Source organism: Peromyscus eremicus, chromosome 1 (assembly GCF_949786415.1).
Source record: "Peromyscus eremicus chromosome 1, PerEre_H2_v1, whole genome shotgun sequence".
Lineage (NCBI taxonomy): Eukaryota > Metazoa > Chordata > Mammalia > Rodentia > Cricetidae > Peromyscus > Peromyscus eremicus.
In genome coordinates, this window is record NC_081416.1 from 186342286 (window position 1) to 186414374 (window position 72089).

General features: G+C 38.9%; 1 protein-coding gene across 1 annotated transcript; it reads left to right on the top strand.

Annotated features, from left to right (window-relative positions):
• The first annotated feature begins 33763 nt into the window (after positions 1-33763).
• LOC131894138 (zinc finger protein 883-like) lies at positions 33764-40499 on the top strand. The gene is made up of 3 exons (XM_059244326.1): positions 33764-34171; positions 37090-37216; positions 38111-40499. The coding sequence occupies exons 1-3, from the start codon at positions 34142-34144 to the stop codon at positions 39790-39792; spliced, it is 1839 nt and encodes a 612-aa protein (XP_059100309.1). The 5' UTR covers positions 33764-34141; the 3' UTR covers positions 39793-40499.
• The last annotated feature ends 31590 nt before the right edge of the window (positions 40500-72089 follow it).

The window sequence follows — 72089 nt, forward strand, 5'->3', positions numbered from 1 at the left end:
ATGACAACTGAATAATTAGGGTATTAATCCTGTCACCAACAAAATTAAAACAATAAAATGAAAATCAGATAATAGTTTTGACATCTACAATATGAAGCAATAGGTAAGAAATTTTCAACTTTTAGAAAGGAAATAGGCATAATTCAACTCCACTGATCCGACCCAGGAGCAACCAGAGCACACAAACGGAGAATTCACTAATTTTAAACTGACAAAAGAGGAAGAACCTGATGAATTGCAATAGAAACAGGATGTGTTCTCTTTGCAGATGGTTCCATGAGGAGGTCAGTTGAATTCACAGAAGTAGCATGGAATTTGACATCAGAGTACTGATGTAAGTAAAATGCAGAAAGAACAAAAGCTCCCAGTGAAGAGCACCACATGAAGCCAACTCTCCTCGGAGAAATATGCAAAACCTTCAAGAACATTAGAAGTTCACCTGCAAACCACTGTACTCTACATGCTGAGATGGTAGCACTCAAAGTTTCCTCTGACAGTGTCTGAGGACTGGACAAATTCAACTAAGAATTTTCCAGTTTCTTAAAAAAAAAACATTACATTAATGCCATGTGGTGAATATTAAAGAAAACAGCAAAGTAATGCTAGAAAGTCATCACACAAAACACCAGTTGCCAAGATGGACATCAACCAAGAGATTGTCTCTAATTAACGTAGAAATAGAAGTCAGATTCATTTAATGCCAGGGATGAAAGATTGTTTCAACACCTATAGACCATCAACCAAAGGCACATAATATGGAGACTCAGTGAGAGAATAAACACAATCACGTCAATAGATCTATGAAAGACCTGAGAAAAATATCACATTTACTAAGTAAAAGCTCTGAAGAATGTGAGAACAGAAGGAACAAACCTCAGCATAATGAAGAACATGAGTTACAACCTTAACCTAACAATACATGAAATGCAGACAGCTACCACCATTCTGCTCTAATCAGATCAGAGACAATATTGTTGTTCACTGCCACCACACTAACTCAACACAGTGTATCAGTGCTTCTCCAGAGCAAGAAGGACAGATAAAAATTTCAGTGTGTCAAAGGAAATTCAGAAGGTCAGCCTTCCCAAACTGCAAGAAGCACAATTCTACAATTCCAAAACACACAAATGTTCCATAAGCAAGCTCAGATCAGATGGCCTTTTAATAAGTCATATAAAATCCACACACAACATCACTTGGTTTTATTAATTCCAACAGAATATGCTGAAAAGTCAGCAGATCAATCACAGTACCTACAAATATCTATGACTTCCTGATGTTGTATCAAAACTACTAAAAGTGTTATGCAGACTTCTAAGGGGAAATGAACCAACAATGGTTATCCCAGATGCAAAGATAACTCTCTTGAAATAGAAGTGGTAGGACAGGGATATTAGAAAGCATCGTTGAATCTAAATTGCAGAAGTTTTGTCATAGCCACAATAGCAAAGAAAACAGATAATGCAAATATTCTACCAGAATATTCATCCATAAATATTCTAACAAATGTAATATCAATGAAAAAATCATATGTGCTTTAGTTTATGTGACCTAAAATTTACAGACAACAGTACAATGTGATAACAAAATTTTGAAGCCAGGATAATGTCTAATAATGTTTTGAATTTACAGAATTTGAAATTCCATGCACATGTGAATCATGGTAAGTGTCTGGATGATAAAGAAAAATGGGCATAACAATGGATGAATTTTCAAGAGAAAAATCACAATAATTAAGCTTAGTGCATCACTTCATGGCCCTTGCCTGGGAATTTCTCACTAAGTACTACTGTCACCTCTATCAGCAAAACCATTAAAAACTTTCTGCTGCTATAACAGATGCTATGTTTCAATTTCACCAATATTAAATATGAAACAATATTTTCTATGATTTAATTCTTTCCTTTCCTTCAACTCAAAATGTACATTTTCCACTTCATGGAGACTGGAAAAGAGGTTATACTTGGGTGGGACGAATAACTAACTTTCATCATGAAGTCAACCTCTCTAGAGTTTCTACTTTAAAACCTGGAAGTGATATTTCTGCAAACACAACACACGCTTCTGAACAGCTATATGGCTTTACTTCTGCAACTCCAACTCCATTTAAACAGCCCTAGGAATAGAATCCTAGAAATCAACTGGTTGGGCAGGAACATCAGAATTCCTAGATATACAGAGATTACTATCACTTGTTTGAACATGAAATATATATGTATTGTAAATATTACACACACATACATATATGTATATAGATATACATATATAATACATATATTAGATAAATCTGAACCTAGCTATGCTTAGTGTTCTGGTTGATTTTGAGTTTGTATGTCTTTCCAAGACAGTCTCTCAGAGGATTCCTCATGTCCCATATCAATCCTGCTATCTTCACATCTAAGTGCTGTGACAATGGGCATTAATTTTCCAATAATCTTCTTCTACACTTAAACACCAAAACAAGTTTTTAAAATGAAATCTTCAGGACCATTTACCCATATTTAAAAGTTAGGTGAGCATGGAATAATATATTTAAAGCCCTGAAAAAAAATAACAGCCAACTGTAGTGTTACACTCAGAAAAATTGACTTCAAACATAACAGAGAAACAAGATCATTAGAAGGTGGTCACAAGTCAGTGCAGGATATTTACTCAATAACCTATACAGATAATAATCAGAAACAGTATACAGAGAAGAATCATAAATGAATTATCCATGAGAACACAAGAAAGAATGTGTTTTCTGTGACAAATAAATGAATAGAATAGAGCTGAGAAAAAACCCATCACATAAAACATACCAAAGCACCTGTCCTGATGCAATGGGGGAGCAAAGAAGCATATGACCATTAGTACATCATCCAAAACACCAGGTAAATATCTGAATAAAAACCCTAAAACATAAAAACTCAGTAGGAGCAGAATTTCATCAGCCAAAGTTCAACAATTCTTCAGAATAAAATTGCTGGAAGTCAGAATAGAAGAAACACAGCCCAGCATAATAGAGTATATGAATCAATCTAGGTTTACACTTCAGAGTGAAAAAAAAGTGTACAGTATTGTCCCTGACACTGTAATCAGACAAAGGTTTAAACTCTTTCTAATCTCATTTAATATAGCATTTTAACCTAACTAGAGAGGCTGGGGTGAAGCTGGGTAGTTAGGAGTACTTGCTGCACTTACAGAGTACTGGGGTTCTAGCTGAAAACCCACTTGACTGTCTGTAACTCTAACATGAGGGGATCTGGTGCCCTCTTCTGGCCGATCCGGTTACCGCACATGTGTGGTACACAAATGTAAATGCAGCCAAACACTGATACTATCGTGATAATCATAATTATACAAAAGCAATCTACAAAAATTTGAAAAAGACAAAGAAACAAACACATACAGGTAGAAAAAGAAAACATTTAACTACCCCTCTTCAACAATATATACAATGAGAATCATTGATAATTAATAAACGCCTCAGTTAATGATGAATAACTATTATACATAAATCACCAGTTTAGAATATATCAGCAATGAAAAGGTTGAGAAATAAATCGAGATAATATCCCACTCATGGTAGCTTAAAAGGTTTCCAGGGCACACCAAAATATCATTTATTGTTCACATAGTCCTCAGCCATGAGAGAATTACAAACTAGAACACAACTGATCTTACATCTCAAACCTAGTCAGAATCACTAACATAAAGAAAAGAAATTGTGAGGGGGGCAGCAGTTTAGATCAGTTACTGCTCTTCCAAAATACTTGGGTTAAAATCCCAGTAAAGACATGTGGGCTCATAGCCATCTGCAACTTTCCTGACAGGGGATATGATCACCTCTTGTGATCTCCACAGTCACCAAGTACACATGTTTTAGAGACATACATGCTGCCAAAAGACTCATACACATGGAATCAAATAAAAGCAATAAAATCAAGAAAACAAATGGAGCCCAGTGTGGTAGGCAAACTTTACTCTCCCTACTCTACATGCAGGAGCTTTTGTATCTTTGTAATTTGCTGCTAGCCTTACCTTCTTAGTGAGTTTCAGACAAGCAACAGCTATATAATTAGCTCCCCATTCAAAAAAATCAAATGGCCACAAATGCAGTTGAGAAATTGGCAAAGCAAGTCTTTATTCTAACTCGTAGTGGGAATGCAAACTAGTACGAACAGGAGAAATTCCTTTGGAGGTTGCAGAAACCACAAACATGAATTACCATATTACCCCCTAAAGCTGAGGGATACAAGACTATTTCATTATGTACAGATATATCAAGTTAATGCAGCCAATATATAGATTAAGAGAATGAACATGATCATATCAACACATACATAAAAGGCCTGTGGAAAATTTTCATATTTGGTCATTTTGAAAGATCTGACGATTCTGAGAATAGGAGGAACATACCTCAGCCTAGCAAACACTAGAAGTCACAAACCTAAATCTAGTATTTTATTAAATGAGAAAAACTGGTAGGACACTAATATCCTCAGGACAAGGATACTCTCTCCACACTAACTCATCGCAATGCATCATCTGTTACACAGAGCAAGAAGAAAAGAGAACTATCTCAATTTAAAAGGGTGAATAGAGATCAGACAGCAATTTATTCCAAATTGTAAGAAACACAAATCTCAACTTCAAAATTTATATTCTATGAGAAAGCTCAGATATCATAGTCTCTGAAATAATCCACAAAAACCCATGCTCCACATCAGTTGGTATTTTACATATCAACAATACGAGGGTGAGAAGATAGCAGACCACCATGGCCATCATAATGTCTAAGAAATATCCCAGATGTCCTGATGATAGCATTTAATGTGACAAAATGTGCTATGTTTACTTTTGGGTAGAAGAGCCATCAGTGACCTTACATAGATGTGTACCCATTTCATTGTGCCACACTACCAAAATGTCAGGCATAGCATATACACCCACTGATGTAGAACTGGCCCATGAGATCTACCAAGAAACATCAGAAAAAGGCTGGTCAGCACCCTTGTGTTGTTCCACTCTGTTATCTATAATCAATATCTGCCCCTTGAGCCTCAGGACTATAAATGATTTGTTTTGTTTTGCTCCTCAAGGAAATTTTTCTGCACATGAGATAATACAGCAAACACTATTAAACAAACTGATGAGAGCCAGTCATAATCTATGTCACTTTGGATTACTTGGATATACAGAAGTTTTGGTGGCACACAGAGAGGGATATATAACACACAGAGAAGGACATATAACACTCTATAACTGAACTTGGGTGCTCAGAGTTCAGACATACATCAGCTGACCCTCCTTATGTCAGTCTTACACAATAAAACTGTTACCTGAATCAAAGCTTGGTGGTTGCTTCCCTTGGTTTTTTAAAAGCATGCCATAACACAAAGACAGTTTTCTATGTAATGGAATAATTTCTGATTGAATTTTTTGCTAATTCTAGAGAAGAAAATATAAAGAATGCATGGGAAACCTGGCCAAGAGCCTGTGTTCGGGAAATTGATAACCCATTGAAGTGTAGACCCTCATGACATTTTACTACATGTATAAATATTCAAACTGCCTTTAAATGGCTCTGTTCACACTACTGACTGGTGCTGCTTTCAGCCTGAGCCAGAGAACATTTATATGCAGTAGGCAACAGATATTTCAGAGACTTGTAGCTAGTCTCATACAGGGAATGAGGGATTGTTGACTGTACAACCATGAAGAGAAAATCCATTATGACCTTGATCAAATCCCAGGTAACATGACAGAAGGGGCTACAAAAATGGTGTTAGCAGAATGATAGTGAGGATATCTATGAAGCACAGGACATTGAATAACAGTCCCAGAAATAGGAGAAAACTGAATTTACATGGAATCACAAAGAATCCGAGACTAGAGGATCCCTAGAAATATAGAGCATTGCTTGAGTTATCCCAGTTGAGATTACAGAAAACACTGCAGAGCCACAAGACCAACAGAACATGGGAGTAGCAGAAGAGCAGACACAAAGTCCAAGAAAAGCAGCAGATCCAAAAGCAGAAGAGTATCAATGACCAGGAGAATGTCACCAAAATAACATAGGCATGCTGCACAATAGGCAACTTCATCAACCAATAATTTTGGAAAAGAATCTATCCAGTTAGAAAATATGCACCTGGGTCTAATTCTCTTTCGCTGTACAATAAGTCAGTGACCTTCATGTATGCTGGAACAGTGAAACTGACGAAAGAGGATGCATGCAACAAATACATGCATGGAAATCATAAAAATCAAAAGTATAATGAAACAGCTGTAGAGCAGATAAATTTATTAGCTAACTATTCAGAGTATGTTAGGATACTACTAAGAATAAATCATAAAAGAGAGGGAAAAATCACAAAGTAAATAAATATCAGTTTAATGATGAAGCAAATTAGTTAAACAGATCATGATAAAAAGTATTTACAAACATTAAAAATGCTCTTCTCCATTAGTCATGAACAAAGTGCCCACCTATTGTATATCATATCCCCTCTCCGCCTCATCAGTGTCCACACACAAGGTTTTAACAACAACAATAAAATCCTGCCAGAAAGAAATCAGAAACATGGTGTCAGCAGGAATCCAACTGACTGCAGCCTCCACGCAAGTCCTTGTACAGCTTCTTCAACAACCCAACAAGCAAAACACTCACTAAGATTGAACTATTTCACATAAATGGTTCTGTATAAAATGACTAATTATAGTACATTCTTACAAAAATGAGTTACTCACTGACCAACATACACGTGAACCCGAAACAACAGATGCAAAACAGAAAAGTAATTATATGGTATGTGAACAATAGTACATGCCTAGCATGCTCTCAATCAAACCTGGGAACATAACTGGCAAGGAGATTTCTCTTATGTAAAAGATATAAGAAACTCATTTCAACAGGAATCAGCAAATTCTTCAAAACAGAAAAAGTAATAGTAAAATTATATAAAAATTTGAGAGAACATTGCTCAAAACCCTTAAGAAGATCGATACATAATTATAAAATCCACTAAACTTTTATTAGTGAAAAACATTGTTTATTGGCATAAAGAAGACAACAAAATGATATCCATAGAAATACAATACAGACAGATTTAAAACTCTGCAGAGACACCAAGCAATTCTTACTGAAGTACTGCTGCCTCATTTCAGGAAACATGTAATTTGAACATAAAGAAAGAGAATCAAAAGGTGTTACCAAAGCCTTCAAAATGAGGAGATCAGGAAACAAACCTAGGTGCATGAATTTTGTTAGTTCTACAATCTAATAAAATTATTTTAATGAAAATCATTCAATTGTTTTATGAAGATACAAAAGTGCTATGAACAGAATGGTACACATTAACAACATGTGCACTCAAACAAATTATAATTTCTCTTAGTATTCATTCTTACAGAGAAAGTCAGTAACATGTACATTAGGAAAGTATCTATATTACTATAAATAGGTTACTCCATAATCATTTCTCAAGAAACAGAATGTGGTAAATCTAATCACATATCTTACTGGCAACATCGCCGTTTTTAAATATTTTCTTTAGGGTTTGTATTTTCACTGATGGGTATCAGTGTTTTGCACTGTGTATGTATCTGCTCTGTATTTGTTCTTGTTGTAAACTGAGGTCAAAAGAAGGCCTCAGATGTCAGGAACTGAAGATATAGGTTGTTGTCAGCTACAATGTCTGCAAGTGGAAGCCAAGTCCTCTTTCAGACAAGTAGGTGATATTAATTGCTACGTCATCTCAAAAGCCCCCACCCACCCCATTCCCTTACTTTCCACTGTCACTTGAACACCCTATTTAAAAACACTTGGTATGTTTGCTACTGTGTACTTTCTGTACACCTTCCAGGGCTCTTTGTTCTGTTCCACAGGTGAACTTGTCTGGTCTATCAGTGAGCCCTGCCCATGTGGAAGAGATTCTTCAGAAAGCACTTGCATTTCTAACACAATACTGCCCTCAGTAGGTAAAAAGAAAACAAAGTAAAGGTTTCTAAAAATGATTCCCTGGCTCTCACAAAGTACCAGAATATGGAAAAAACACTTAGGGAGTATTTTCAGTTAGCATAACTTGAGTCCCACCAATTCTGCTCAGGGCTCAGTCAAAACTCATGTGCTGGCATTGAATGATTAGGTTAAGAATAGTCTACACCATCAAGTTTCTGATTTTATCATGGAGCAGAAAGGAAACAAACCTTACACTAGGAAAAAGATAAAGGGCAGATAAATATCAGGCAATGCTCTTTCTTTTTTTTGTTGTTTGTTTGTTTTTGTTTTGGTTTGGTTTTCGAGACAGGGTTTCTCTGTGTAGCTTTGGAGCCTGTCCTGGAACTCACTCTGTAGACCAGGCTGGCCTCGAACTCACAGAGATCCGCCTGGCTCTGTCTCCCGAGTGCTGGGATTAAATGCGTGTGCCACCACTGCACGGCTACAATGCTCTTTCACTGTGAGGATTTCACTTTACTCAGAGATGTGACACTCATGAACACAATGCCCAAACACTTGCAAAAGAGATTCTAAGAAAACTATTCTTACCTACAGAAAGGAGTCTAATGCAATTATGGCCCATCCAATCTCTGCACAAAGCCCGAGAGCAAGGCCCAGAGAGTGGCCCTCCTCCTGAGAGAAGTCAACAGCCACAGAACTAACTGCCAATAAAACCTGAAGTTAAAAACAAACCAAAACAAAGGAAGTGTGTGTTTGAACCAGCTGTGTTCCTGCACAGCTTTAGTCACAGCACTCAGAAGGCAGAGGCAGGCAGATCCCTCATGAGACCAGACATGTCACACATGATGACTTCTGAGCCAGACAGGGCAACAGAGTGAGATACTAATTCAACAAAGCAAGGTCAAAACCAAACCAAACTCCCAAGCCAATTTGTCCATGTGTCCAAGGGAAGAGGGCTTGTTTTGGACCTAGGAAATAAAAGAAAATTAGAGATAATTTTTCTCATATAGCTGAGTGATTGGAATTATTTAAACGTTGCTTTGTCATTTTGTCCTGGTCTATAGTTCACCTTCTAACTGTGGCCTGATACCCTCTCACAGCATGCAAAAAGATTAAACTTTTTCACACTGGAAAGTATAATATTAGAAGTCAGTATATGACATTCAGACACATTTCTGAATGCTGTGTTTACATACTAGAATGCATACATCTAATTTGGATAGGGAGTGATCACTTTAAACATGGCTAGCATATACTTTCTGATTTAATCAAATATGAAGTAGCTACTTACTTGACTAATATTTGAAAAGCTCTCTGGCAATGGCCTAATCCCAAGGAACCAAATCCACTCTCTAGAACAGGTAAGGGGCAAAGCGGGGGAGTTAGTTCACACAGGTGATTTAAAATTTGGGCCCTAGTGCCTAGGAGTAGCAGATTGACATTTGTCCTAGGGGCAGAATAAGTGTCTTTATTATCATGTGAGTATCATTATGAAATTCTCCTTAAGAATGTTAAGAGTTCAGGCTGGGGTGTGGTAAGATAATCCATGTCATACATCCTATAGAAGTCACATGGTTAGGACTTCCAGTTTAAAATCTGAAAGAGCCGGGCGGTGGTGGCGCACGCCTTTAATCCCAGCACTCGGGAGGCAGAGCCAGGCGGATCTCTGTGAGTTCAAGGCCAGCCTGGGCTACCAAATGAGTTCCAGGAAAGGCGCAAAGCTACATGGAGAAACCCTGTCTTGAAAAACCAAAAAAAAAAAAAAAAAAAAAAATCTGAAAGAATGTTGACTCAAAAACAACATTGCTGCCTGGCTGTGTTGTTCTGAATCTCCTCTGTTTTCATTCACAATGCTGGAATGACAAGGTCCAAGCACTCATTGAGATGGGCAGAAGGACAGCACCCTGGGAATTGTGGATCACAGCTGCTAGATTGACATGGATCTTAACTAGATATGCTCTTAATTATGTCACCATAGCACTCATTTTTTAATGTTTCAAATGATTTTCTTATAATAAATTGGTTTATTCTGAGCCGCTCACAAATGTAACCATGTATCTGTCTAAGGTTCTAGTGCTGGGGTATGGGATGAAATTTCCTATTAACGTCATAGTTCCTTATATGTTCTGTGGAGATGAGTAAATAACCTAGTGTTCTTTATGTAACTCCACATCATAACTCTTCTGGGTGAATTATGGAATATTCTAGGCCTTCTACAGTCTAGGCAAACACTGGGTTCAGTGAAGTCTCAGGGAAGAGGAGAAAGGCTGGCAGCTGGGAAGCCTATGTAGATAATGCAGAGAACACTTGCATCAAGAGAAGCTGATTTCCAGGGCCATAGAGATGGTCGCAAGTTCCAGGAGCTGTGAGGACTTCTTACTTTCTGTGGCACCAGCTCAGATTGCCATGCATATACAACATACAGGGAAAACACTGATATAGATAAATGAAGTAATACCACCTTTTATTAAACACATATAATTTTTTCTTTGTTAGTATTTGTCTTATTTTTTTTAGGTTGTTTTTCTTTTTGACGCTTGAAAACTTCGGTTGTGAATCCCCTCATCACTATGATTTCTAGTTGTTAAGAATATATAAATATTTTTGTTGTTATAATTGTATAGTAATTAGGAGCTTAGAATGATACCTAAAGGACCAGCCCTCCCTAAATGAAGTCCACTGTTGTTTTCCAGAATGTCTGGACTTAGCACAGTATCCTAGCCTTATGAATATCGTATTTTAAAGGTTTCCATGACATATTTTAAAGGGGCATTAAATGGAAGGGTAGGAAATTAGATTGGTTTTATTCCTTTGACTCAGGCTACTGCAATCTTCCTCTAAGAAATACCTAACATGACTCTTGTCAAATGGCTGGCTCATGTAAGAAGGAACCCGCTTACTCGACCTCAGTTCAAAGCTGAGCTCAAGTTCAGTTAAACGGCTATTCACACTCATGTTGCTTTCCTGTCCTCTACATGAAATGGCAGAGTGGCATACATTTTGATTGTCTGTATTAGACTTGATGAACAGAGTAGGCTAAATTGTTGAGATGATATTTTTCCCAGTCAGCAGAATTTCCCACAAGCCATTGCTAGTGCAGCAGAAAGGTGCAGGACTGGGTTTTACAGCAGAAGCAGGAATGTCGCCAACTTCAGGGTCGCTGGTGAGTGGGCAACGGTCGTTTGCTGTTTTCTGAACCAGACACAGTGTGGTAAACAGAATGGTGAGGTGGCGGTGGGTGGGATGGGATTAGAGGGCACGTGACAGGAACAGCTCTGTGGTGGGCGTGGCCAGGGCCACTAAGGACAGGAAGGAAGAAGGAACGTGAACACCCGCCATTACGTTTGGGAATCTAAGGAGCTGCGTGGTTCTGAACAGAAGAGGAGGAAGTATGCCGGTATCTCCTGGGTACGTGAAACCTCCCCACAGCCACATTGTCACATGGGGCATCCCTGGGAAGAAACCAGTCACCAGAGCAGTGGTGTAAACCGCAGTCCCCTGGCCCTGAAACTTACCAGGTCTAAGGATCTGCTGGGCTGGGAAACAGGAGCAAACACAACTAGGAGTGTGATTTCGTTTTATGCTGTTCATTGGGAAGCTGGATCTGAAATTCTGCTGTGGGTATATTAACTCTGTCCATAAATTTTAGATCATGTGAACTGGATCTTATCCTGTTTTTTGTTTTTTTTTAAATTCATTTTATGATTGCCAGGATATTTACAGAAGAATTATCTGATGAAGGACTTCTTTTATCTGTTGTTTGCAAACATGATTGTTTTGCTTGGTGGCAATTACAAAGCCCCTGGACTTTAAATGCATTTATGCTTGCTTTCTTGCTTGATTGCTTTTTTAAAAGCAATTAAAAAAATAATGTCCCTGCAGGCCAGAAGAGGGCACCAGATCTCGTTGTGAGCCACCATGTGGGTACCGGGAATTGAACTCAGGACCTCTGCACGAGCAGTCAGTGCTCTTAACCGCTTTCTAACGCCCTTTGTTTTTCGACTTCCCTATTTGGGGACTAGTCATCCCAGAGAGCTTTTTGGACACTAGTCACATAAGAAGCCACTGCAGATTTGATTGAATCAGAAAGTATGTTGTGGCAAGCTTTAAAACTATGGTTGTAAATATTAACATTTACTAAGCAAACTTTTTTCTCCAAGTAATTTTCTCTCTGGCACTTAGGATGTGAATACAGCATCCTGAGATGTGTTTTCATCTGCTTTGTACTTAATATTACACCTTAGAGTCTGGAAAACTGCAATGCATGCTATGAGAGGCTATCAGGTCTTGTTGTCTTTACAGTTATAAGAAGTAAGAGATTAGAACAAAATGAGAAAGCATCTGTTAAATAATTCTTATCACTCAACCATATACAAAATTGACTGTGTCTTTTGTCTCCTTTTTCCAAGAAAAACCATTTTCCCATAATACATGCACAGATTGGTTTGGTGTTATTTGGCTTTATTTTGTTGAATAAGTACATCACTCTGTTGCTGTGTTGGGCTCAGATCTGCCTGCCTCTGCCTTCTTAGTGCTGGGATTACAGCAGGGCAGGAACACAGATGGCTCAAATCCTCACCCCTGGTTTTTAATTCTGTGGTTTGTTGGCACTCAGTGCTATGACTTTGTACTGCTCTCAGGAAGAGCGGCAATGCCTGAATCCTTGATCAGGCTTTGTACACAGTTTGCAGCTTGTAGAATTGCAGAAGTCTGAGTTTTTGTTTTTGTTTTTGTTTTTGTATGTGAGACTAGTGTTCTTCCAGTCTCCATTGGTCCAGGGAAATATACTCTGCAAGAATGTGAGCTTTGTGTGAATGAGTCTCCTGTCTCACAGAGGAAAATGAAAGAAAATTGCATTGCATGATACTATGTTCTTCTTATTTGTCCTTTTAGGAGATATTAGTCTTTCGTTTTTGTTCTATGATGAATTCAGAAAGACAGTGGTATCTATTATTCCAATTGTTCAGGTCTATTTCACCCTCAAGCTGTGATTAGAAATAATGGGACTCAAGTTATGGTAACTGAAAATGATCCCCAAATAATTGGTATTCTGAGACTGCATGCTATCTGGGGAATAATTTGGAGAACCCATTACTTTGTTTTCATTTTATCTGGTGAGCACAGTACTGTGTTGGAAATCCAGGTGCTTCCTGAAGAATCTTTCTCTTCTGCAGGTTTCATTGATCAAGCCAGACCTTCAGTTTTGATGCAGAACCTTGCACCCTGGTAGGTGGAGAGAAACAGTACAGTATGAAATATATCAAGTACTTTGGAGGTATTGATGTAGGGGTGTTGAGCAGTTCAAGTGACAGTTGAAAAAATGAGGGATGGCTGTTGATATGACTCAACATTTAATAGCCCTTGCTTTTCTAGAAAAGGACATGGGTCCTTTCCCTGTACCTACATAGAAGCTGATACCAATCCATAAATTCAGTTCCAGAGATCTGATGCCTTTTTCTTACTTCTGTTCCCACCAGGCATAAACACAGAGCTCTTACATACATGTTGCAAAACACTGATACCCATTAGCTAAAATACATTATCTAAAGAAAAATTTTTTAAAAAGAACATGCAAATGATACTTGAGATTGCTTTTGTGAAATTTTATTTCTCTGGAAATAATTCTAGCACATTCTACTGTAAATAATTATCTTATTGTATATGTTATTGGATTTTGATATGAGTCACTGCTAGGAGAAAATATAATTTATTTGACTGTGAATGACAGTATTGATTTTCTCATCCTATTCTAGTATCTTTTGTGTTTTCATACAGATACTAAATGACTTTCACTACTGGAATTTCAGCATCTTGTAAAATTAGGAAAATTGGTGCCTCTGGGTTTGTTTCCTGACCTTTGACATTTTTGGTAGTTTCTTTAGATTCTACTCCATTTCTTATTTCCTACAATAATGCCTTTGGGACTTCCCTAAGAATTGCTTAGTACCTCTGCAGAGTTTGAAATGTGTCTATATTGTCTTCCTGTGATACCTCCTGTTGTCTTTCTTCAAGTCAATTCTCAATGGCTTCCATTGCTATAACTTTTAAAATATTTTGAAATCTTGTTTTGTTCTTCTGATAGTTTTTGAACTCTGTGCTTTCTTAAAATTTCATATGAACTTAGCATAACTTTTTCTGTTTTGCAGAAATTACCCATTCCTGTAGAAATAAATTGCTTAGAATTCTTACCCAAGAGAAAGTATCTTTCAGTTGTGTTCTACTGTTTGAATGAGAATGTGATAGCTGAATGTCAGTGTTCATATGTCATATATATATTCTTCTGTTTTCCATCTGATTTTTGTATTCATATGCATGTTGGTCAGTGAGTAGTTCATTTTTGCAAGAATGCACTTGAATTAGTCATTTCCTACATGACCGCATGTGTAATATAGTTGAATCTTGTGTGAATTTTTACTTGTGTGGTACTTGAAGAAGCTGTACCCTGACATGCACGGTGGATGCAGTCAGTTGGACTTGCGCTAACACCATGCCTCTTAGTTCTTTATTTTGCATTGCCTGCAGGATTTGTTGTAGAGGAATTTGAGTGTGGACACTGACTTGGCAGAGAGGGGATTTCGTGCGTATTAGGTGAGTATTTTTTTCATGCCTAATAGTGTGTAGTATTTTTTAATTTGTAGTTATTGGCCATTATAACTGTTTTTAGCACACATTTATTCAAATCATTTGCTTCTTCCTTGAATTGATTATTATTTCTTTACTTTGGGATGTTTTTGTTTTTGTTCTTTTGAAGACAGGGTTTCTTTTTGTAGCCCTGCTGTCCTGGAACTCACCAGGCTGGCCTCAGACTTGGAGATCCATCTGCCTCTGTCTCCCAAGAGATGTCCCAAGAGATTTGATTAAAGGCATGCAGCACCATCACCCAGCTTGCTTGTGATATGTTTTTCTTTATGTATGACATATTCTGGGAATTAATTATGAAAAACTACCTAATAAACTTATGTGCTCTACAGGCTGTTTCTTCTCATTTTTATTTTTATATTTTCTATGTATGTTTTTAATTGCATATATCCATTTTATCAGTTTACTCTTCCAACATTTATGAAGGTCTGTGATTCATTATTTTGTGGGAGAGAATCAACACAGGTTCATATTTTATTGTCTGGATAGGTACTTTTCCTATCACCTTTTGTTGAGGCTGCCTATTATGCTATTATTCTTTTGGTGACATTTGCATGGTTATTGCTCTAGTTCTCTTTCTGGATCTGCTGCTCTGTTGCATAGGGCTGTATATCTACTCTTCTGACACTCCCATCCATGTTCTGTTGGTCATGTGGCTCTGCAGTGTCATCTGGAATAACAGCTAGGATAACCTCAGGTCTGTTCTATGTACCTGGAGCTGCTCTGTATATTCTTTGTGCTTCCATGTGGAGTTGGTTTTCGCCTGACTACTTTTTGTGAAGTGTATTCAATGTAGTGAGCGTTTCATAGATAACCTCCCCATTCTACTAATCCAATCTTTGTCCTCTCTTCCGTTGTGTTCCCTGGGATTTGAACCAGGTCATATGGGTTTCCTCTATGGCTGTGCAGTCAGCACTCATTATCTTAGTTAGGGCTTCTATTGCTGCGATGAAACACCATAACGAAAAAGCAAGTTGGGGAGGAAAGGGGTTATTTGGCTTACACTTCAGCATTGCTGTTCATCACTGAAGGAAGTCAGGACAGGAGCTCAAATGAGGAAGGATCCTGGAAGCAGGAGCTGATGCAGAGGCCATGGAGGAGAGCTGCTTATGGGCTTGCTTCCCCTTGCTTGCTCAGCCTGCTTACAGAAACCCTATACCACCAGCCCAGGGATGGCACCAACCACAATGGGCTGAGCCCTCCCCCATTGATCACTAAATGAGAAATGCCTTACAGTTGGATCTCATGGAGGCATTTCCTCAGCTGAGGCTCCTTCCTCTCTGATGCCTCTATCTTGTGTCAAGTTGACACACAAAACCAGCCAGTACACTCATTAATTCTCTGTATGTAACCAGTTAGAAGTCCCAGAAATAAGTTGTCCATTATATACGAAGGTTCTTGGACACAGCCTGAAAGCCGTACCAGGCTGTGTTTTGAACAGAACCAGGGAAAGTCAGTCTGAATACTTGTTCATAAATGTCCTGAGTAGATTCCCTCCCCTGGCCTGTCACACTCACGGTCATGTTTCCTGTGTAATTCACATGCTTCCTGTTCTAGAACTAGCCGATAATTTAATTGACTAGTATTTCATTACCTAGAAAAATGTCTTCACACTTACGGCGCTGTTTTGGGAAACCAAGGGAAAGAACCTCCAAGTGTACAGTTTTAGAAACAACCTCTGTGTGCAAGGCTGAAAGGAACAGGATGAGCCAGAGTGTGTTTACACTCTGAGTCCCAAGGTCAGATAAACAGTATTTTACATCCTCTGTCTACCTGCATGTCTCACATCTCCTCCACGTTCCGCAGTTCTGAGTGATGCTGCAAGCCACAGAAATATATGAAGTTGGAATTCAGCTGATTATGACAAAGCTGTACCTGGAGGAGTTAAGGACTCTTCCAGAGGATGAGGCCAAGGCTCAATGAGTCTTGCTGATATTGACTTTGGTTATTAGCCGTTTCCTGCTATGAATTTCTCGTGTGCTATGTGGCTTTTCCATCATTCATTGGGCACAATTTCCCCTCTACAATTAATGTATTTATATAACTTTCTCCAACTGTGCAACAACAGACACAGTCAAAATCCCGAATTTCAGGCCTTTCTGTAATTATCGTCATTAGCAGCATCTGGCCAGGACCATCCCAGGACAGACAAAAGTATCTTATCTGTGATTCTCTAAGAATAGACTTAAGCATCCAGACTATCTGTTTGAGAAGGCCTGGTGGATATCTGATATACCTCACAGGTTCTCTAAGAATAGACTTAAGCATCCAGATTATCTGTTTGAGAAGGCCTGGCGGATGTGCTAATTAAGCTTAACTTTCTAAATCTTATCTCTCATTTTAGATCTCCTTTTAATAATTACCAGGTGCGAGGCGGGCAGTGGTGCCACACACCTTTAAACCCAGCTCTTGGGAGGCAGAGCCAGGCGGATCTTTGTGAGTTCGAGGCCAGCCTGGTCTACAAAGCGAGATCCAGGAAAGGTGCAAAGCTACACAGAGTAACCCTGTCTTGGAAAAAAAAATTACCAGGTGCATCTAGCTGTGATGGAAATTGCCTAGCCAAGTTGCCTAGCAACTGAGCACACTTTCCTCGCCCTGCCAGAAAATGGCAGATAGCTTGGACAGATAAGGAGCCACAGGAACAAAGAAGACAGTTTTATTTTCACACATGACCTAGTGACTTATAGGTTCTATAGGCTCTTAACATTTCAACTAAACACTTCCAAGATTATAGTTTGAGCACATAAACCCCCTTTGCTTAGATATTAACTGAATTTAGCCCTTCGTTGATTCATTTCCCCATTAGTCACTTCTCTTTTGGGTTGCAGACGATAGCTAACTATTACTGCTCTTTTGTGTGGATCTTATTGCCCTTCTCTTTGACCCTGGGGAATTCAAGCCTGGTGACCTTGCCATAGCCAGAGCCATTACTATTGCATGGGTATATAACTGTAAACCTCGGAGACTTGAGGACATTTTACTGGAAAACTAGATGGAGAACTAGAAGGATGAGATGGAAGATGAGAAAGAGGCAGATGGGGAAGAACTAGGTGGGTAAGAACGAGATGAGAGAGACCAAGATGGGGCAGAACTAGATGAAGGAATTAAGATAGCATTTAGAGGGTGCAGCAGATAAATGTAGAGAGAAATCTGGCAAGAAGGGAGCTAGGCCTGAGAGCAGAATAGAAGCTGTGTAGAGAGAGAACTGATTCAGAAGAGTAAAGTGAATGGACTAAAGAATGTGTACGTAGATTGCTGTGGGATGGTCTGTATGTCAAGTGTGTTGCTGATTGGTCAGTAAATAAATCACTGATTGGCCATTGGTTAGGCAGGAAGTATAGGCGGGACAAGGAGAAGAATTCTGGGAAGTGGAAGGCTGAGATAGAGACACTGCCAGCCGCCACCATGACAAGCTGCATGGGAAGATCCCGGTAAGCCACGAGCCATGTGGCAAGGTATAGATTAATGGAAATGGATTAATTTAATCTATAAGAACAGTTAGCAAGAAGCCTGCCACGGCCATACAGTTTGTAAGCAATGTAAGTCTCTGTGTTTACTTGGTTGGGTCTAAGCAGCTGTGGGACTGGCGGGTGACAAAGATTTGCCCTGACCATGGGCCAGGCAGGAAAACTCTAGCTACAGTAGATTCATTCGATATCATCTAAGATTATATTATCAGCTGGTTCTAGATTCTTCTACAGGCCCCAGGAGAGGGCTATCAAGGGGCTAGACCCCAATAGTCTCAATAGAGTGACATGGATTCTGACTGTCTATCTTAAATTTGTTTACTACAATTTGCTGAATTATCTCATATGCTGAAAATTTTCCCCCAACAAACAAAATATACCAGATTGCATTTATAGTCTGGAGGTGAGAAGGGAGGATATTAGTTACAAATAAGACATCGTGGGACACCCCATGAGTGATGTCCAGCTTGCTACTGATTTTCCCTGGTAGCACTCATGGGTCTGTGATACATCAGTGGATGGATATATCATGCCAGGCAGTTTGAGAGTGTGCCACTTTGTGTCCACATCTGGTAAGGTCATTGATGGTGATTCTTACTCCTCTACCTTGCACAGCACCTTTTGTCTCTAGGAATGCTACAATGAGAGCGTCTCTGATATTTCTTAGACACTGTGGTCATCTTAGTGGTCAGCTGTCTTCTCACCCTCATCTTGTTCATGTGTAAAACACCAGCTGATTTAAAGCAGATTATCAGAACTGAGCTTTCTCATGGAATATTTATAATTTTTGAAGTTGAGAATTATATTTCTTATAATTTGCAATAAGTTGCCATCTGAAATCTTTTTACCCCTTTAAATTGAGATTTTTTTTCCCCCTATTTCCATCTTGCTGTGGGTAAGAATTGATTCACCATGCTGAGTTAATATGGACAGAGTGGACCCCCATGTCCCTGTCCTGAGGAGATTGGAATGCTTGCAGTTTTCTTCATTTAGTAAAATTTTAGATTTATTTTCATGGCTTCTATTGTTTTTTATGTTGAGATGTGTTCCTGCTATTCCAAGATTTTGACAATGACCAAATGTGAAATTTTTCCATAGGCCTTTTATGGGTGTTTGGATATGATCATGTTCCTTTTGCCAGAGTCTGGATTTTTGCTGTCTGACATTGATATATCTGTTCATGTTGAAAGAACCTTGTATTTCTCAGTGTTAGAGGGTGATACGGGGTTAGGGTTTGTGTTCTTTGAAAACTCCAAAGGGATTTCTTCTGTTTGTAATAGTTTGCATTAGGAGTGAGCTCTGCTTTGCCATTTTCTCAGCTATGTTTTTGGCCATTCAGAAATTTTTGTTTTGCATTATTTTTTGACGAGTTTCTCATTATACAGTTGTTGCTGTGTGACAAGTCTGACAGCAAATGACAGAGTTACAGCTGCCCCTGCATCCAGAGTGGTGAGTTTCAAGTGGTGCCCGCTGGACTTGGTTCCATTTGTGTTATTGATTTTTCTTATTTTTATTTTTTTTATGTGTTTGGGTGTTTGGCATAATGTGTGTCTATACAGCACATGTGTCTAGTGCCTATGGAGGTCACATGAAGGCAGTAGATCTGCTGGGAGGGAAGTTACAGATGGTTGTGAACCATTATCTTAGTTCTGGGATTTAAACCCCAATATTCTGGAAGAGCTATAACTGCACTGACCCACTGCACCATCTCTCCAGCCACCAATTATTCTTTGTGTCAGCCATTCTGGCTGGTGTGAAATGGAATATAAGTTGTGTTCACGCTTGTACTTCCTTCAAGGGTAAGGAGCATGAACATATTAATGAATATTTTGGGACCTCTGGATGTCTTGAGATTCATTCTTTGGGATATTGTCCTAATTTATTTTCAGTGTGCTCATTATTGGTATGTAAAAACTGGTGATTTGTATTTATCAATTCATTTATGTATTCTCTATTGTTACTAAGACATTTATCAATTCTAAAGGTTTCCGATGGTGTTTTCTGGTTATATATGCAATCACACCATCATTGAAAAGATTGAGTTAAATGTCTTCCTTTCCTACTGTATCTCTTTGCTTCTTTGTCTCTTTCAAATTTCTTTAGCTATTTTTTATTGTTATTATTTTTAGTTGTGTATAGTTGTTTCCTCTGCACGGATGTCTGTACACCACATGTGTGCAGTGCCCATAGAGGCCAGAAGAGGGCGTGTGATCCCCTGGAACTAGAGTTACAGTTTTATGAGCTGCCATTTGTTTGCTGCTCTAGAACCCCAGTCCTCTGCCAGTGCTCCTGACCACCAGTCCTCACCTTATCCCCTCTATCTACGTTAAAACTATACTAAATACAAGAGGAAGAAAGGTCAGTACTGTACATTTTTTTCTTTCTGAACTGTAAACCTAGCTTGACAAATACACTCCTTATTATGTTGAGATGTGTTTCATCTACTCCCAATTTCTACTAGGAATTTTATGGTGAAGTGCTTTTGAAGATTTGTAGTAAGTAAGAAATTCTGTTCTTACTGAGATTTTATTTCTTAAGATTTTAATGCAAAAGGTTTTGCAGGCATTGTTGCTGGTAGATTATTGGTCATACTTTCTCTATTCCCAGTGAGTATCAGTGCTTTCCTTAGTTGAACATGATTATTTCTTCCAAGTTCTCTTGTAGTAATTTATTCCTCATGTAAAATGTATTCTTTCTTGTCCTTATTGATAATTCATGTCTAATCCTTTTGTGCATATTTTTATCTGATTATTACCTAACCAGGTTCTTAAATGCAAAACCTGTTTTGGTTTTGACCACCTTCAAATACACTTCCTTCACTATCTATTCTAGCAGTCATTTTTTTTTTCTGGATTTAAACCTGCAGTTGATAGTTATTTTCTTTCAGGCTTTAGAAATATCATTTCATGCTCTCCTGGCTTTAAAATATGGGTAAATATTCATGAATATTATATTTTCCTAGTCTTTGTTGGTGTTAAAGGATAAGAGAAGACAATTGGAAAATAGATGCAAATTGTTACAGAATTTAGATGTGATAATAGCAGGATAGATCTGGGAGATTAGGAAGCCTCTATTTCAGAGAGTATCCTAGAGAAGGCCAGACAAGCCTGCTGCGTGTGTGTGTGTGTGTGTGTGTGTGTGTGTGTGTGTGTGTGTGTGTGTTTTAACAAATCAAGAGTCCCACATTCTGAACACTAAGCATAGCTATTTGAGCTCTGTCTACCTTAAGCAGTTCATGTAGAAATAAGTGACGGTGACATTTGAATGGTAGGCTCAGAAGTACAGAGATAATTTTGTTTCAGAGGCAGGTACGTATTTGAGGAGATGTCACTTCCAAGTTTTCAAGTAGAAGCCCTGGACAGGGGACTTCATGATGGAATCAAGTAAAATCATGGTTTATTCATCCCATCCTAGAATGATCCCTTACTCCGTGTCCATGAAATAGAAAATGTCCTTTCTCAAGTAAAGACATGGGCCGGGTGGTAGTGGCGCACGCCTTTAATCCCAGCACTCGGGAGGCAGAGGCAGGCAGATCTCTGTGAGTTTGAGGCCAGCCTGGTCTCCAAAGCCAGTTCTAGGAAAGGCGCAAAGCTACACAGAGAAACCCTGTCTCGAAAAACCAAAAAAAAAAAAAAACCTCTCTGCTTCAATGAAGACATGGATAGAATTATATGGTGGGACACATTCTGTTTCCATATTTAATATTCCTGAAACTGAAATACAGAATTTGTTACTGGGGCAAGAATTCTATCTATCTATCTATCTATCTATCTATCTATCTATCTATCTATTTATTTATTTATTTTTAGAGGGTTTCTCTGTAGCTTTGGAGCCTGTCCTGGAACACGCTCTGTAGAGCAGGCTGGCCTGAAACTCACAGAGATCTGCCTGTCTCTGCCTCTTGAGTGCTGGGATTAATGGCTTGGACCACTACCACCTGGCTGGAATTTTTTATTTTGTTGCTGATGGAGGTGATAATAGTCCTCAATCTAAACATCACAGGCTAGAGTCATGAATTGATGTACCAGGTGAAAATGTCCTGTTTTTTTCTTGCTAGAAAATTCAGGCATTGCTATGCCCATTTTTCCATACCATCCTGAAGCTGAACATGAATCCCTGGTACTTGGAATTTGAAATAGGGTAAATTCATGACAGCATACTATTTTATCCTGGTTCCCAAAATTCTCTTGTGAATATCTGTGTTAGATTTTTATTGCTGTGAAGAGACACCATGATTGCAGCAACTATTATAAATGAAAACATTTAATTGGGGGGCTCACACTTTCAGCCACTCAGTCCATTATCCTCATGGTGGGGAGTATGGGGACTTGCAGACAGATACGGTGCTGAAGCTAAGGGTCCTACATCCTGACTCAGAGGGAACAGGAAGTCGACTGACTCACTGGGTAGTATCCTGAGCATAAGAAACCTCAAACCCCACCCACAGAGACAAATTTCTTCCAACAAGGCTATACATAGCCTTCCAACAAAGCCACATATCCTAATAGTCCCACTCCCTATGAGTTTATTGGGGCCAAATACATTCAGACTATCAAATTCCACTCCCTGGTTCCCCAAAACCTTTAACAGTATCATAATACAAAATGCATTTAGTCCAACTTCAAAAGTCACCGTGGTTTATCACAGTCTCAACAATGTTTAAAAATCCAAAATTCAAAGTCTCTTCTTAGATTAATATAATGTCTTAACTATAATCCCCTATAAAATCAAAATCAAAAATCAGATCATATACTTCCAACATATAATGTCGCAGGATTTACATTACTATTCCAACATAGGAAAGGGAACATAGTGAGGAAATACTGGGCCAAAGCAAGACTGAAAACCAACTGGGCAAACTCCTAGCTCTGCTTCAACACATTTTTCAGCTCTCTAACTCTGTTCAGCTTTGTTGACTGCAACACACTTTTTTTCTTGGGCTGGTTCCACTCCCAGTTTTCACCTCTCCTCAAAAGGTATCCCATGACTCAGGCATCTCTAACATCTCGAGTTCTCAAGGCAATGCAAGCTTCAACATCACAGCCTCATGGAATTGCCTCTCTACTAGGCCTCCATTCATGAACACCCCTGATACATACCTGGCCCCAGGAGTATTCCTTTGGCATGGAGGTAAATCCCTTAGTCCTTGTCTTCTATCCTTAAATGTAAAGCCAGAACCACATGGTCAAAGCTGCCAAGTTCTGCTGCTTGCTGAGGCTGGAACATGGCCTCCTTGTTTAATTACATTTCCACTGGCTTTCTGTTGTCCATCACTGCCTAAACTTGGCTGTTCTTGATCTTGCTCTGTAGACCAGGCTGGCCTCAAACTCACAGATCCACCAGCCTCTGCTTTCCAGGTACTGGGATTAAAGGCATGCATCACCACACCCAGCTCTAAGATTCTCTTAAATTCCTTTTCACAAATTGGAAATTTAGGTGGATGAGATCTGCCTGTCTCTGCCTCCAGAGTGCTGGGATAATAGACGTGCCCCATCACACCCAGATTGAAGCTTTTCTTTAGTTCCTTTTCGTTATAAATCTTCATTAGAGTTACCACCAAAAACCACAAGACAGAGTCTATATTAGGCTGTTTTGAGATTTCCTCTGTCATTGGAATTAGTCCAACATTCTTTACTTTACCCTTGAGCAAACTTTTCAGACAGGGGCAAAAAACAGCCACTTCCTTCACCAAAACATCACAAGAACAATCTCTAGGCAACATACTAAAATTCTTTGCTTCTGAAAACTCTTGATGTAGCCTCCCACAATTCATCAAACCACATGCAGCACCACTGTCTTCCATGCTCCTACTAGTATAGCCTATTAAGCAGTGCTTAAAGTATTGCACTGCTTTCCTAACCCAAAGTCCATATTACTCCAAGCAAAAGCATGGACAGACCTATCATAGCAATACCCCAGTCCCTCTTATCAACTTCTGCCTTAGTTAGGTTTTTATTGCTGTGAAGGGATACCATGATCATGGCAACTCTATAAATGAAAACAATTTGAGGGGGGCTCACAGTTTCAAAGGCTCAGTCTATTATCGTCATGGCAGGGAGCATGGCGGCATGCAGGCAGACATGGTGCTGGAACTGAGAGTCCTACACCTTCACTCAGAGGCAACAGGAAGTGGACTGACTCACTATGAGGTATCTTGGACATAGGAAACCTCAGAGCCTGCTCAACAGTAACACATTTTCTCCAACAAGGCCAAGTTGTCGGTAAATTTTCAATCACATGAGCTGGGGATTATCCTGATATTTTTTCATTCATTATGTTTGTTAGAATATTTACAAAGAAATATTCTGGTAGAGTATTTGCATTATCTGTTTTCTTTTCTATTGCATCTATTACAAAACTCCTGGGATTTAAATTTATCCATGCTTTCTAACTCTCCTGTTCTACCGCTTGTATTTTCAAGAGAGTGGCATTTACACCTGGAGCTCTCTAGAGAACTTGAACAGCTACCCTCTCAACATTTTCTGTCCCATCCCTCATTGTCTACATTTTCATCTCTTTAGTCCTCCTTGTATTTCATGTATGTTTTGAGGCAGATTTGGGGCAGTTAGCCAGACTGTCCTGTATCCATAATTCCAACTGCCTTGCCACATGACAGTATGGTTTCCTGTAATTCACTCCCCTTCCTCCAGCTCGTACACCTTCCCCCTTCTGTAATGTTCACTGAGATTTGGATGTGGTAATAAGAATTTTTAACTCTCAGACTTTTAACAGCAGTCTCTGAAATGAGTTTCCTATTGCAAGCAGTTTCTCAAGGGCAGAGGGAATGCCCTGTTGCCCTACTGGTTTTAGTGTATGAATGAGTGAAGGTGGCAACCATATGTCAGAGTTCATTTGTTTTTCCATGATTGCTTTGTTTTACTATCTTTTTCCATCATTCTCTGTTGTCTGTTGGATTTGTGTTTTCAAGCTTGGTTGCAGAAATGGGAATTAAACTGAGTACAACCTAATTGCCCATGAGCTTCATGCCCCTGGCTCGCTACAAACTAGCTCCACAATGAAGATTGCTCCCTCTAGGTTGATTTTTTTAGGTCTCCCCAATTGGTTCACTGACCCCTGCTGTTTAAACAGCCTTGCAGGCACATCAGGTACTTCTCTATGCCTACTTAAAATAATCAAAGCAGACTGGTTACAAGTTAATATTCCTTCTAAAGAAGTAGATAAGCAAAGTCATTGGACCTTCATCTAAGCATCCAGTCACTCCTCCCAGCTGATATTATGCAGTTAGAGATTGATTGCATAAGACCTCAAGGTTTTCTGGAGAAATTTGGGTGTGCAAGGTAAAAACTAAAAAAGTTGGGGTTCTCTTATACAACAATGGAAAAGTTGCTATATGTACTGGGTTAAGGCTCCAAATATTATCTAACACCCCCTTAGGAAAAAATTCTTACAACAAATAGTATATTTATTTGTTACTGTTATGTCTCAAGTAATTTCAGTTTATTTAAACAACAAAGGGTATATATATAATATATATATATATATATTAAGATGCCTAGCTCCTTGACTTCTCCCAATTTCTTGGTTCTTGTTTACAAAAATAAATTCCCTCCTTTAAGGTCATAGATATTCAAAACTCTTGCTAAAACATAAACTTTCTTTGTCTCAGAGTCTGTAAAACCATTCCTAGGAACCTATAAAATCCCAAACAAAAAAAGTAGCCTAATACTTGTAACAAAGGTTAATCACTTATACATATGTAATCTTAATTTGAGATTGCATACTTATATTTAACATAAAATCAGCATCTGTTATCTCCTTTTTAAACTAAGGAGAAAAGAGGTCTCCAAGACGTTTTGGATTATGGTAGATTTTTATATAATTTTTGTCCAAAAAATTTTAGATAAAAAACACAATATTTGTTTAATACATAAAGTATTTTTAATAAATAAGATGTATAAATTCCTAAGGCCTGCTCAGACTAACCATAACTGACTTAAAGATACATGTCTGCCTCCATTGTCTCTGCTAATTTGGTTAAGCTTTTTGGATAAAATGAGATGAGAAATTGTAAAGAATGAAAACAATAAGATTTCCAACTGCTCTGCAGAGTATATTCTTTTATTAAATTTCTGGTCTCTCTTTGGGCTATTTTTTATCTTGGGGAGATTGATTCCCAATTTTCTTTTTTTTTTATTTCTTTTTTTTTTTTTTTTTTTTTTTTGGTTTTTCGAGACAGGGTTTCTCTATGTAGCTTTGCGCCTTTTCCTGGAACTCACTTGGTAGCCCAGGCTGGCCTTGAACTCACAGAGATCCGCCTGGCTCTGCCTCCCGAGTGCTGGGATTAAAGGCGTGCGCCACCACCGCCCAGCGATTCCCAATTTTCTAAGAAAGGGCCATATTGATTTCCAAAGTGGCTGTACAAGCTTGTATTCCCACCAACAGTGTAGGAGAGTTCCCCTTGCTCCACGTCCTCTCCAGCGTAAGCTGTCTTCAGTGTTTTTGATCTTAGCCATTCTGACGGGTGTAAGGTGGTATCTCAGAGTTGTTTTGATTTGCATTTCCCTGATGACTGGGGATGTTGAGCAATTCCTTAAATGTCTTTCAGCCATTTGACCTTCCTATGTTGAGAATTCTCTGTTTAGCTCTATAGCTCATTTCTTAATTGGACTGTTGGGCATTTTGATGACCAGTGATTGTTCATTCCTGTTATTTTTTGGTGGTTGTGTGTGTGTGTGTGTGTGTGTGTGTGTGTGTGTGTGTGTATACTTCTCTTTTTTGGGGTTTACTGCTGTGGTGTTATCTATTGCCTGTGTTTTCGAGGGTGTATCTGACTTCCTTAGGTTGGAATTTTCCTTCTAGTGCTTTCTGTGGGGCTGGGTTTGTAGATAAGTATTGTTTAAATCTGGCTTTGTCTTGGAATGTCTTGTTCACTCTGTCTATGATGATTGAAAGTTTTGCTGAGTATACTAGTCTAGGCTGGCATCCATGGTCTCTTAGTATCTGCATTACATCTGTCCAGGTCCTTCTGGCTTTCAAAGTCTCCATTGAGAAATCAGGTGTTATTCTTATGTGTTTCCTTTATAAGTCACTTGGCCTTTTTCCTTTGCTGCTCTTAATATTCTTTCTTTATTCTGTACATTTAGTTTAATTATTATGTGACGAGGGGACTTTTTTTGGGGGGGTGTAGTCTGTTTGGTGTTCTCTAGGCTTCTTGTGTATTCATAGGCATTTCCTTCTTTAAGTTGGGTTTTCTTCTATGATCTTGTTGAATATATTTTCTGTGCCTTAGAGTTGGTATTCTTTTCCTTCCTCTATCCCTATTATTCGTCTTTTCATTGTGTCCCAGATTTCTTGGACATTTTGTGTTATAATTTTTTTTGGCAGTGGTATTTTCTTTGACTGATGAATCCATTTCCTCTATTGTATCCTCTACACCAGAGATCCTCTCTTCCATCTCTTTTTTTTAAAGAAGATTTATTTATTTTTATGTATATAGTATTCTGCCTGCATGTATGCCTGCAGGCCAGAAGAGGGCACCAGATCTCATTACAGATGGTTGTGAGTCACCATGTGGTTTCTGGGAATTGAACTCAGGACCTCTGTAAGAGCAGCCAGTGCTCTTAACCTCTGAGCCATCTCTCCAGCCCCTCTTCCATCTCTTGTATTCTGTTGGTTATGCTTGCATCTGTGTTTCCTGTTCATTTACTCAGATTTTCTATTTCCAGCATTCTCTCTGTTTGTGTCTTCTTCATTTTTTCTGTTTCCCTCATCTGTTTCATTGCTTTTTCATGTTTTTTTTTTCAGGGATTTATTGTTTTCTTCTGCTTTATTTGTCTTTTCCTCTAGTTTTTTTTTATAGCGTTCTTCCCATATTTTGTTTGACTTTTTGTGTTCTTTATTGATTTCCTCCACTTTTTTGTCTTTTCCTCAATTTCATTTTTGATTTCTTCTTTAAAAGCCTCTAGCATCTTCATGATGTTATTCTTAAGGTTGCTTTCTTCTGCTTCTTCCATTTTGTGATGTTCAAGTCTTGCTGTTGGAGGAGGGCTAGGTTCTGGTGATGCTGTATTGCTCTTTATTTTGTTGTATGTACTTCTGCCTTGACGTCTGCCCATCTCCTCGTGGATTCGTTCTTGGTCTTATCAGTCCTCTTGATCCAGACAGAGCTGACAGATTCGGCGTTTCAGAAAGCCTCTCTTGGTCCAATGAGAGGTGGCGGATTCTGCTTCCCAGAAAGCCATTCTTGGTCTAATCAGGGCTGGCAGATTCCCTGTCTCCTGAGTTTACTCTTGGTCCAATGATGGCTCCTTGTCCAATGAGATCTCTCTCTCTTTCTCTGGGCTGGGTGGGAGCTCTCTGGGCTAGATGGGAGCTCTCTGGGTTTAATGAGAGCTCTCTGGGCCAGATGGGAGCTCTCTGGGCCAGATGGGAGCTGGGGGCTGCTCACTAAGTCTCAGGAAGTGGCTGGGGTCTCAGGTGGATGGGTGTGGGGGCAGGTTGTGGAGATTGCAGGGTCTGCCGGGGGGGTCTTGGGGAAGGGGAACCTTCCAGCAGGGCCCCCGCCCAATGGCCAGAAACTGGGGCCAAGTTGGGCAGGTCTTCCCCGGGAATGGCTAGTGCCCAGGGATGGGACCTAGGGGCAGGCCTCCCTGGGTATGACCCCATGCACTCACCTCTAAGCTGGATGGGAGCTCTGGGCCGGATGAGAGCTGGGGGCTGGTCTCTCAAATGTTGTAATTTTTACAGCCAAAACTTAACAAGGATAAAATTGTAAAATCCTAGTCTTATTAAGGCTGCTTACTTGTTATAACTATTAAAGATAATTAGGATGTGAAAGTTAATCTTCAGTCACCTTATAAATGATCAAATTCTTTAATGTGCTCAAATATGTGCTTGTAATAATGTTAAGTACAAATGTAATTCATTTTCAAGGACAAGCTTTATTTAGTCTTCTGTGTATGTTTTCAAGGTTAAGTCTAAAACAAGCAACTAAAAGCAAGTAAAGTTTATTTAAAATAATTAAATGTCGACACTCAAACTCCTCAGAAATCTGCTGAGTATGCATTTACAATGTTTAATTAGAAAAGCTTCCCATAATAGACAAAATTGCTAGTTACTAATGGCAGCCCCAAGATCTCCTCCATAGAAGTAGATAGGGCACAATTTACTGCACCACAATTTTGGTAATGCTGTTCACTGGGCATAGAACTGTCCCATGTCTCACCTGCCAGCAGTACCTTACCAGAACTGTGTGCAAGCAAGACACTGGAGAATTGCCTGCCCCTCCTTACTTCCCAAGGTAGGCCAGTCTCTCAATTTCTCATCTACCCACCCCTCAAAAAAACTGTCTCAGATCTTCCAGGCCTACCAACTGAAATCTAATGCAATGAAACACTTAATGCTGTCCTATGTGACTATCAAAGACCTTTGACCTCTGCCCTCAAGACCACCATGGAGAAGCCTAAAGTAACCATCTAGGTAATTCTCTGTCATTGTACTTTATAGGGAAGATATTTGGCTTATACTTCCTACTCAGATTTATCCTTCTCAGTTCTCTGATGATGATGGCTAACTCTAGCTTTATTGGTTTAACAACAGCAAGCACACAACTGCCTGGTCAGTCTTTCATAGGTAAAAATCAGGACTTGCTTTTCCTTGGGCTTCTAGGTCTTCTCCTGAAAAAGACAGACTCATACAGTTTACCTTGCTGACAGGCTTCACACTAAAAGAGATTTGGAGTTTCAAACGGGTATGAGAGTCTAGGAAAATGATTTAGGCTGTAAGTTCTAAAGATATAAAAGCTCACATTAGTTACGTGCTTCTAAAATGGAATTTAAGGTATATAAAAGTCATAGGATATGAAAGCTTAAGGAAGTTGTAAGGGTCCGAGAAAATGATTTAAGGTATACAAATGCAAGTTATAAAGGTCTAAAAGATTATTTAAGGAATATACGAAACAATTGAAAAACCTTATCAGATTTCTTTTCCTCTCAGTCAGAGTTCTAATATTAATCAATGAAGGTAAGGTTTTCCTCTAAGCTCCTTAACTTTACCTTCTGGTTCTAGTCTATATTTGTTCCATAAGATTTCCAATTAACTAATGACAGTGAACTGCTCCAAACACAGTGATTTTGTGATTCTTACCTAAGTGATTCTTTGAAATTAGGAAGCTCTTGATGTGCTGAAATCCAATGTAAACCAGATGCTTCTGACAAAATTTCCTACCAGCTTGAGCCCCAGCTTTGAACCAAAGCTTCCTGCACTTCTCTAACCTCAGATGTGCCAAAAATAAAAGCACATAGACAGCAAACCAGGTGTACCTTGTATCATCTGGATTTTGACTGGCATTCTGGCATTCCTGGACCCTGAGAACATTGTCCTATTTCAGCTGAGAAGCAGTTATAAAAAGACTACTCCACCCCTTATAATTAACAAAAGGCTGGAATGTTAGGTCCAAAGGAAACTAGTTCCACTCTACCAAAGCAGCCATTTCCATTATAGTTTACTTCTACCAAAGCAGCCATTTCCCTATCATTGTCAAAAGAAAAAAAATGACTATCTGTGGTACTTATTAACGTACTAAAACATCCAGGGTACTTCAGTATTGCAAATATCTGTAAAATCAGAGAGTTACAAAAAGATAGGAGCTAGGATCTGGTTGATTATCTTAATTAAAATATCAACCATTAACCCTACATAAATGCGAATCAGTTATTTGAATCATATGATATAGAGCCAGTGGAGAATGTGATGTTAAAGAAACTCCATTTTATGGTAGGTATCCATCTTGGTACCCAACATCCATTTTTCTCTGACTCGAATCCCTGAAAGACAAATTTTCAGTAACCCTGATTCAGTGACACTCACCCAGTCAAAAGTGTACCGCCATGCCTATTTATTTGTTGTATTTGTTGTCTGTATGTGTTTGTAAGTTGCTTACACAGATACCCCAAGTTTGTTGGAGGGTTGCCTTTACCACATAACTGGGCAGAACAGAACAAGTTTTGCTTACCTGTGTAGACACTGAACTTGTTGTTTTCCTCTTTAAAAACAAAAACAAAAACAAAAACAAAAACAAAAACCCTTCCTCTTACTCTTCATGCATGATAATTTCAAAGTTGACTGAGAAATTGTTCATTTTGTTAGTAGCTAATCAATAAATCCTTTAATTTATAATTGGATTGAGTCTGTGGTCTTTTCCCAGGAATCAAAAATTCCATATTGTGACTCCAGATTGTGGTTGTGTGTTCATATTGGATACCATTTTCTATGTTTAGTCAAAGAAAAGAGCATCCTCTACTGCCCTTTCTTCCTATCAGTATGGAAACAGTCATTTCCTGAGCTGTAGCTTATAATGCTGTCATTTAAACTTAATTCTTGCCTTATGATGACATATGAAGAACACAATGTGGAATTATTCCTTCATGATGCACTCCTGTCTCAAGGCTGCATTCTTCCTCTTAGAAACCTCAATTCATGAAGACAACTATTGTCACCTGCCTTTCATGACACAACCATTGCCAATCCTCCAATACACATTATTTTCTCTATTCCTAACTCCACTGATGCTCTTGTTCCCACCCCAACGTTGCTTGTAGAGACAGTTTGAACTTCATTAAGCAGCTTTTTGTTTATTATTAGTCCATTGTATGAAGAAAACCTAAGTATTTATTTGACTTTCTTAGTTACCATGCATTCTTTTTGTACTCTAACCTGAGCAGCTCTGCACTCCATGAAATCCCTCTGTCTTTTTTCCTGGTTAATTTCTGTGCTCTTGGAATCTCTTTCAGCATGTTTGCTTATTTATAAATTATTAAATATTTACTTATGTTTTCCTCTAGCACTTTTAGCATTTCAAGTTTTTCAGGGATATCCTTGATCTGATTTGTGTTGGTTTTCATGTAGTGGGAGAAATATGGGTCTAATATCACTCATTTACACATAACAGTCATTTTCCCTGTAGAGAATATTTAAAAGACTCTCTTTTCCTGGGTTTGTCTTTGACCTATTCAGCTTACTTAAACCCTCTGCTTTACGTTTCTTTCTGGAATCTCTATTCTGTTCAGTTTTCTACATATTTCTTTATTTGTAGGTCCATGCTGTCTTTATCCTTGTGCCTCTGTATTATGATAGAAGATCAGATCCTGTGATACCCCAAGGAATACACTTTCTTCGACATCATTTTAATATTTATGGTGTTCCTGTGTCTATGTAACTGTTTCCATACCTACTTTTGTGGAAATACCAGTATTTCCCATATAGGATTGCATCCGTTCTGCTGGTTGCTGTTAATAATATAATCATGTGCAGGATAGTTTTAAGTCAACTTGACAGAAGCTAGAGTTATTAGAGAGGAGGGAACCTCATTTGAGAAAATGTCTCTGTAAGAATTGGCTATAGGATTATAGGATTTTTTGTTTTTTGTTTTTTGTTTTTTTGTTTTTCGAGACAGGGTTTCTCTGTGTAGCTTTGCGCCTTTCCTGGAACTCACTCTATAGACCAGGCTGACCTCGAACTCACAGAGATCCGCCTGGCTCTGCCTCCCGAGTGCTGGGATTAAAGGCGTGCGCCACCACCGCCCGGCCCTAGGATATTTTTTTAAGGGTGATTGGTGGGGAGGGTACAGTCTATTGTGGGTGGTTCCATTCCTGGACTTGTGGTCCTGCCTTCTATAAGAAAGCAGGCTCCATAAGCCATGGGGGACAAGCCGGTAAGCCACACCTCTTCATGGCTTCTGCATCAGCTCCTGCCTACTGGTTCCTGCCATGTTTCAGCTCCTGTCCTAACTACCTTCAGTGATTAACACTGATAGGGAAGTGTGAACCAAATATACTGTTACCTCTCCAGCTTGCTTTTTGGTCATCGTGTTCCATGGAAGATGTAGAAACCCTCACCAAAACAAACCATATACATAATTTTGTTAATCAGTCAGTGTGCATGCCAGTCCATTTCTTTGTGTACTATTATTTTTCATTTTTTTCTGAATGCTTTAAAAATTTCTTCATAGAAGCAAATTCATCATTATTTAGCATTATTCTTAGTTCTTTTGGAAACAGCTTGAATGTCTTTAATTCCTAAATTACTTTGCAAATTGTCATTATTAATAAATAGGAAATGTAGTGATGTTGTGTGTTATTTTTTTCTCTTTAATTATATGTAAAGCACTTATCAAATCTATAATTTTTCCCATGGTGAGTACAGCAAGTTTTATATGTGATCACATCATCTTTAAAAAGGAATTTGGTAACTTTGCTACCTGTTTATCCTTAATTCTTTTTTGTCATTCAGATTTCTCTGATTCTCTTATGGCTCTGAATTCAGTAAGACTGGAGATTGTATGCACCTTCCTCTCCTTACAGTTTTCCAGCTAATGCTATTCATTTTTTCTGTTGTACTCTTGGCATTGGTGTAGCACACACTTGCCCTTTACTGTGTTCAGCTGTATTCCTTTTCTTCCTGTTACCTTTAGGAGTTTATTATAAAATCTGTTGGTTTGTCTTATGGCATTTCTATTCTACCAGGATTTTCATATCATGGGGCTCATATTTGTTATGTGGTTTTTTTTCATATTCTGGTTTGTAATACTACTGGTAATAATTTGCTTCATTCTAGTTAGAAATCGTAGTTTAATGGTTTTATTTGTTGGACATAGTCTGCTCCTCTATTCATTAATTCCTTTTATAAAGGAATTAATATATATTATATGTATTATAAAGGCATTATTTCCTGTGTTCTGATAAATAATTTCTTTCTGATTTTTCTATCTACACTTTGCCTCTAATGATGGTTCGCACTGCTACTTGATGGGGTGACCTGTGCTATTTTATAACTTTTTTTATTTGCCCTTTCTTCTCCGTGAATTTTAAGAGCCTGTGTTTCTGGATGCAATGATAAGGTCCGTAGTCATTTTCTTTCTCCATTCCAAATATGTTTTTCAATTCTATGTGTAGGAATGTTGAAAAGTTTACTGGTATCATTTTGGTTTTAAGTCTTTTTATGTGATTGGGCATTATCCATAACAGCTGAATTAATTTTAGCTTTGTATTTTTTGACATCTTGATGTGACGTTTCAACAAGAATTCTGGTCAGTGTTTCTGATAGAGAAACTGAGTGAAAAGCAACAAGAAGAATGAATGCTTCTGTGATGAGTGCTCCTCAGGTCAGTGTCATGTCCACGTTTCTTTGAAAATTGTTTTTGTTACTGAAGCTATTCAAGACTTTAATTCTCTACCTCTAGTAATGTTATCTAAAGTCTTTATTTTCTATAATTTATCTTTATTTTTTCTCTGATAATCAAGAGCAAGTCTTTAGATCATTCATCTACATAACACAGCCTGGTTCCATTATATTTTCACTGTATTTTAAACTGTGAGGACATAAAATTTTCATGGAATTAATACCTGCCATTCTGAAAGAGAATCTATTATAAGTGGTTCTCCTAAAAATATATTGATTGACAGTTTCTACATAGAATGGACTTGTGTCCTTTTATATTCATGAGGAAGGAGGGTTTCGTGTGCCTCATACATGGCATTTCTTGGATGGTCAGGTTTTCAGAAACATGCTTATGAGTGTTTACGTGCAAATACATTGACCTTCATCTTTCACTGACATCACTGAGCAATTTATGCAAAAGTACAATTAGAAGACACTCGCTGTCTTGAATCCAAATAGTAGATATTACAGCACCCTAGAGAACATGTAGTGGAAAGAATAACGTGTCTTTCTCTTTCCATAAAATGGATTTGTCTATGAGAATCCTTGTATCTCTTTTTGGCATTTTATGTCAAACAGTGATGATGGGTGTGTTGATAACTGAAATCTATCTGTCTCAGGAAAGGTTCTGTACAATTCTCAGTGGTAAGTTCTCAATAGACAGATGATTATTTTTCTATTTCTTTTTTTATATTTCATAAGGGTCATATGCACTACTGTCTCCACCTTTTAATTCTATCATGTGAAATATATTCCTAAGAATTTTCTAGACAGTATTGACTTGTTGCTGTGCTTCAGGCATCAATTTTCAAGCATTAATGGATGTCCCTCTTAATTACTTTGTGTCTTTATTTTTTGGAGGAAGAAGATTCCTTCCACCCTATGCTTTCCTTCTCGCTGAAGTTATTTTTTTTGGTAGGGAGAAATCCTTAAGAGTAGTGGTAATGGTTCTCTCCCTCTCTCTCTCTCTCTCTCTCTCTCTCTCTCTCTCTCTCTCTCTCTCTCTCTCTCTTTCCTGATTGCTTTTTCAAGGCAGGGTTTCTCTGTGTAGCTTTGTTGTCTGTTCTGGATCTCACTCTGTAGAACAGGCTGGCCTCAAACTCACAGAGATTCGCCTGACTTTGCCTCCTGAGTGCTGGGATTAAAGGCATGTGCCACCACCGCCCGGCTCTATTTCTTTCTTTACAATAATATTCTATGTTATTAGAACTCAACATATGAGTGTTCATATGCATATTTTTACAGACACTGCATAATGCCTTATGCCACTAGATGCCTGTGGTTGGCACCAAACCCTTGGCACTGAATTCGGGCATTGTCAGGAGCTACAATGTGTGTAGAGATTAAATTATGTTTATCTTCAGAAACAGCAAGTGCCTTTAACCTCTGAGTCATTTCCCAGACCACAGGTTTACATTTTTGTGCACATTTGTGACAAAGACAGTATATAACCTTGCATCTTCTAGTTTTCAACAGTGAAGAAAGAGTTACAGGTGATAATTATCTATGCAACTTAAAATACTGCTAAATGAAGAAGTGAATAAAGTTGAAATTAGAAGATTCAAATTTTCAACTGACCTAATCTCATGACAATAATGTAAAATTAGTGAAAAGTTAGGATTATCATCATTCAGTTTAATTCATTATTTCATTCACAGAAAATGTTTCTACTTCATTTGAATGCATTGTCAGATATGCCATTTATTTACACATTATTTCTCATTCTGTAGCGAAACACCATATGGAATTTATGAAATGGTTATATTCTGTATTGCTTTTGTCCACTTTTAGAAAAATGTAAATAATATTCATTCTAATGCTTCATGGTTGTGAAGATATTCTCATAAAATAACTTTATAAAGTATTTGATTCTATCTGTTGTTTGGGATATTGGACATGTCCAGTGATGTCACAGTGCTTACTCTTTTAAGAAAAAAAACTCTGATTTTAATTCATCCATGAATCTGAAATCTATGTTCTACCTATTTGTTATATAGAAAGGCTGCAACATTGTACCTGGGTCTCAGAATGTGAACTGAGAATTTTAGAATAGAGTAAGTTGGGACCTAGTTTCAGACAAGATTAATCTGGTGTCTGATATTTAAGTAAGGCCTACAGTTGTAGAATTTGGAAAAATAGTTTTGCTCATCATAACTTGACCATCTGTGATGTGACATTGGGGTCCTGTTTGATATTAACACATAAAGATACATTACAGCCTCTAGTGCTCAAATTTGTATCTTTTATAGCATAAAACATTTACTGATTTTGAGACTGTTTTGTATCATCCTGTTTTCACAGAGATTACAAATACAGTAAAAACTGACTAGTTTAGAAAGTATCTTTAATTAAAAATTAATTTAATTTTATGTATGTAAGTATATTTACCTGAATGTATGTGTGTGTGCGCTCTGTATGACTCCTGCCTGTAGAGTTCAGATGAGTTGCATTGATTCTTATAGAAATGGGGTTAATATTTGTTATGTAATGCCTTGAGGGTGGTGGGAACCATATACATTTTAAAGGACTTTAAAAGCCTTTACAGAATCCAAATTGAAGACAAAATTTTCAAATGTAGTGATGGCGGCAAATCCTTTATGGGCTGGCTGCTCAGGTCTTAGAAATCATCAGAAAATTCATGAAGGAGAAATAGCTTATGAATGTAAGTAATGTAATAGGTCATTCTATACATTGTCTATGTAAGAGCAACAATGCTTAACTTCTGACCTCTCTAGAGCACTTCTGATTGATTGCTAATGACTCATCTGCATTACAAAACTATCCCCCGGTTCTTTAGATCTCTTTTACTTAGGATAGCATTTTGTGCAGCAGCTATAGTAATTAGGTGATTTTCCATTACAGAGGCTGTTAACATTCAGGGATGTGGCTATAGACCTCTCACAGGAGGAATGGGAATGTCTAGACTCTGCCCAGAGGGCATTGTACATGGATGTGATGCTGGAGAATTACTACAATCTAGTCTTTGTGGGTAAGAATATTCTTCTCATACAATTCCTGATTCACCCTTTGTTTTCCCCATTTTGTATATAAATAAATTCTTTGAACTGTCACTAAGGTCATTAACTAAAATTTTTTATGATGCTTCCTTTACATTTTTTTGTGTTCTCTGGAAGAGTAACCAAATGCTATATGCTGTGTAATCTCTCTAGCCCTCTTATATAGTTTTTAATGAAAACTTCAAAATTAAAAAAAAATGTATATTCAGGGCAAGGAACTATATTACAGTACACATAATAATTGGAATATTTTGATTTTACTATTAAGTTAAACTAGTCATTTATTTCTGATTTTAAAAAAGTTCAGAAGGTTATAGGTAGAGAAAGAGCTGTTGGTTGTGAGAATGTTGTTCCTTTATTTATTTAATTTTTGAGAGGTGGTCTCAATATGGAAAATTTCTTTCTGAGAATTCAAAGGGGACCAACTGCCACAGCATGATTTTAACCCTAGCACTTTGAATACTGAAGCAAGAGGGTATATTGAGTTCCATGTCACCATGGTTATATATTGAGCTCCTAGCTAAGCAGTGCCTCACAGTATGACTCTGTCTCAAAATCATAAACAAGAAAATAGAGAGGAGCATTCTTCATATGAGCTCCTTTGTCAAAGTTCTTTATTGCTTGATCACCCATTTGCCCTACCTTCTGCAAGTTACAATGTTTAGATAAGAATGAGACATCTGTTATTGGTCCCTGTGTTTGATACATATCACATTGGAGGTTCTCACGAGCTTCCATTTAATGATTGTGAATCAGAAAATGCCTTTCCTGAGAGTTTCTAGTTTACATGTCTCAGAAAACATCAGTTATTGAATCTTTTACTCATGCATTAATCTCTGTTAATCCAAATTGTATTAATTTTCCAGAGAACCATTGCATATGTGATAAATTTGAGAAGGTCTTGGATCAAGGCACAAAGCATATTTTCCGTGATCATGTGAATATCCAAGGGAGGCCATTTCAATGTAATGAGCTTGGCAAAGGTATTCATGAATCTTCTGACAGGAATGACATTGCAGAAAAGTGCAAGGACAGATTGCTTAACCACAGAGATGCCTCTGTTGAATTATTAGATATAAATAGACATGTAAGTGGGAACACTGGAGAAGAACCTTACAAATACAAAGAATGTGTAAACTCTTTAGATTTCTGTTCTATCGTTAGTCAAAACCAGATAATCCACACAGCAATAGAAGAACAGGAAAATACAGAGTATGATAAATCTTTTGACCCTAAACATATACACACACTGAAACGAGCCAGTAGTGCAAAGAAACCACAGCAATGCAAGAAATATGGACAAATTTTCAAGATGTACTCAAGTCTCAGTAGACATCAGAGAGCTCATACTAGAGAGAAATCCTATAAATGTACAAAATGTAATAAATCCTTTCTGCATTTGTCCCAACTCAAAGTGCATTACAAGATCCATTCTGGAGAAAAACCCTACAAATGTACAGAATGTGATAAGTGCTTTTTTCATACATCAGACTTGGCAAGGCATTACAGCTTCCACACTGGAGGGAATACTTACAAATATAATGATTTTGGCAAATCCTTTATCTGCTGTTCAGATCTTACAAAACATCAGACAACTCATGGAGGAGAGAGACTTTCTGGATGTAAACAAGCTACTAGTACATTCTACACATGGTTACACCTTGATTACCATTGTGGAATCCTTACAGGAGAGAACTTTTTCATATGTAATAAATGTGGTAAATCACTTTGCACGTTTTCAGGTCTTAAAAGACATCAGAGAATTCACACAGGGGAAAATCATTACAAATGTAATGAATGTGAAAAATTCTTTATCCAGGAAGGCAGTCTTAGAACTCATCAGAGAATACATACAGGAGAGAAACCTTTCAAGTGTAGTGAATGTGACAGATACTTTGCCAGGAAATCCTATCTTAGAACTCATCAGAGAATACATACAGGAGAGAAACCTTATAAATGTAGTGAATGTGACAAATCATTTACCCAGAAAAGCAATTTTAGAACTCATCAGAGAATACATACAGGAGAGAAACCTTACAAGTGTAGTGAATGTGAGAAACTCTTTACCTACAGCTCTCATCTTAGAAGACATCAGAGAATTCATACAGGAGAAAAGCCTTACAAATGTAGTGAGTGTGACAAATCCTTTACCAATTGCACAGAACTTAGAAGACATCAGAAAGTTCATACAGGAGTTAAACCTTATAAATGTAATGAATGTGACAAATACTTTACCCAGAAAGGCAGTCTTAGAACTCATCAGAGAATTCATACAGGAGAGAAACCTTACCAGTGTAGTGAATGTGACAAATCCTTTATCAGGAAAGTCCATCTTAGAACTCATCAGAGAATACATACAGGAGAGAAACCTTACCAGTGTAGTGAGTGTGACAAATCCTTTACCCAGAAATTTAATCTTAGAACTCATCAGAGAATTCATTCAGGAGAAAAACCTTACAAATGTAGTCAATGTGAGAAATCTTTTATCCAGAAAGCCAGCCTTAGAACACATCAAAGAATTCATATGACAGACGCCTTACAAATGTAATGTATGCAAAAAAGTCTACCTGCATTTCAAGTCTAAGGAAACACCTGAAAATTCATAACTGGGGATAAAAGCTTCTGTAGGAAATAATGTGGCACATGCTTTAACCAAGCTCTGCCCTTAGCTACACTTGAAGTTTCACACTGGAGAATCATGAACATGAGAAACTTGTGAAAACCTTTAATAATGTTTAATCTTGAAAAGCAAGACATTATGTTGAGGGAAATTCTGAAAATGTGGCAATGCAAGAAAATTTTCATTAAAATTTTTTACTTGTTCAACCTCAAATACTTCATCATGAAGACAACATGGAGAAGCCTAAAGAATATGCTATTGTGTAACAGTATCCTAGAGACTGAAATGATACAGTTTGAAGGGAAGCTGATTAAGACAGGAACTACATCATTCAAAATAACTTAAAAGAAATCCCTAAACCTGACAAGATTCAGTATGCTTACCTCAATTGAAGAAACCCAGACCAATCATGCCACTTAGAAGGAGTTTTTGCAGATTGAGTGTCCAAGACTGAATGCTCTTAATCTGTAGATATGCCTATGTGTGCTATGGGTATTCAGTATTCATTAGGTTTATCCCATGCTCTTTAGATTTTAATGATGGCAACTGTCTTTGTGTCCCTTTTGCTCTGGTAAAATACTCTTTCCTCGTGTTTGTTAAGTAAGGCAAATAAAGCTGATTAAGTCAACAAGTTACACTTGGTTCTGTTTTCATTTCCCAGTTGGGGTGAACAGGTGCATGTATATATGTTGCATCTCTCCAGGAAGTGTTTCATGAAACATGTACCGAACCCATTAATTATTCCTCCAATCTTGTAAACAGAAAATTGGTATTAGAGCATCTGTTCTCAACATAAGTTTTGCCACCCCTTTGGATGTCAAACTGTCCCTTCACTGGGGTTGCTAAGACCATAGGGAAACATTTCTTTTTTTAAAAAAAGGGATTTTTTTTTCTTTTTTCGAGACAAGGTTTCTCTGTGTAGCTTTGTGCCTTTTTCCTGGAACTCATTCTGTAGCCCAGGCTGGCCTTGAACTCACAGAGATCCACCTGCCTCTGACTCCCAAGTGCTGGGATTAAAGGCTTGCGCCACCACCGCCTGGCCCATCCTAAGGAACTAAAGCCTCAAAAATTGGAAATAAGAAAAGATGGGTTAAAAATGTTAAATGATTTTCAAAAGTTATTAGGAGATATTCAATGGTTATGACCTTATTTGAAGTTACCTACCAGTGATTTGAAACCTTTAAGTGATATTTTAAAAGTAGAGAATGTTCCTAATTGACCAAGACAATTAACTGAAAAAGGAAGACAAGTTCTTTTACAAGTGGAGAATGCTATTCAATAATAATCAGTTCCCAGCTGATTAATTATTACAACTCACTCAAATGCAGTCATTTGTATTTCCTAAGATTCTGATGAAAAATCCTGTAAGAGATGCTATACTACTTTTTACTGATGATTCTTCTGATGGGAAGGCTACTTATGTTATCCACAGAAAAAGCTATGTAGTACAAATAACCCCAGCTCCTGCACAGATAGTGGAATTACAGGCAGTAACTATGGTTTTTCAATTTCTTATAGACAGTTTGTTTAATTTATATACAGATAGTCAATATATTTATAGAGCTCTTCAAGTCATAGAAACTTCCATGCATTGGGTTCAGATGAGTCACCATCAGCCCTTCCTAGGGGCCTATCATATTTATACCCTGATTGACCCAGAGGCCACAGAAAACCAGAGGGCTTTTAATATGGCTTTTGTTTCCCAGTCAGAAATTAGGAAGAAAATTGAGAAAATAGAAGAATTTTTGGGAAAAGTATTGTCAGATTTAGTTGAGATTACTTCCCAGGTATGCAATCATGCAGATACCCTAGAGAACAGACAGACTAGGAAACTAGCTATGATTATGATGGCAGCTTACCAAAGGGAATTCAGAAATAGAGCAAAGAAAGAGCTAAGTAGACATAAAAAAGAAACTCTTTTGAGGAAAAACCATTGTACACTCTGCAAGGATATAGGCCACTGGAAAGACAAATGCCCAATTCAAGAGCGCAAGTCTGCATCTGTGCTCCAGCTAGGGAAAGAGTGCTGGGGTCTGGGCACAGCCACCACCCCATCCTTGAGCCCAGGGTTACTCTGAAAGTGTGGTGTGGGGACTCCTGTCAAATTTCTGTTGCATAAGGGAGACACCTACTCAATTCTGAAACAGGTGGGCCCAAGTAGACTATAACACAAGGAGCTACTTGTTCACAAATTTGCTCTTGGACCACCAAAAGAACTGTACACTTGAGAAATGTGACAGTCACCCATTCTATCCTGGTAATGCATGGTAATGTCCATATCCTCTGCTGGGATGTGACATACTCCACAAATTGAGGGCAAAAATACATTTTCAGTGGAAAAGATTAAATTTGTCTTAAGGAGTCCTAAATTAACAAATACGATTATGCCAACAACCTTCCTCTGGAGAACTTTCGAGAACCTGATGGGAGGATGTGCAGAGATGACCAGCCACACTAGTGGAAGCCCATGAACTGTGGACTGGTGGCTGTGGAGCCTCCATGGGACTGGACTAGGCCCTCTGGATACAGAAGATGGTTGTTTGGCTTGAACTGTTTGGGGACACCCAGGCAGGGGGATCGGGATCTGTCCCTGGTCTATGGGCAGGCTTCTGGAATCTGGTGTCTGTGGTGTGACACCTTGCACAGCTTTGGTGCAGTGGGAAGGGGGTTGGACCTGCCTAGGCTCAGTGTACAGGGCTCTGCTGACTCCCCATGGGAGACCTCGATTTGTGGGATGTGGGGATGTGGGGTGGCTTGGGAAAGAGGGCTGGGGGTGGGAGGAGGGAGGAGGGGGAATCTCTGGATAGTATGTGGAGTGAGTAGAAAATTTCTTAATGAAGAAAAATGAAAAAAAAAGATTAGCAACAAAAATTTCCTTCTGTCTGGGCTGAAGAAAATGCACCAGGACTAGCAGTCCAACTATGCCACTGTCATAGTAGAACTGAAAAGTGACACCCTGTCAAGGCAAAGCAATACCATCTGACTTAGGAAGCAAAACAAGGAATCAAAGTCCACATAAACAGGCTGCTTGAAGCTGACATACTGGCCACTTGTCACTCGCCTGGTGGCACAGCCATATCATATCTGATGGGAACAGCAAAAATTATAAAGCCAGTACAGCTGCTTGCCTACAATCCAGCAAAGCTGAGCTGCATGATCACTGTTTTTCACTTTTCATTTTGATCTTCATGTGTTGCATGCTTGGGGGGATTTTAATATTTGTACAGCTTTGGGATATTGGATTGATGGGAAATTTCTTATGAGTCATTTAGGCTTTTTCCCAGGAGTGTTGCTTCTAAGCTTCCCCAGGAAAGTCCTGAGCATGCTACCTCCCCCACACTTTTAGGGGAGATATCCTTATCTGGCTCTACTATAATGTCTTCTTTGTGCCCTGGAGATAGTGACACACACAAAGATAGCAGAGATCTCCTTATGAGGCTCCGAGATATTCTTGGAACATCTGCCCCTGTACTTACTTGGGAACAAGACAATCAAGACAAAGTAAACTTATAAAGGTCAACAAGATTTGATGGGCTAGAGAAGTTGGCAGCAGATTAGATTACGAGCCTCTTTCTACTATACGCTCAGGCAATTACAATTATGTGGCAGATAAGATTGAGGGCCTCAAATGGCATGACCCATGAGAGAAAGATATAACAACAGTTAGATTGGGTGGAATTACCTCTGCGCTACACAGAGACTTATATTAATGTTCAAAAAATGATGTAGAAAATTGATAAAAGAATGAGGTATCAGGACCTCCATTTCCTAGAAAAATTAGCTTGTACAGAGCCACTGTGGTGTCATATGATCAAGGAACAAAAGAATGCCAGGATTAGACATATAAGTAAGTTCTATAAAATATAAAATGTAAACATTATATTATGTCAGAAATTAAATAATAACTGCAGCAGTTTTTACCTGAGGAGTTCCCTTGGGCCTACTAGCACTCTGACCATTAAGAGTTAATAATGCTTCACAATCCCAAAATAATGGGGCCAATCAAGTATGACTCAGCCATCACAGAAAACTGTGACCCCAAATCTTTTCATAAGCCAGTTTTCTGGAGTATTTGTCATAATGGCCAACAGCTGATGAGTATAATACCATGTTTTGATGGTCAGTAAGTACTGCTGCCTTAGGAAGACTAATTCTATCAGATTACCACAGTTTGGAGGCACAGACTACTTCCTTCAGGTGTTCTCTAGAGCTTAACCAAGCCATACTTGGGGCTGAGAAGGCTCACACAGTAAAGCCCTGAACTGAACAACTAGGATGGGAATGGGGTGTAGGTGGACTCGGATACCCCTACCAGTCTCCTCCAATCTTGAACAAAGCACATGCTAGCTGGGCCTTCACCTTGTCACCCCCGCCATATTGTAATGATATGGTCAGCTGTGGCTGTATTTGGGGTTTTGTTTGTCTTTACGTGTTTGTTTTTAGATTTCCATCTGTATTATAGTAATGTACAGTTCTCCAGGACAAAATTAAACAGTGTTATGACAAGAAAAAAATTAATAATGCTTGGGACTTGGCAATCTGCTTGGACTAGCTTAGAGATTTTCTGTCTAGGGTCCTTGAAACCACAAGAGCTGCCTAGAAGTTGTGTTATGGGGCTGATGAAGAAAAATAATGAGTAAAAATGACTGTGAAAGATAACTTTGTTCTGACACAGTTTATCAATGATGACTGAGAGATATGAAAGAGGAAGTAAAACACATCAGATGGAAACAAATGATATAATGTTTTGGAGAAATATAAATCTCTCCCTGCTTGCTAAATTCTAAATAAATAAAAAAGCATTCTGACTGACAATTAGTCAGGATGCAATATTCTGACCACAATGGCTTGACTCAATCCTCTCTTGCTTATTCCTTGCATATCTGGAACCTGACAACCACTGGGGCTATCCCCCAAGAACTCTTGAAATACTGCATTGCTGCCTATCAGAAAGCCAGGAACAGGTGATTATAGGCCAGTTCAACAACCTTTGGGAGGTGAACAAGGAAGTTCAAGACATATACTCAATGTATACACTCCTGTATATACTCCTGATTAGGTTCACTTCCCCTGGAAGGCAAGTCTATTCTGTGATCGATCTGAAGCACACCTCCTTCTTCAGTACTCCTCTGGCTAAATCAAGTTAATTGAACAGATAAGATACTGTGGTGGTTTTAATAGGAATGCCCCCAATAGACTCATGTGTTGAATGCTTGGACAATAGGGAGTGGCCCTAGTAGGAGGTGTGGCCTTGTTGAAGTAGGTGTGGCTTTGTTGGAGGAAGTGTATCACTGGGGGTGGGATTTGAGATCTCTGTCATAAACTGAACCAGAGTATGGCAATTCTCTTCCTGCCACCTGCTGACCCATATGTAAAATTCTCAGCTCTTTCTCCAACACCATGTCTGCCCATATGCTACCATGCTTCCTGCCATGACAATAACAGTCTAAACCTCTAAAACTGTAAACCAGCCCAAATTAAATGTTTTCCTCTAAAAATGGTGCCATGGTCATGGTGTCCTTTCACCATAGAAACCCTAAAACAGATATGAAAAAAATGGAACAATGGCCAATTGACATGGACTAGATTGCCTCAGGGTTTGACAGATTCTGCAGCCTTCTTTGATGAAGCCCTCCATGGAGACTTACAGGCATTGAAGTCCAACACTAAAAATGTCATGATTCTGTAGTATGTGGATGACCTCCTGCTGTCAGCAGAATCCAAGGAAGACTACCACTGTGCTACAGAGAAACTATTGGAAATGCAACAGGGATATCCATTCTCTGCAAAGCAGGCTCAACTGTGCACTCATAAGGCAACATATCTGGAGCACAAACTCCAGGAAGGGAAGACATTACTTTTCCCTCACAGAATACAGGCAATTACTCAGATCCCAACCCCTGAGATGAAAGGTTAACTCCAGGATTTCCTTGGGGCTATAGGATATCGCTGGCTCTGGATACTCAGGTGTGCTGAGCTGGCAAGCCACTGTACTTGGCCACCCAAGTCAGTAAGCAAAACAGAGGAGCAGGCCTTTTGAGATTTAAAGCAGGTTCTGGTTTTGGCTCCAGCATTAGTCCTACCTGACCTTGCCAAGCCATTCTACCTATTTGTGGATGAGAGAGAAGGCAATACTCTGGGGATCCTAACAAAAAACTGGGATCCTGGCAGTAACTTGTTGCCTATCCCTCTAAGAAGTTGTATCCTGTAGCAGCTGGATGGCCAGCATGTCTGAGGAGTGTATCCACCATGGCTCTCCAAGGGAAGCAGACAAACTGACTCTGGGGCAAGATTTGTTGATCGCAGCCACACATGAGTAGGAAGCTCTCTTGAAGAGCATTCTGGACAAGTGGATGACTAATTTTCCTGTAACCCATTAATGGGCCTTGCTTCTGAATCAAATTTTATCAAACAGCTGCCCAGAATCCCACCACTTTGCTGGCAGAAACTGGTGATGCTGCCATCCAATATGACTGCATCAATTAACCATTGAATTTCAGGTACTGAGGCTGGATCTGACAGATGGCCCGTGGACACCACCAGACTTGATAATGTTTTCAGATGGTAGCAGTTGCAACCTGAAAGACATAAGATATGCTGAGGCAGCTGTAGTGACTATGGACCACATCCTCTAAGTGGAGGCCCTTCCCCCAGGGACTTCAGGTCAGAAAGCAGAATTTGTTGAACTCATTGAGTCTCTCAATTTGGGAAGAAGAAAGACTATAAATATATACTGACAGTAGATATGCCTTGTCCACTGCACATGTGCATGGGGCTACCTACTGGGAGAGAAGCCACTTGACAGCAGGTGGAAAGGATACAAAACTAAGACTGAGATCCTGGACCTGTTAGCTGCAATTTGGGCACCAAAACAGATGGCTATCATCCACTGTCCTGGTCACCAAAAGGGATATTAATTAGAGAAAACTGGAAACAGGATAGCTGTAAAAGCAGTCAAATGCCTTCCTGCCATCCCAGAGCCCATTCTTCCTGATAAGCCAAATTACTCAGAAGGGGACCTGAAAGCAGCAGAGAGGCTGGACACCAAAGACCGCCCCCCAAAGTTTAGCTTAAACTGAGGAGAGGATAATGCTTCTACAAGTACTGGGAAGACACTTGGCACATCAACTCCATGAAAGGACTCACCTGGGAAAAATGAGGTTAATTGAACTTATGAGGAAAAGGTTCTTTTCACAGCAGTGGACCAGCTGATATAGAAAATTGTTTCCAGATGTCAAGTTTGTAAACAGACAAATGCTTCCTCTGGTGCATTGCAACCCCCAAGGATTAGGGAAGGAGACATATGACCAGGTAGATACTAAGAAATAGATTTTACAGAAGTCAGGCCAGAACAATACAGGTATTTGCTTGTTTTTATGGATACATTTTCTGGAAGGGTTGAAAGCTTTCCCACCAAGACAGAGACTGCTTAGATTACAGCTAAGATACTTAGTGATGGGGGAATGTCTTTCTGTGTGCTGTGAAAATATGTTGCTCTTATTGGTTGATAAATAAAGCCATTTGACCTATGGCAAGGCAGCTTGGAGGAAGGCACAAAATCCAAAGAGCCAGACAGGAAGAGAAAGGAGAGGAAAAGCAGACTCCAGCCAACACCAAAGGAACAACATGCCAGCAGACCGGTAAGCCACAACCTCTGGCAATGTATAGATTAATAGAAATGGGTCAATTTAAGATATAAGAGCTACAATCTTACCTCAAGGACACATGCTCAACTATGTTCATATCAGCACTATTCTTAATAGCAAGAACCTGGAAACAACCTAGACGCCCCTCAACTGAAGAATGGATAAAGAAAATATGGGACATATACACAATGGAATACTACTCAGCAGTAAAAAACAATGATATCAAGAAATTTGCAGTCAAATGGATGGAACTAGAAAATATCATCCTGAGTGAGGTAACCCAGACTCAGAAGGACAAACATAGTATGTACTCACTCATAAGTAGATACTAGATGTGAGGGAAAGGATGGCCAGACTGCAACCCAGAGCTCCAGAGAGGCTAGCTAACAGGGAAAGACCCTATGAGGGACACACAGATGACCCAGTGAAGGAGAAGTGGATGAGATCTACATGAGTGGACTGGGGATGGGAGGTGGCAGAGGGCAAGGAGTGGGGAATGAGAACATAGGGAAATGGGATGGTGGAGCTGGGACTGGGACAGTGTGAGGGCAGGGAGGGTAGGGAGGGAAATACCATGATAGATGAGGACATCATGAGAAAAGGAAGACGCAGGATGCTGGGGAGGCTCTCAGGAACCCAAAAGGATGACCCCACCTTGGACTGCTGGCAGTGGTCCAGAGGGTGCCTGGACTGTTCTACTCTGGTGACTGGTCTAGTGAATGCTCTAACTATCATCATAGAGCCTTTGTCCAGTGACTGATAGAGGCAGATGCAGAGATCCACAGCCAGGCACGAGGCTGAGCTCTGGGAATCCAATCGATGAAAGAGAGGAGGGGTTCTGCAGGTGGAGAACGTCAAGATCATGATGGGAAGAAGTGCAGAGATGACTGGCCATACTTTTGGAAGCCCACGAACTGTAGACTAATGGCTGTGAAGACCCAACGGGTCTGGACTAGGCTCTCTGAATATGGAAGATGGTTGATTGGCTCAAACTGTTTGGGGGGCACCCAGACAGGGGCATTGGGATCTGTCCCTGGTACATGGGCAGGCTTTTGAGAATCTGGTGCCTGTGATGTGATGCTCTGTGCAGCCTTGGTACAGTGGGAAGGGGCTTGGACCTGCCTAGGCTCAGTGTGCTGGGCTCTGCTGACTCCCCATGGGAGACCTTGATTTGTGGGATACGGGGATGTGGGGATATGGGTTGGCTTGGGAGGGAGGGCTGGGAGATGGGAGGAGGGAGGAGGTGGGATCTGTGGGTAGTATGTAGAGTGAGTAGAAAATTTCTTAATAAAGAAAAATGAAAAAAAAGGATATAAGAGCTAGCTAGCAAGAAGCTTGAGCCATGCAATTTGTAATTGATATAAGCCTCTGTGTGTTTACTTGGGTCTGAATGGTTGCAGGACCAGGCAGGATACAAGAATTTTATAAATGGCTGTGGGACCTTGGTACCAGGTGAGACCAGGAAAACTTCTAGCTACATTTTTTAAATGATATAGTACCTATGTTTGGACTGCCATTGTCCATAGGTTCAGATAATGGGACACCTTTTATATCTAATGTTATGGAAAGTATTTCTGTTGTTCTGGGAATCAATTGGAAATTACATTGTACTTATCATCCCCAAAGTTCAGGACAGTTGGAGAGGATAAATCAGACCCTAAAAAAAGACCTTAACTAAATTGATCTTAGAGACTGGTGAAGGGTAGGTGAGGCTCCTTCCCTTTACCCTCCTTAGGGCTCAATGTACTCCTTATGTAAAATGACTGACTCCATTCGAAATGCACTTTGGGAGGCCTCTTCCAATCCTCACCCAGATAAGATTAGAAGTAGCCACTGACATTATTAATCATCAGTTGCTTTGACCTTTGCAGAATTTGCAGCTGACTCAGGAGGCTGTGGCCTCCTCAGTTAAGGCTGCTTTCCAGAATCCACCACCTCACCGACACCTCCTCCAACCAGACGATAAGGTATGGTTCAAGGGACATCCAACTGAAGCATTAGAACCTCTCTGGAAGGGACCCCATTTGGTCATCCTCATAACCCCCATTATGGTCAAGGTAGATGGCATCTGCACCTGAATACATTACTCCCAAATCAAGTGCATCACAGAAAAAGAAACCCCAGTTCCAAGGGAAGCCCAAAATCCATCTCCAGAGAACTGAACCATCACTAGGACCTGCAAAGGTATGCTAAAGATAAGACTGATGTATGTTTTAACCTAGTAATGTTAGTATGCCTGATTATGTTGACTCCTGTAGTGTCTTGGGATTTAAATTAGAAACCTTCTCTTACCCCCTCAGGTGCCTATAACCCTCATAGTAAGATTAGGATTAGGAACAGCTAGAGCCACTTTTGATGTGGGCACAGCAATTGCTGACACTAACTACAGGAACTTAGTATGTCAGATAACCCAGGACTTATTCACGTTGGAAAAGTCTATTGCAAAGTTGGAGGGACAAGTGGACTCTTTACTCTTTAACTGAGGTGGTCTTTTTTTTTTTTTTTTTTGGTTTTTCGAGACAGTGTTTCTCTGTAGCTTTGGAGCCTGTCCTGGACTAGCTCTGTAGACCAGGCTGGCCTCGATCTCACAGAGATCCACCTGCCTCTGCCTCCTGAGTGCTGGGAATTAAAGGCATGTGCCACCACCATCCGGCCTGAGGTAGTCTTGTAACATGGTATGGAACTTGATCTTCTTTACACAGAACAGGGGAGTTATCCTTGGGAGAATCTTGCTGCTCCTATGCAAACCATTCAGGGATCTTTGTAGATAATAGAAGAAAATATTAAACTCAGTATTCTAAAAGAGAGAGAGAGAGAGAGAGAGAGAGAGAGAGAGAGAGAGAGAGAGAGAAGGGAAAAGAAGAAATGGAATGGATAGATATAAGATATTATGGTAGATTATTGTATATACTAGTAAACAAATTTAGTAAAATAGCAGCCTTAGATAATTTGCACTGTAATTTACACTGTTATGGATTCTTATGTGTTGATACAAATGTAAACTATTTTAATATTCCTGTTTAAGATAATTTATATATTGATACAAATACAGAACTATATTTGTTATAGTGTACATATATTTCTACTCTTATTTGAAATATTTGTATATTGATACAAATGTAAATTTATATCTGTCATACTTTATGTATGTTCTACTTCTGTTTAGGATATTCGGTATATTGATATATTTTAAGATTATTGTCATATTGCATATCGCACTATATACTCTTACCTCTGTTATAAATATCTTGTGTATTGTCACAATTTTGAAGTCATTGTTCTTTACCATACATTTGCTTATAGACTGTTTACCTTGTTTACATGAAGCCTTAATCCTTCGGTTATTTCAGTAGATAAGACTTATAGATTTATAGTCACCTATGCTTGTCATCTCTGTAGTTATGTTAGTTAGGTAATCCAGATTTACAGATACATAGTCAGATGGACAGGTAATCTTCAAACACTTCATAGACCTAGAGAATATGGCATTTAAATAACTTAGAATTCTGTTGACGTGAGACACAATTGCTCCTGGCTGCACCAATTTGATCCCGAGAGAATGTTGGGCTTCTAAGACATTTCCATTTGGAAGTTTGTCTTCTTGGCACAAAATGGCCTATTGGGCAAAGAACTGCCCTTGCCTCGACGGCTGACAGTACGAACGCAATGCTGTCCTTTCTGGACAAGTGGGACACAAGGAAAGCGACCACTGTACTCTGCCAAGACAGGGTAAGATGGTCTTTCAGAATTCCTGCTTCTGAAAATGGTCTGTCAGATACTTTAGGCCTGTAGCCAATTTGAATGCACCAACAATGCTGAGAAACATTAGGTGACTGTCCAGGCTGCCAGCTGTCTCGGTCTACTCTCGCAAGATTCCCGAAAGTTGCTTGCATCCATCTACCATTTCTCAGATACCATTATATTCCTTCTCAGGTCTTTGATGGGATTAAAGACTAGCAGTTATAGTTACAACTTAGTAGATAGAACATATTAAGTATTAGATTCAGGTTCTTTAGGATAGGACACCTTTTGGAATGATCTTTGTAACATGCCATTTACCTATGCTCTATACTTCTCTGGATTTTAGTATGTGTTTCTTGCTTGATATTGTTTGCATTGGTTGGAGTTCCATCTTATCTAGGTCATTATCCCTCATTATTCCTGGACAATATTTGATAACCATTCTTTTGTATATAGTCTTGTATTAGGTTAGAACCTTCTTATTTAGACAAAAAGGGGGAGATGTAGCCATTCCAGCTTTGATCTGGAAGTTCCAACCCCCATTGAGACTTTGGCAACTGTCATGCCTACAAGGCGGGGCCAAGGGAGGCACCTGGAGACCTGAGACCAGGCTGGGCTGTGCTCTCACTCTGTTCTGGGACCCTGGACGGTGGAGGTGGGCCAAGCAGAGCTCCAGAGAACACTGGACTGTGATATACCTTCCCCAGACCCCGTGACCTACCTATCCCTTAATTTGTAAGTTATGCCTTTTAACTATGTGGAGTGGCCTTAATAATTTCACCAATATGCCTCAAAGTGCCTCATAGAAAGGGAAAAGACTCTATATGGAGGAAATGAAGGGCTCCTAACTTAATTCTCAGGTTCCTCCAGGCTGGTACCTCTGCTGTAATCTGTGGCAAGACCTTTAGCTCTCCAGTAACTACCAATTACTCTAAGCCCCTGCAACTTCAATGCTACTAGATATGTGCATCTATACTTAGGAGCCATTAAGCTAATGGTTATTAGGTCCCCACATGAATATGTACCCAGTGCAGAGTGAAGGATTTGACTCAAGCCACAATGCAAGGGGAGAATTGTGATAGTGAACATTATGTTTATATGATAAATTGACTTTGCCTGGGTTGTAAAATCATAATTATTAACTTCTTTAAGCCATGAGAAAGTTGCTCCTACCTTGAATGTACCCTATCAGCTGGCCTGAGATGGACCACATTCTGGTACAGTTGGGCTATTCTTAAAAAATTGATGATTGTTATAAAATATTTCACTACCTAAGCTGTTTCTGCAAGGTCACAAGATTAAACAGACTACTGCTAAGTTCTCCCTGTCTTTGCTGGACATTTATTACAAAATCAAGACTTGACCATACCCAGCAGGATATGAGTTAATTTGGCTTCCCCAAATCATAACTTTGTGGATTTTGCCTTTATAATCCTTTGGCAAGTAATAACCTTAACCTTATCTTGAGAACTCTCTTTGGTTTGGTCTTGGACAGTCTCTTTTTAAAAAAATCCTCTAATTTACTGAAACCAAAACTTGTGTTAGACTGGTGAATCACTGAATGGCCACAGAACCACAAGAGTTTATTTATTTAATTTTTGAGGTGGAGTGAGTACAGTGATTCTATCATATACTTTTATGCATTGTTACATTAGCATAGTTTTTCTTCCATACAAACTCCTGATGTTTTCTGAGATTTACATATATAAATACGTAAAACATTAAAATATTAAAGACTTTCATGAGTTTCTTATGTTTGTAATAATTTTGTATGGATCCTGCTCTGGTTTGTGAATACAGAGTGCTGGGTAAACAATGTGTCACATTTCTCACAGCTGTAAGGTTTCTTCCCATTATGAATTTTATAATAGCTTTTATAAGGCATGGCCATTGAAAAATGTCTTACAACATTTTTGCTTTAGTAGGGCTTCTAACTAGATTGAATTGTCTGACCAATTTTTATTTTGCAATAGGAAGATGCTGAGAAGTCACCAGACCACCCACAGTGTCTAAAAAGATCTTAGGCTCCCTGGTAATATTATTCAAAAGGCTAAAAGTGCTCCAAAGGCTGTTGGGGAAAATCATCAAAGGCTCTAACCATATGCTGGTCCTGTGTGCTTCAATATAAAAGAGCCAGTCAAGGTATATACTGTGGTGATACTTTGTTTGTACTTTAACAAATAAAGCTTACCTGAAGAGCAGAGGGTGGAGTTAGCCAGTAGATAACCATAGAGACCCAGCAGTGGTGACACATACATTTAATCCCACCACTTGGGAGGAGGAAGCAGGAAGATCAGGAGTTCAGGGCCACACTGGGCTACACAAGATTGATCCAGTCTAAAAGGGAAACAGAGCCAGGCAGTGGTGACACACACCTTTGATTCCAGTGCTTGGGATCTCACACTTTTAATCCCAGCACTAAGGAGGTGGAGACAGGAAGTGATATGGGTGGGTGGAGAGAGGAAGTGTTAAGGCAGGGTGAAGACAGGATCTCAGTACCTTTCAGGCTGAGTTGTTGGTGAGGTAAGAAATGGCTGTGGTTTGCTCATTTATTTCTCTGATCTTTCAGGATTTACCTTGATATCTGCCTCTGAGTTTTTTATTATTAAGACCAATTATAATTTGTGCTACAATGTACATTAGTGGAATCACATCAAGAATATTTTCTGAGTAATAGGAGGCTTTTTGGTTGGATCTGAGGCTGTCCACCATATGAAATACAGGCATGATGCTGGAAATCTGGACAAAAGCCAATGATTGGAAAGGTTGAATGCTCTAGGAGTGAATTCACTGCTTATCTTTTGCTATATAAAGAAATACTCAAGCTTCCTGTAAATGGCTTTATTTACACCATAGCATAGTGCTGCTTTCAGCGTGGTTCATAAAACTTTGTTTTCAGAGGACAAAGTTATTTCAGAAACTCATAACTGGTCAAATTCTGAAAACAACTTACTGCTGCCTGAACAATCTATAATGGGAAATCCAAATCCCAGAGAATATTATAGGAGTGGGTAATAAATGGTTGTAAGACCTGGAAGATGAAGATGTGAGCTATGAAACATTAACTTTTAAGATAACAATCTTAAACACATGACAGCATTCTTAACTGTCAATGGGTGGCACAAAATCATACATAAAATAACAGGAGAAATGATTGGGAAGAAAAGACAAGAAAACAGAACTGGGAAAAGGGAGATAAGATGGGACAATAATGAAGGGTAACTACTATCACAGTACAGTGAACAACTATGTAATGATTAAACGTTAAGATTCATTAATAACAAAGCTTAAACAATATTCAACAAATATAATTTAGGAGGAAATATTACCATCTATTTGGAAGCAAAATTTTAATATTGTATACAACAAGAAATTAGAATAGCTTCATAACCTGTTATTACTACTATAGAAAGAAAAGAGTACTAAAAACAAAAAATAATTTAACAAAATGGAAAAATGGAATTAACAGAAGACAGACCTCTAAAATGAAAATTTGAAATCACTTAAAAAATGTAAAGATGATATTGGACAATGTGAAAACCTCGTATAATGGGACACGTATAATGGGACGAATATTGAGGAGAGAAAAACCTCAATATTCATAAAAGTTATCAATATGAGCAATCTAAAAATCGATGACATACTTCACAATACAATAAAGAGAATCCTAAAAATTTACATGGATATGAAAAACCCATAAGAGTAGCAACCTCAGGCTGAAGTGGTATCCATAGACTACACAATGAAATAAAACAACAGATCTACAATCAGACCAATAGCAATGATCATGTGAATGTAACCAAAATACCACAAACAGGTGTTGCATTGTAAGACACTTGATCAGCCAAAATTATTGGTAAAAGTATCTATCCACACATAAAAGACTAACCTGGGTCACATTCTTTCCCAATGTACAATACATCACAGACCTTCACGTATGATCTGGACCACTGAAAACTACAGACCGACACAATAGGGAAACACATTGATTTGTGGACATAGGAAAATAGTTTCTGACTGGAACAACACATCACCAGAACAAAAGAGCAGGAACTTGAAAATAGGACTGTATGCAATCAGGATCTGCAAGAAAATTATAATAAATAAAACAATGACCACACAGCTTACATAGTAGTGATCTGCTGTGTATTTATAGAGAAATAGATTAAAACCTAGACTACATTAAGAGCTCAAGGAAACCACAAAACAAACACAAGAATTAACAATCTAATCCATAAGTAAGCCAAAAAATTAAACAAACCAGAGAGAAAACCACTTGAAAGCACCAATAAGTATGTACTAAGTATGCTTTACATTGTAGGTCATGAAGAACATGTTCATCTATATAACAGTAAGTTTTCTCTGTGCCTGGACAGTAAGAATAGTGATTGTGACAATTGATGGAAAAGAACATAGAGACACAGTGTCAGTCAGAATCCAACTTGTTGCAGCCATCATGTACATCATTACAAGCCTATCAAGTAACAAATGCTGCAACTAAACAAGCAGACAAAAACCACAAAAGCTTCACCAATATCTTAAGTATGGTTTTGTGTGAAATTATTAGGAATCAAAACATGTTCTTGTAATAATCAGGTAGATTCAGACACCCCTGTCATAAGGAAAAAAAGAGAAAATTCAAGAACAGAATGAAATAAAATTTATAAAGAATGAAATGAGCTGGAAAATGTCAATGAAATATGAAATAATTCGGAGACTGGAAAAGCGATATAAGGAATAAAAATAATATGATGCAAGTTGTTTACAAAGATAAAATTATTTCAGAAACTCATAACTGGACAAACACTGAGAACAACTGACTGCTGCTTGTATAGCCTATAAAGTGAAAGTATAAGAGCTGGAGAATGGAGATGTGAGCTATGAAACCCTGTCTCTTGAGATATCACATTGGTGCGATCATGAACACATGTAATGGCACACAGGTGAAGCCACAGAACACATGGCAGCATATAGATTAACAAAAATGGGCTGAATTTAAGTGTAAGAGCTAGTCAGTGGTAGGCCTGAGCTAATGGCCGAGCAGTTTTAATTAATATAAGCTCCTGTGTGTTTACTTGGGTCTGAGCAGCTGCGGACCAGGCAGAACACAGGAAAACTTCCAGCTACAGTATTCCTTCAATTCCTGTACTCTCTAGGGAGCTAAAACATTTAGTAGTAGGATTCACAACAGGCTCTTCTAATTCTATTTCTATGTAAATCAATCAGTGATGCCAGCAAAAAGTATATTATTTCAATGCCCACTTACATAAGCCCAGTTCTGGAAACCTGATCATCCCTGAAATGAAACCTATGTGGTAAATTAGGCCTGCCTTCCTCATGAATTTATAAGCACACAAGTCTATCTCAATGCAACTGGGGATTAATATATTCTTTGATCATCAGAGACAACAGAAACACATTCAGAATTGTAAGTCTTAGGTTCATGAATAACATTTGCCCTCACAATAATAATGGGGGAGGGTAAAATGGAGACAAGGATGTGCTACATAGGAGACTATATTTCAAGACTTGATATCGACTACCAAAACAAAGAAAGTCATAGGAAACAGTTTAGAAGACAATATCAGAAGCAGTGAGTTAAAGGCCTGCATGATTTCCATATACATTTTTTAAAATGTGGACATGACATTGATTTGGGGTGTACTTACCAGAGAAGCAGCCATTTTTTCCTTGTTGCTCTACTCTGAGTTTCTGTCTTAGGAACAAATCTTCTCAATGTTTCAGACCAAGGTGTCAAAAACACAAAACAATGCCAATCTTCATACAAAGAACCAAACACCTAATATGAGCAGATTTCTTGTCAACATTCCCACAGTCAGGAAAGCATGGAAGGGTATATTTAAAGTGGTAAAAGAAAATGGCTGTCAATCATATCACTGAACCAAGAACATTTGGCTCTAAAATTTATGGAGGAAGAAATACATCTGAAGAAAGTTATGAAATAACACAGTTCATCTATGACAGCATCATGGCAGATCATAATTAGAGCAAACTATAAGAAGAATACAAGAATACAAGAATACAAGAGAAATTATCCATGCAAAAAAATCACAGACCAGTTTCAAGAATGGAAATAAACACATAAATTATTTTCTAAGTTACCCCAAAACAGATTCAAGTAGATTTGCTGCAACAGATGCAAAACTATTTCAACACATAGAAACAAGTCAATAAATGTCACCACATATAGGTTCAATGAGAGAAAAAAATCACCATGCCAACAGATTTATCAAAAACCTGTGGGAAAATAATACATTTTCCAGTATAAAAGCTCCAAAGGGGAAAATATGTCAGCACAATAAAGATAATGAGACATTAAACCTAACATTTCACAAAATTAGAAGGCTGGAAAAATCCCATGCTAATCAGAACAGAGACAAGGGTGTCAACTCTTTCTACACTAACTCAACAAAATGTATAAGAACACACAGGGGGAGGAGATGATTTTTAAAGGATGTATTCAGGAATGTCAAAAGTGATATTATCTCAAGTATAATTTTACAATCCCAAATTTATAAATATGCCAGTTATGGTGGTATATGTCTTTAGTTCCAGTACTCAAGAGGCAGATGCAGGCTCTGTGAGGTGATACCAGCCTGATCTACAAAGCATGTTCCATAGCAACCAAGGCTCCTCAGTAAAAACCATTATCCTAAGAAGTAAATTAAAAGAAAGTATAATTGTCCCAGGAGAAAGTTCAGATCTGATGATGCTGTTAAGAATTCATCAAATCCCCATACACCCACATTTGGTCTTTTACATCATAATAAAAAGATGCTGAGAAGTCAGCAGACCTCTCCCAGTTTCTCAAAGTACCTTGGACTCCCTAGCATGGCATTCAAACTTGAAAAATGTCTCCACAGACTTCTGAGACAAAAGAATCATCAGTGGCTATATCAGATGCTGACCCTGTGTACAATACAAGTCTTCTAGGAAAAGTATGTGTACCACTTTAAGAGTGGGTAACAGGCTTTATGATTGGATCTTCAGCTAGCTCCACATAAGGAAACACAGGCATGCCATTGGAAACCTGGATAAAAGCCTGTGACTGGGAAAGTCAAATCCTAGGAAGGAAATCTCTCCTGACCTTAAGATATGGGTACAAGTAATCAAATTGCCTTTACATGGTTCTCTTCACATCTCAGCCCAGATATGCTCCCAGCCTAGGTCAGAGAAAATTGTGCACAAAGGGCAAAACTATTTTAGAGATTCTTAACTAGTCAAATATTGAAAACAAGTAACTGTTGAAGGTAGAGCCTATAATGAGAATATGACACCAACATATTCAAACCACAGGGAACATAACAGAAGAGTTGACAAAAGATTGTAAGAGCTGGAGGATAGGGAGGTGACATGAAAAACTGTCTTTCCATATGACCTTGCAGTTGGAATTATGAACACATCCCATCCTGGCTACCTGCATAAAACCTGCTCAAAATCCTACATGAAATAAGAGTGGGACTAAAGAGAATAAAAATAACTGAAGATGAATGGAACTAAGGGTGTTGAGAAGGTAATGCTGGTTGGATAAATCTATGCAATGGTTTAATATCAACACATATTAATTACAAAATTTAAATCAAATCTATTCAAATAGAACTTAATAAAAGACACAAATGGCTATTTGAAGGCAAAAGTTATTGTCTTCAATATAGCTAAGCAATTAGAATGGCTTCATATGTTATTCCTGTTTGTTCTATAATCAAAATGTAACTGTACACAAAAACTTCTTTCTAAAAATGGAAAAAAAATGAAGCCAAGCAGAAGAGAGACCTCTACAATGGAAGCATCAATTCACATAATTAATTGAATATGAACTGAAAGCTGAAAAATCCTCCCATACCTATGGAGTATTGACACATTGCTAGCACATTATTCAAACAGAGAAGACAATGTAAAAGGAGATTTATGTTCTGTAAATACTTGAAGCATTTTTTCTCTTTTTTTTCATTTTTCTTTATTAAGAAATTTTGTACTCACTCCACATACCACCCACAGATCACTCCTCCTTCTTCCTCCCACTCCTCAGACCTCTCTCCCAAGCCACCTCGCATCCACACACACTCCAAATCAAGGTCTCCCATGGGGAGTCAGCACACTGAGCCTAGGCAGGTCCAAGCCCCTTCTCACTGCACCAAGGCTTCACAAGGCATCACACCACAGGCACCAAATTCCCTAAAGCCTGCCCATGCACCAGGGACTGATCCCAATCCCCCTGCCTGGGTGTCCCCCAAACAGTTGGAGCAAAACAACCGTCTACCATATCCAGAGGGCCTAGTCCAGTCTGATGGGGGCTCCACAGCCACCAGTCCACAGTTCATGGGCTTCCACTAGTGTGGCTGGTCATCTCTGCACATCCTCTCATCATGATCTCCATGTCCCCCTCCTGCAGAATCCCTCCTCTCTATCATCAATTGGATTCCCAGAGCTCAGCCTGGTGCCTGGCCATGGATCTCTGCATCTGCCTCCATCAGTCACTGGACAAAGGCTCTATGATGACAGCTAGGTTATTCGCTTTGAGAATTTCTATAAAATTCTCTGTATATACTTTGTGAATGAGTAGAGAGAATAATTCTAAAATGACATAAAATGGGATAAAACACCAAACATTCAGAAATCTTGAAAGAAAGCTTAAACCATAGCATGATATGTTAATGTATTGGAATTATCCCTATGAAAACTATGGGGTACTGTCATGAAAGCAATATCATGTATCAATGAGAAGACAATTTAGATGGACTTTAATACTTTACAGTGATCCTAGGCAATAATTAGAAAACTCCTGCCAGCATTATTTTAGGAAATGGAGAAATTAACCCTAAAAGAGATAGAATCTATAGGAAAAAACAAAATGAGCCAAAATTCTGACAGCTGGAAAAAGAATGGAAGCATCAAATTTGCAAATTTTATACTACATTAAACATATAATAATGGAAACCAGTCAATATTAGTATGAAGACATGATCAGTGATGTGAATGGAATAGGGAGAGCATCATTCCTTTGCAGTCAAAGACTATTTCCTCCTACTATTAATTCTTACAGAATATTACTTATACATCAATAGGTTAATCTTGGGATTGTTTTCAGTAGAATTACCCAGAATCATTTCTAATGAAACAAAATGTGTCAAAATTGATTTCATGTCTGGTTTCTGCTGTCACTCAAACTCCTCGCCAACCTTGCCTCAATGCCTCCAACATATCTGGATCCTTTGCTGTCTCCTCTCTCTTCACCATCCAAGATTTTTTCTTCTTCTCAATGGTAAACAGGTCTGGCTGAGTAATGTGAGAAATGTATGTAGGGAAGACAATCTTCAGAATTCATCTGGATTTCTAATGGAGTACTGTGCTCAGTAGATAAAGAGAAAACAGTGGATTCTAGAAATGATTTCCTAACAGTCATACACTTTGGGAAGGCTACCATTTTGGGAGCATTTTTACTTCAGATAACTTAAAGCCTGATTTTAACAAAGCTCAGTCAAAACTCAAGGGCAGAAAGAAAACTGTAGGATTGTGTTGACAGTATTATACATTATTGAGTTTCTGGAACAGGGAACAAAAAATGAAATAAGCCTAACACATACCAAAAGGACACACATGAAGAGAAATCTTCATGACAATGTGCTTTGTCCTTTGAGAATTTCACTTATTATATGAGACATGAGACTCATTCACACACAAAAGAATCCTGAGGATGAATACAAAAACTGGACATGGTGGCTCAGTCTTTTAATCCCCACACTCTGGAGGCAGAGACAGGCTCTTCAAGTTCGAGGTCTGCATGGTCTACATAGTGAGTTCCAGCATGGACAGTGCAATATAAAGATATCCTGTCTCAAAAATTAAGAAATAAAAATGTGCACTTTACTTATAATGTGTATACATCTCAGGTGGAAAACTAAAGGTAACAGTTTATGTTGTAAATGTTAATGATTATAGTCAAACCTGTGGAGTTTCCAAAAGACCATTTAGGGTCTTAGTCACATCTTCAGTTGATCCTCATGTGATTAGTAAGTAACAAGCTTTACAGGATAAGAATTCACAATATACAAATGCCACATTCTTGAATATGTTAGTGGTATAACATGGAAGTATAAAAGCAAGGATTAATTTAATAAATTAAAATTTTGTTTTATCCAAAATAGGAAAGAGAATACTGTTTGAAACATCAGTACAAAAATTCAGTGCTGTGAGATTATGTTCATGAGAATATTCTAGCTGGGCAGTGGTGGCGCACACCTTTAATCCCAGCACTCGGGAGGCAGAGGCAGGCAGATCTCTGTGAGTTCGAGGCCAGCCTGGGCTACAGAGTGAGTCCTAGGACAGGCTCCAAAGCTACACAGAGAAACCCTGTCTCGAAAAACCAGAGAGAGAGAGAGAGAGAGAGAGAGAGAGAGAGAGAGAGAGAGAGAGAGAGAGAGAATATTCTGGTCAAAGGATTAGGATGAGCCCCAGTTTATAAGATTTCAAACTTCCCTACAACAGTGAGATATATACAGCAAAACTGACAGTGGTGTCCTTATGAGCAGCAGAGAAACTGATCACATCCCTGGTCCATTTCTGCATGATTCCCAGCCCTGCAGCATCTCTGACATGGAAGTTTCCAGAAACACAGGTCTCCAGTTCTCACCACTGGAAGGGAAAAATCAGTAGCCATCTTGAGAGACGCTTCCCCCTCCCCTCCTCCAAAGGTATTTGCTGACCAGTAGTTTTAGAAGTGATCAGAAGTTGAATTTATAAAGCTGGGACAATAAATCTATGTATCCTGGACTTGGCAAAACAAGATGTGGGGATTAATGGACTCAACTGACCAGAAGTTGACCTCAGAGGAGAGTAGGACAGGAACAATAAATTTGAATGTGTCAACAAAAACGGGACATAGGGAATAAAAATTTATTTTTCTATAGATACCCTGAATCCTGTTAGCAATTAGTAACCTTATGCTTACCTCACCCCTATCCCCCTTGTCCAATCCCAAGCTGCATGTAAACTTTTCCTATATAAACCCCTTAAAATGAGTGTTCGGGGCTGTTCTCCTCCGCTCTCTGTGTCAGATGTTGGATGGCAGACCAAGCTTGCTTGTTTTGTTAATAAAAACCACTGTGTGCTTGCATTAGATAATGGCTCTGTGGTGGTCTTACTTGGGGGTCTTGCAACCTGGGCACAACAACCACCACATGCTCACTGGTGACTATCCCAGAACATGCCACATGGCCCCTGAATCTGTGTGGAGGTTTCAAGTCCCTGAAAGACCCAGGACTGTTTCCTCAACCCTGATCCCACACAGGAGGCTCCTGGAATTCTTTCAGCCAAGGGGTTTTATCAGTGCCTCAGGCCTCTGAGTCTTTTGTGCCTCCTCAAGCCCCTCCCACAATGCTTGGGCCACAGGTTATATTTCACCTCTAACTCTGCTCATGCCAGACATGTCCTCTAATCCTATGCAATTTTCCACTCCACTTCCTGACATATCCTTCCCACTCTGTCTCAGGCAGCTTGAGTGGGGCATAATATCCGTCCACAGCATACATACTGTACTTTTACAGGCTCTATGGTGTAAAATTAAGACGTCACTATGTAAATCCAGACATGAGAAAACAACTCTATAATCCCAGCTCTTGGTTAACAGAGGCAGGTGGATCTCTGAGTTTGAATCCAGCCTGCTCTATGAGGTCATTTCCAAGCCAGCCAGAGCTGCATATTGAGAACCTGTCTCAACAAAACAAGCAAGAAAGCAAAAACAAAAAACAAAACAAAAAGCACCAAAAGAAGGCATCATATGAAGACACGTTTCTGAATGCTGCTTTTATATCCTAGAGCACATGTAATTGTTGGGAAATTAACAAGGTGTAAAAACTGCTCAGATGGGCTGCAGTTACCCACACTGCACTACTGGTGGTTAACTCTTCAAAGGCCACCCCACAGTCTCTCCTGTAGCCATGGGAATTTTTTCTCATCTCTGCAACGTATCACCTCTGCCTTTTGGGTTTTATTCTGAACATGGCTACTGGAGGGATTTCCTGGCCCATCATGCCCTGGTCCAGGTATCCTGACTCCTGTAACTGGGCTTTTACCACCTCTTCCACTATAATGCTGCTGAAATTTCCGAGGCAACATGGCCTCTGCTTCCTTTCCCCATCACTTCTCTGAAAACATGATTGTCCACGTCCCACTGATTCCAGTCCCTCCCATTATCTCCCATGTTGCCTTGCAGCTTCAGTAGTCAAGCTGCCCTGGATCTGCACTACATAGCCTCCCCATATAGGTGCTGCTGTTACAGACAAGAACTGGGCTTATAAATGGTTATAGAGAGAAAAATTATATTTGTGTGTGGGGGGGGTAAAGTGAGATGTCTTTACATTATGCATCAGTTTATAAATTTACCATGACACTGAAAATTTGTGGTAAATAAGGCTAATGATCTAAAAATTATCAAGCAGAGAGACCTTGATTCATGGAACACCTACTCTGTCCACCTATTTGCAATCTCCAGATTGTTAAGGGCTAATCTAGAAACCTGGATTTCCGTTGTCTCCTGTCTTAGTTTCATCAGGCATTATACCACAGCAATTGATACAAGTTATCTATGTGAACATTTTCAATAAGACACTGAATTTATTCAATTGTTTTAACCAATTGAGCTCATGTTTTTACAAATTCCAATACTGAGAACACTAAAATGTTCTCAAACATTGTTTTCCCATTAGTTTAATATGACTATCTACCTGCACTGAAATCTGTGAAACACTGATGTAATTGTATGGTTTTGTTTTCTGGAACAAATTGCCTTGTTTAAACTCTAAAATTTCAGTATCTTGCTGTTAATAGTACCAATATTCTAAGGCAGTGTTTTTGAGTTGGAGTAAATACTAACCCGATCTTTTTGGGGGGATAACTAATTAAATTTATTCATTTATTTTACATTCCAACCAAAGATTCCTCTCCCTCTTCTCCTATTCCCTCCTGCTACTTTCCATGCACCCACCCATCAACTCTTCCTGTTTCTGTTCAGAAAGGGGAAGGCCTCCCATGGGTATCAACAAAGCATAGTATAGCAAGTTAAGGTAGAACTAAGTCCCTCCCCTTGTATTAAGGTTGGGCAAGGCAACCCAGTATGAGGAATACATTCCCAAAAGTCAGCCAAAGTATTAGAGACAGCACCTGCTCCCACTACTAGGAGTCCCACAAGTATACCAAGCTACACAACTGTCAAATATAAACAGAGGACTTGGGTAAGTCCTAAGAAGGTTCTGTGGCTGTTGGTCCAGATTCAGGAACTCCTATGAGACCAGGTTAGTTGTTTCTGTAGGTTCCCTTGTGATGTCCTTTATCCTCCTGTCTCCTACATTCTTGCCTCTTCATCTTCAGCAGGATTCCTCGAGCTTGGCCCAATGCATGGCTATGGGTCTCTGCATCTGTTTCCATCAGTTACTGGATGAAGGCTCTCTGCTGACAATTATGGTAGTCACCAATCTCCTGCACTTCCAGTAGTCAGGACAGATTGTAGGTCAAAGCTTAAGTGGCTAGGCCAGTATCCCAGTCCCTGCACTGGAAGTCCTGCCTGGCCACAGGAGATAGCCAGTTCAAGCTATCTAACACTGGTCATGGAGCTTATGCTTAAGATTCATTTGTTTCTCAATAAGACTTCCTTGGGGGGAAAATCATTCATTAGTAAGTGGCTATCAACTGAAGATAGGTTCTCTGTTAGGGATGTGGGTACGTGCCCACTTTGCTCTTCTCTAAGACATAATTTGGTACAGACCCATGAAGGCCTTGTGCATGCACCCATCTCTGTGAGTTTCTATGTGCACCAGCCCTGTTGTGCCTTGAGTCCTTGCTGTTCTCTATCCTCTCTATTTCTTACAGTCTTTCTACTTCTTCTTCTTTAGAGTGTCTCTGCTTTAGAAGTCTCTTCTTCTTTTCTCCCTGAGCTCTGAAGGAAGGGATTTGATGGAGACATCCCTTTTAGAGCTGAGTGTTCCAAGGTCTCTCACTCTCTGCATATTGTCTGTTGGGGATTTCTGCATTGTTCCAATTTGCTGCAGGAGGAAGCTTCTGTGATGATGGCTGAGCAGGGCACAGATCTATGAGCACAGAAAAATGTCATTAGGAGTCATTTTATTGCTACAATCCTTAAGCAGAGCTGTTGTATTTGGTTTTTCCCTAGGTTCTGGAACTATCTAATATATTCTTGTTCACATGAGCACTGTTGTGTATGGGTACCTGTAACTAGAGTTTTCCTGTCTTGCCCACAGTCAGGACAAATCTCTCTCACCTGCCAGTCCCACAGCCACTCAGACCCGACCAAATAAACACAGAGACTTATATTGGTTACAAACTGTATGGCTGTGGCAGGCTTCTTGCTAACTGTTCTTACAGCTTAAATTAATTCATTTCTATAAATCTATACCTTGCCACATGGCTTGTGGCTTACCGGCATCTTCATATGCTGTTTCTCATCGTGGCGGCTGGCAGTGTCTCTCTGACTCAGCCTTCCACTTCCCAGCTTTATTCTCCTCCTTGCCCCGCCTATACTTCCTGCCTAGCCAACGGCCAATCAGTGTTTTATTGATTAATAAGCAACACATTTGCCATACATCCCACAGCAGGTACCATCTCATTAAATGGGTTTTAAATCCAATCAGATATTGGTTGGTTACTCCCATAAACTTTGTGCCACTGTTGCACCAGTGTATCTTATAGGCAGGTCACTTCTGTAGATGGAAGGTTTGTAGATGAGTTAGCATTTATCTTTCTCCTTTGCTAGTATAGAAAGGATGTTCCAGTACCATAAATACCAGTGCATAGGGGTAAAGGCTCTAAGTAGACACTAGGTCCACTTCTCCACGTTCAATGAGTTGTATAAGTGTTGTCATCAGCAATGGGGTCTTGCTTTCAGTTTGTGGACAGCCACCAATAGATATGGCAATACCTTGGGTTTTTTGGAGTTTCCCGTGGGACCTGTTTGGCCAAAAACTTAATTAGATGTAACCCATTTGGGGTACTATGAACCACTTTTGGTGATGAGAGAAGTCAAGCAGGGGCTCTGTCTTCCCTATTATTTGGCAATTTCATTTAGATCATCTTCATAGATGTATAAATAATAGGAAGCTTCTACTGTATTAGGTTTACATATGACTCCTCAAATGGTCCTTAGTTTTAGCTGTTCCCATGTATTCTCTCCCTCTTCCTCTTACATCTTCCCATTCCAGTCCCCACCTCTCATCCATCCAGAACTATCTTTTGTTGTAGAACATTATTTTAAGATGTGTTACATTTGTTTATGGTCTGGAACATTTGTTTAATGATGCAGAGACATGTTGCATTCTTCTATGTTGCATTTGTTTAACTGTGAAGCTGTGTTACTTTGCCTGTCTGAAACACATGATGGTCGAATAAAGAGTTGAATGATCAATAGTGAGGCAGGAGAAAGAATAGGTGGGGATGGCAGGAGGGGAGAATATATAGAAGGAGCAATCAGGTAAAAAGAAAGAGCAAGAGAACAAGGAAAAGAGGGATCAAGGAATGAGAGAGGGAGGAGGACACAAGGGGCCAGCGACACAGCTACACAGCCAGCCATGGAAAAAAAAAGGAAAGAAAAGATATTCAGAAACAGAGAAAGGTAAAAGCCCAGAGGCAAAAGGTAGACAGGCTAATTTAAGTTAAGAAAAGCTGGCTAGAAATAAGCAAAGCTAAGGCCAGGCATTTAGAAGTATTAAAAAGCTTCCATGTGTGATTTATTTGGCAACTGGGTGGTGTATCCATTGTACAATTTTGGCTTCTTTGTCAAAAATTATATGTTCATAGGTGTGCAGATTAATGTCAGGGTCTTCAGTTCAATTCCATTGGTCTACATGTTGGTTTTTATGCCAGTACCAAGCTGTTTTTATTACTGTAGCTCTATAATAGAGCTTGAAGTCAGGGATTGTGATGACTCCAGAGGTTGTTCTATTGTACAGGATTCTTTTGGTTATCCTGGGTTTTTTGTTTTTCCATATGAAGTTGAGTATTGTTCTTTCCAGGTCTGCGAAGAATTGTGTTGGGATTTTGATGGGGATTGCATTAAATCTGTAGATTGCTTTTTATAAGTTTGCCATTTTTACTATGTTAATCCTACCTATCCATGAGAATGGGAGATCTTTCCATTTTCTGATATCTTCTTCAATTTCTTTCTTCAGGGACTTAAAGTTCTTGTCATACAGGTCCTTTGCTTGCTTAGTTAGAGTTACCCTAAGATATTTTATATCATTTGTGGCTGTTGTAAAGGGTGATGTTTCTCTGATTTCTTTCTCAGTCTGTTTGTCATTTGTGTACAGGAGGGCTAATGATTTTTTGGAGTTGATCTTGTACCCTGCCAAATTACTGAAGGTGTTTATCAGCTGTAAGATTTCCTTGGTCGAATTTTTGGGGTCACTTATATATATACTATCATGTCATCTGTAAATAGTGAAACTTTGACTTCTTTCTTTCCAATTTCTATCCCCTTGACCTCCTTTTGTTGTCTTATTGCTCTGGCTAGAACTTCAAGTACTATATTGAATAAATATAGGGAGAGCAGACAGCCTTGTCTTGTTCCTGATTTTAATGGAATCGCTTTGAGTTTCTCTCCATTTAATTTGATGTTGGCTGTTGGCTTGCTGTAAATTGCCTTTATTATGTTTAGGTATGTTCCCTGTATTTCTGATTTCTCCAAGACCTTTATCATGAAGGGGTGTTGGATTTGGTCAAAGGCCTTTTCAGCATCTAGTGAGATGATCATGTGGTTTTTTTTCTTTGAGTTTGTTTATATGGTGTATTACATTGACAGACTTATGTATGTTGAACCAACCTTGCATCTCTGGGATGAAGCCTACTTGATCATGGTGGATAATTGTTTTGATGTGTTCTTGGAGTCTTCTTGCCAGTATTTTATTGAGTATTTTTGCATCAATGTTTATGAGGGAAATTGGTCTGTAATTCTCTTTCTTTGTTGCATCTTTGTTTGGCTTGGGAATCAGAGTAAATGTAGCCTCATAGAAGGAGTTTGGTAATGTTATTTCTGTTTCTATTGTGTGGAGCAATTTAAAGAGTATTGGTAGTAACTCTTCTTTGAAGATCTGGTAGAATTCTGCACTGAAACCATCTGGTCCTGGGCTTTTTTCTTTTTTTTTTTTTTGGTTGGGAGACTTTTAATGACTGATTCTATTTCCTTAGGGGTTATTGGTCTATTTAAATAGTTCATCTGGTCTTGATTTAGCTTAGATGTGTGGTACCTATCCAGAAAATTGTCCATTTCTTATAGATTTTCCAATTTTGTGGAGTAGAGGTTTTTGAAGTATGACCTGATGATTCTCTGGATTTCCTCATTGTCAGTTGTTATGTCTCCCTTTTCCTTTCTGATTTTGCTAATTTGGATGCTCTCTCTCTCCCTTTTGGTTAGTCTGGATAAGGGCTTGCCTATCTTATTGATTTTTTTCAAAGGACCAACTCTTTGTTTCATTGATTCTTTGTATTGTTCTCTTTGTTTCTATTTTATTGATTTCAGCTCTCAATTTGATTATTTCCTGGTGTCTATTCCTCCTGGGTGACTTTGATTCTTCTTGTTCTAGAGCTTTCAGGTGTGCTGTTAAGTCACTAGTGTGAGATTTCTCCAACTTCTTTATGTGGGTATTTAGTGTTATGAATTTTCCTCTTAGCACTGCTTTCATAGTTTCCCATAAGTTTGGGTATGTAGTATATTCATTTTCACTGATCTCTAGGAAGTCTTTCATTTCTTTATTTCTTCCTTGACCCATTGATGATTTAGTTGAGCATTATTCATAATAACTGCTTTTATATGGATTGTAGCTCACTTATGATGCTATAATCACTTAATAGCTAACATCAACATATAATTAAGTACATACCATATTTACCTTTCTGGATCTGAGTTACTTCGCTCAGCATGATTTTTTTCTAGTTACATCCATTTAGTGATGAATTTTGTGATTTCATTTTTGTAATGGCAGATAATATTCTGTTGTCTAATTGTATGATATTTTCTCTATCCATTCATCTGTTAACAGACATCTAGGTTTCTGACTATTCTCAATAAAGCAGCATTAAACATGGTTGAGCAAAAGTCTCTGGTAGGACAAAGCACCCTTTGGGTATAGGCCCAAGAATGGTATAGCTAGATCCTGAGGTAGATAAATTCCTGTCTCTCGGATGAACTGCTATACTGATTTCCATGGTGGCTATACAAGTTTATACTTCTACCAGCAATGAATGAGTGCTCTCCTTATTTCACATTCTCACCAGCAACAAATATCATTTGTTTACAGATCCTTGACATTATAAACGGTGTAAGATTGTGGCAGTTTTAATGTAATTGGCCCCTATAATCTCATAGGGAGTGGCATTATTGGTAGGAGTGTCTTTGTTGGAGAGAAGTGTGTCACTGTGAGAGTGGGCTTTGAGTATTCTTATGCTCAGAATACTGCCCCATGTCTCAATCAAATTTCTGATGCCTGTAAGATGTAGGACTTTCAGCTACTCCTCCAGCACCATGTCTGCCTGCATGCCACCATGCTCCCTGCCATGATGATAATGGACTGAACTTCTGAAACTGTAAGATGCCACCTCACCTAAATGCTTTTCATTTATAAGAGTTGCTGTGCTCATGGTATTTTCACAGCCATAAAAACCCTAACTCAGACAGAAGTTGGTACCAGGAACAGGAGTATTATTATGGTAGCCCTGACCATGTTTTTGTTTGGAGGAATTTGAACTTTGCTATTTTGTGTTAGAAAAGCAGTGAGATGCTTTAAGCACTGCTTAATGGGCCATACCATTAGAAACATGGAAGACAGTGGTATTAAATATGATTTGATGAACTGTGGGCATGCAAGAAGTTTCAGAGGAGAAGAATATAGTTAGTATATGGTTTAGAGGTCCTTCCTGTGATATTTTGGTGAACAAATTGGCTGCTTTTTGCCCTTGTCCAAAGAGTCTGCTTGAAGCTAAATTGAAGGGTTTTGATAAATTCTGTTGGCAGAAGAAATTTCAAAACTACCTAGTATAGAATCTCTCATGTAGATATGAGTGGTAACTCTAATTATGATTTATGATGAAAAAGAGCAAACTGAGCAGAGTAAATTACAGAATGTAAATTTTGCAGAGAAAAAGTGCAGCAGAAAGTGGAATGGAGCTATTTTCTGTGTTCAAGAAGATGAACAGATTAAGAAAGGAATAAAGAAAGTAGTGACCTCAGGGTGTGTTTCAGTCCCAGTAAACAGCAGAACTTGGCAGCTTTGGCCACATGGCTCTGGCTTTAGAGTTAAGGATAGAAGAAATGGGATATGGAATTTGACCCTGTGCCTAAAAATAATGGAGTATTTCCATTGAATTTGTCAAATGCTAATGGACTAACATTGTTAATACAATTATTGACTGCATATATTTGTATATAGTTATTACATTTATTGTATATAGTTTTTCTATGTTAGTTAAACCTTGACTTTTTTTATTTAGACAAAAAGAGGGAAATGTGACATTTTATTTGTGTTCTGACAAATAAAGCTTGCTTGGTGTCAGAGAATGAAGATAGCCACTAGTTAACCATAGAGGTCTGGAGGTCTGTTCACAGAGAAGACAGGAAGTAATAAGGCAGGACAGAGACAGGATATTGGCCTTTTTGGTTGGAGGAATGGGAGAGGAAAGAAGTGACTATGGTTGCTCCCCTGCTTCTCTGATCTTTCAGGTTTTTACTCTGATATCTGACTCCTGATTTTTGTTGATAAGATTAATCAGATTTACACATCAAACAGGGGTGTTAGTGCCCATGCTTACTTACTGGGCCAAAGTTACCTGATATGACAGGTGAGAAATCAAACTAGCCTTGGTTTTGAGGGGCAACAGCAAGACTGGGGCTGTGATAATTTTATTGAGAGTAATCAGACTTTTTATTCTCTTATGAGAAACAAAATATAGTGACAATTGCCAGGATCAAAACAGTTGTAGTTGCATGATGCAAATATTTGCATATTTGCAAACATTAGAGGTTACACTGGATTTATATCTAAGACCAGATGTCCTGTAAATCTTCCATGCCTCCTTGACTTCTAAGGGATCACTGAGAAACACAAAATAGCATGAACACTTCCTTGCCTGAGGAGAGCCTCAGTTTCTCAGGAACTGAAAGGCACACAGGGCCCCAGGAGCCATGAATTCTAACCTGAAAAATCCTGCATCATAAATTGAAATCATGGATGCATAATTTCAAGGCAGCTAGGCTAGGTACACTCCATGGTTCCCTGCACAGGAGAGTTAGAAGCATATATGAATTTAAATTCCAGGTCTTTATAATTGCCACAATAGCATGAGAACCATGTTTGCAAACAGGAGATAATGCAATTCCCCTCCCAGAGTATTATTCTTGGTACCCATAAGATGAAAGAAAAAAATCCCGATAAGCCCCATTTAATATGAGGTAAAGTGTACCTAATAGATAAATAAAACAGAGTTTTGAAAGGAAATGTCCTCCTGCACAGGAGTAGAGAAATTGATCACACTCCTGTTCCAGTCCAATCTGCCTATTTCCCAGCCCTGCACCTCAGATGGGCTGTGGTTCCCCCCACTACACTGCTGACTTATGACTTTTCAAAGGCCAACCCATGGGTACCCTGCACTCATAGTGTTTTTCTCATCCCTGCTAGATCCCATCTCTGCTCGGTTTTGGGGTTTGAACATGGCTACTGGAGAGTATTCCTGGCCTATCATGCCCTGGCCCAGGTAACCTGGCTGCTGTAATTAGGCTTTAACCAAGCTCTTCCACTAATGCTGCTGAAATATCCATACTGA

Coding starts and splice junctions, on each gene's coding strand:
- LOC131894138 (XM_059244326.1), top strand. CDS start 34,142: ATGAATGCTTCTGTGATGAGTGCTCCTCAG. Junction 34,172..37,089: donor CTGTGATGAGTGCTCCTCAG/GTCAGTGTCATG, acceptor TTTCCATTACAG/AGGCTGTTAACATTCAGGGA. Junction 37,217..38,110: donor CTACAATCTAGTCTTTGTGG/GTAAGAATATTC, acceptor TTAATTTTCCAG/AGAACCATTGCATATGTGAT.